This window comes from Geospiza fortis, unplaced genomic scaffold (genome assembly GCF_000277835.1).
Source record: "Geospiza fortis unplaced genomic scaffold, GeoFor_1.0 scaffold154, whole genome shotgun sequence".
Classification (NCBI taxonomy): Eukaryota; Metazoa; Chordata; class Aves; order Passeriformes; family Thraupidae; genus Geospiza; species Geospiza fortis.
Genome location: NW_005054397.1, coordinates 648,429 through 720,182, shown reverse-complemented (window position 1 = coordinate 720,182; position 71,754 = coordinate 648,429). Strand labels below are relative to the sequence as shown.

The window sequence follows — 71,754 nt, the reverse complement described above, 5'->3', positions numbered from 1 at the left end:
GTGATCATGGCAATGGTGAGAGGAGAGAGCCACGACCCTGCAGCAAAGCACAGCAAAAGGTGTTAGCCGTCCTCAGGAAACTGGGCTGAGGAGGGAGTGGCACCTGGGAATTAATTCCCAGTCTCTTCTCTCCATGCTGTCTGAAGGCTCATCTTTCTGGGCACCAAGAGTAAGCTTAGCCTTCTCCAAAATTGTTTTAAACCCTTTCACCAAGAACTGCCCCCACCAAGAGCCTGTGCTTCTCCTAGTGTTACCAGCAGTGTATTCCTGAGTGGATTCATGGTTGCTCCATGAAAACTAGTATGTGTCCCAAAGCTTTTCCCTGATACACTCATGGTTTTCCTTTTCTCATGAGTCCTTGCCCACGTGAAAGGAGCATGGTGCACTCTGGTTACATGAGCAAGCAGGGGATGATGAGTGCCAGATGAAGGCCTGGGAGCACCTCAGGGTAGCCATGGTTTAGGCTGCACTGCTGATGTGATGCTGGCTGTCTGCCTCGCTGGGGTGAGAGATGGTGACATTACCTGTGCTCTGAGTGGCTCTCTGGGATATGACTGCAGAATTTGGTGATCCTTGTCAGCCTTAAATGCTTTCAGCCTTTGACACCTGACTCACACTAGTGTCTGTCTGCTGTGAAGAACACAAATTTAATCTCAGACAAATACCCCTTGGAGGAGAAATGCCCTGGAGCCTGCAGGACTCGGCCTATTTAGACTAAAGATTAATTCATGAATTAAAGTCACATTGCAGGGAAAGGTATTCTTTTTCATTGGTTTATAAATTGCCATACTTTAAGTTAGGGCTGTCACAGAGTGTGTGTATCCCACCACATACCACCCCATCATCATCTCCTATCACCCTACACACATGGCAGCACTGACAAATCCTTTAAAACTGTAATAAAAAGTACCTGGAGCCATTTCTGCCTGGTGAGTTGCTCAGGTGTTGCTTGACAGTGAATATTTCCTCCTTTCATCTGTCAAGGGGAACTGTTGAGCCACCCTTTATATAACAGGGAATCTGTTTAAAATGGATCTGTGTGTCTACGACTACAACAACTGTGCATCTTCTCCGTGCATAAATGCACAGCTGTTCACAGTGGTGTTGCCTCATTGCAGTAATTTATACACAAATGTACAAGTTGGGAAGGTTGTTTGCCTCAGGATAAAGTCAGCGCTCAATGATTTTGCCATATCCTGCTGTTTATCGCAAATAGAAGTTTTCTGGTCATTGGAATACCCATCCCAAGTCACATCAATGTTTTTATATGGTGGAATTTGCTTTATCCACCTGCACTTTCCTATCTGGTTCTGCAGCCTTGGCTCACAGTTCACAGGCCTGACTGACCATTTTGGGAGATTTCTGACTTAAAGCAAATGGCAAGTTATGCCAGGGGAGGCTCAGGTTGGATATGAGGGAAAATGACCTCAAAAGGGTTGTACAGCCCTGGCACAGGCTGTCGTGGGAGTGGTGGTGTCCCCATTCCTGGAGGGATTCAAAGCTTTGTTGATGTGGCACTTGGGGACATAGGTTAGTGGTGGGCTTGACAGTGCTGGGGGAACAGTTTGACTCAGTGATCACAGAGGGCTTTTCCAACCTAAACAATTCTGTAATCCTATGTTTTCCCCTTTATTGTTAGTGGGGATAGAGCTGGATGGATGCTGTCAGATTAATCCTATTTCTTTCAATTTCTACAAAAATATCAAATATTCATCAAATAGTATTGCTGAGCTGGTTTGATGAGGGTTTGACAAAGAGCTGTCATGCCTAGGCACTTGTTCGGGTTCTAGCCTATGCACTGCAAATCCAACTGCCAGGGCTCTGGGAGGTTTCTCTCATTCTCAGTCTGTGAGAAGATCTGGTTTTGAACATCTTCCTGCTCCTAAACAGACTAAGCAGAGGGCTGCTGTGGAAAGGAGGTAGAAGAGATAGGGAAGAAAAGGTGGGGAAGAGAATCATAGAATCATGGGATAGTTTGGGTTGGAAGAGACCTTAAAGCTCATCTCATTCTAAGCCCCTGCCATGGCACACCTTCCACTAGACCAGGTTGCTCCAAGCCCAGTCCAACCTGGCCGCACAGCACACCTACACTTTCTTTTGAGCAAAATGAAACAGAACCTCAGATGGGCAACTACAGGGGGGTCTTAAAGGCCTTTTACTCCTCATAAGGCACTGATTACCCCAAACCACACTGACTTGAACTTTTGTTGGGAGTTCAGGGTCTGTTTCTTTCTGGTCAAGTGGTAATTTATCTTCCATGCCTCCCACTGTGTGTCCAGTTTCCAAGAGGCAGCGTCATCCCTGGTGCAGCTGGAGCATAGGATGGAGAAGTGGTTAATAAACATGCTGTGGAGAGTATGGTCTGTTCTGAAAAGCCCCTGGGGTGGAGATGTGGTGGTGTCACAAGGTAAATGTCAGTCCTTGCACAAGTGGGAATGGCTATCAGGTATCCCGTCACCCAAGAGCCACCAACATCTGGTTGTGTTTTTCTAGTCCAGATTATGTTTAAATAGATCAATATTTGTCAGAGATGAGCAGAGCAGCAGCACCTCAGCACAGCCCACGCCCTGCTGCCTGTGAATGATGATAATGTACTCCTGCAGCACCTTGCACCCATGTTCTGCTGCCTCTCACTGTCGCTGGCTGGCTCTCTAGTTTTGTTAGTGAAATCTTGGTGCTAAGTCGACATTTTTTATGTTGTAGCCAAGCATGGAGATGCTGGGATGATCAGCCTATGCAATTCCCCTGAGCCTTGGGTTGTCCCCAATAATTTCTGGGCATTAAATGAGAAAGAAGCATTGTGGGGAAGGCGGTGTGACTGAAGTGTTGGGCTGGGCACACCACTGGCAAAACTATAGTTGCATAAGCTCTTAAATATCAACTGTTTTTCTAGATTTCAGACACAGCATTTGCAACCTAAAGCAGTATCTCTGAAAATCACGTGTCATTTCCAAGTTCCTTTTCTTTTTTGAAAGAGAGAAAACCCCACTTCTCTTCAGCATGTTCACACATCCACCCACCTTACCCTGAGCATCACCTACTCTAACAAGTTTCACTAAAGAAGTGAAATCATTCTCCTTCAGGTTTATGTGCTCCCTGATTCCTAGAAACCCCCCATCTTGGGGTGGCCTTGTGGAGAGGACCTTCCCAGCCTGGCCTCACCCTCCTACCCCAACCTTCCTTACCTGGACCCTCCTGGGTGAGCACAGCTGGTAAGTCCTGACCAAGGAGCCACTGTCAGCCCACAGCCTGGGCTCTGTGCATTGGAGGGCAGTGACATGACTGACAGAGGATTGAAGTGGCAGTTGATACCTCTTCTACCTCACTGCTCAGAATTTATGGATTTTGCTTACTGGAGGTAGGACTGCACAATTTCCCGGAACCCATTTGGAAAGATTTTAGAAACATAAATTCATAGAATGACCAGGATTGAAGGGGACCTTAAAAATTATCTTGTTACAATTCTTTCCACTAGACCAGGTGGCTCCAAGCCCCATCCATTTTGGCCTGGAACACTTCCAAGCAACAGCTTCTCTGGAAAACCTCTGCCAAGGCCTCACCACCCTCACAGTCAAGAATTTCTTCCCAATATGTCATCCAACTCAGCCCTCTGCCAGTGTGAAGCCATACCCCCTTGTCCTGTCATTGTGAAACCACTCCCTCTTGTTCTGTCACTACACTGCCTTGTGAACAGTCTCTCTCCATCTTTCTCATAGTCTCTTTTAAGCTAAAGATGTCCAGGACTGCAACTCAGTCTGTGCAAAACCAGCCACCCTTGTTCAAGCAGCCCTGATTCCAGTTTCCAACATGTGGAAATGTATTTTACTATTTTTTTCTTCTGAAAACCCTCCTGTTTTCTGCATCCATAAATGTTGGTTGGAGGTTTTAGCCTGCTTCCTTACTAAACCAATCTAAACCACGCTGTTTTTCTGCTTTACCAGTCAGCCTGGAGGTCTGCTGCTCATGCTCATTTGCCACACGGACCATTACCTCTCTCCCCTGCTTCTGCAATTGTTTTTCCATAATAATTACCCATACGAAAAATCATATACAGAGAAGTGTGCAAAAGCAGTCAGTAAGACTGCTATCTATGAAGTGCAATTTCCCTGTGACTGGCTTGGGGCTGCAGCACAGGAACCAGATAAAGGAATTTCAGGTCCTAGGAATAATCCCTACCCTTGTCCTGGGGAATGTCACAGTCACTGCCCATGCCTCAAATTTCTCCATTAGTAAAATGATGGTCCTGACACTCATTAGCAATGCAGCTGGAAAGCAGGTAATGATTGCAGAGACACAGGTAGATTAAAAATAAATCTCATCTCTTCTGCTGAAAACAAAGCAAAGTCAGTCAATTTTGCCCCTTTCCAGTGATTTTTTAAATAAGTCTTTTAAATTGAAATGCAGCAACAGCAAGTTGTCCAGGAACAGGCAGCAGCAGGGACTAAAAACAGACTCTGGGAAGAGTAACTCATTCCGATTTTTTTAGCCTCTCTCTCCACCAGTGGATCTGACATCATCATGTGTCTCCCAGCATGAGCTGCCACTCGGGAACCATCAGCCTTAACCCTCCTGGGCTGAATTGCTTGGTCACTGCCTCTCCAAATGAATGCACTGTCCTAGGGGATGCCAGTGGGGTGGCGAGGGAAGATGCTGAGGTCAAATCCCAGCTCTAGCAGTGCCACAGTCTCATGGAGATTCCCAAAATAGTTTCTGCTGAAGGGTTTTCTGTAGGGAGTGGAGAGGAGCCATCCCAAGGCGCACAGTATGAGGAGGACTGGAGCCTCTCTGCTCTGAGGATAGACTGTGAGAGGTAGAATTGTTCAGCCTGGAGAAGAGAAGGCTCTGGGTACAACTTAGAGGCCCTTCCAGTGCCTAAAGGGGCTCCAAGAGACCTGGAGAAGCACTTCGGACAAGGGTATGGAGTGACAAGACAAGAGGAAATGGCTTCACACTGACAGAAGGCAGGGTTAGATGGGATACTGGGAAGAAATTACTGTCTGTCATGGTGGTGAGGCCCTAGCACAGATTTCCCAGAGGAGCTGTGGCTGCCCCATCTCTGGAAGTGTTCCAGACCAAACTGGATGGGGCTTGAAGTAATTCCAATAGTGAAAGGTGTCCCTGCCCATGGCAGGGGTGTGGAAGATGATGTTTTTTAAGGTCCCTTCCAATCCAAACCATTCTGTGATTCTGTGGCTTAGGGTGTTCAGCACAAGATGTCACAGATCTGCTGACTGCTGGGTGCTCAGTTTTGGCTTGATCTTGGTGGCTTCCATTCCAAAAAAAGCACTTTTTACTCCAGTGGTGCTACTGGGGGTGGTCAGCAAATACAGAAACTGCCAGCATGGTTCAACTGCAATTTTATAAGTCTGCAAAAGTTTGTAATTTTATAAGTCTGCATAGTTTGTAATTTAATTTTGGAAAAGCCATCTTACTGCCTGCCTCAGATTCCCCATGTATGAAAAGGGGTTTTGAAGAGGAGTCACTTTCAGAAACATTCCCCACTGCTTCAGCTCCCAGCTGGCAGAATTAGGAATAACCCTTTTCCTAGGATGCTCAAGAGGTGAATTGGACCAGCCCTGAGATGGAAAGGATGTTGTGTGGCCATGTACCTGACCTCTGTGCATTTCTCAACCCATTTACAAGAACAAGCTCAGAGGTAGTCATATATTACCCATTTATTAAAATGTACATTTTTGGGGAAAACCCATAAAAGTCAAAGATTTGGTCCTTAAAACTGTGTTCTGGGTGGACTGCTTCTTAGGGTATTAGGGTTGTGATTCCTTTCCTTTTTGTTGTTATGGTTCACTAATGCATATTCATGGTCTAATATCTGCTTGATTTTGTGTTTGAATTTTCTTCTTGCTTCCCTGCATCACTGTTTTCAACCTGACTCCATCTCATCAGACAAATTGAATCTGAAATGCTGGCAAATGTTTACAAGTGAATTAAAATTTTGATTTATTTGGTGTTTCTGGTGCCTCAAGAAAGGCCATATATTCTCCTGATATTATGGAGAAATTGCTTTGAATTTATGAGAAAGCCAAGCTCAAATTATGGTTATTGAATATTTCCATTAGCAAGACTCTCTGCAACTATGAGATTTTTCTTCTTCTTTGCTTAGGGAGAAGGTTGAATGAAAATCCTGGGCTGTTTAGAACTTGACATACTCAAAATTTGGCCCTTCCTGACTCCAAAGAGTTCTCATGAACCCAGCCAGATCCTGTGCAGCAAGAACTCTCAGTTACTACTCTCTTAAGGCATTATTTATTTATTACATTTAAATCCTTAGCTGAGATTTCCAGGACCTTTAATTGTCTTTATTTTTGCTGAGAGTTTCAACCCAAAGTTTAACCCATTCCTCATTTAACCCATTCCCCAGGAAGAGGCAAGGAAAACATCCTGTTTTACTGCCTTACACCTCAACCACCGTTTCCTGAGCTGCTTTCCTCTCTCTCCCTTGCACATCAATATTTCAATGTGCAGCTCTAATTTCAGTACTAAAATCCTGCAACTACAACCACCAGTCTCCACAGGGAAAAGCTATCATGACACTGGCAAATTCTTGGGGCAAACCCACAAGACTGCATCACTCAGTGAGGAAATCTGGCTGCTAAATTCTTCTAAGATGTCATCTTTGAAGGAACCATGGAATCACAGAATGGTTTGGGTGAGAAGGGACGTGACAGTTCATCTCATTCCAATCCCTGCCATGGACTGGAGCACCTTCCATTAGACCAGGTTGCTCCAGGCCCTGACCAACCTGGTCTTGAATACTCCCAGAGATGGGACATGTGCCATGGACATGTCCTACTCCCACTGTGAATTCCAAATGCATGGCTCATTTCCTCTGGACACGACAACTAAATTGCTTGGGGACTTCATGCCACTGGCTTCTCTCACCTATTGATCCATCTTTTAGGTCCTGACTGTGACACTCAGGCTGGGTGGAAGAAGGTGCTTCGTTAAATATTTTCTGTAAGGACATTAGAGATTTCCCAGATGCTTTTCAACCTTAAGAGCATCCAAGCAATTTGGAGATACACTGTACTTTGTATCTGCTGTTTGGCAATCAATGAAATAGTCTGGATGAATTTGGGGAGAATAAACAGAATTTTCCCCCTTGGTGGAAATAAGCTTATTCTCTAGAAAAGCACAATCATACAGTGATGACTATTAAAAAAATAATTAAATAAGGATAATTGGTACAATTCTACATTCGCTTTCAGATACTGATGATAGTCAGGACCAGCTGTTGATGATGTCTCCAGACTTCAGCAATGTATTAATACACAACACACGTGGTTTCTGTTCTGTGAAACACCTCATGGTTTTATAGCTCACTAGTGGTCTATTGACCACAGGTTAACACTGGATCAGTGCAGCAGAGCCTATGCTTTACCACATGAGACACTTCTGCTCACATCTGCTTATTTCTAGGGTAATTTCATTGATGATGTGTCAGAACAGAGTCATAAAGCCATCCAATGTTATTAAGCACAGCTGACACCTTTATGATGCTTTTTGCAGTTGATCACTCACAGCTTTAATGACTGAAATGGTCATTGCTTTTATAGTCTGGATTTCCTCTCCCTTTGAAGGAGAATCTGAGTTGCTTCTACCTCCACAAGAGAAGGTAGAAGGGAAGAATTGACCCAGCAAAGGTTTAGGGAAAACCAACAATCTAATACCTACATTTTTCCAGAAAAAACATATTACATGACAAAGCAGGGCAGGATCTTCCCAAAAATTAACTTGGCCCTTGGGGCAACCCCAAGTTGGGAGCTGCTGGTGACTTGTTTGTGCATCCAACATCTTGTAAATGTCAGACAGTGAGCAAATGGAAAGGGAATGCCAACACACATCCAGTGGCTGGAAAGTCAGGGTGAAACTGGATTTTGCTGTCTAAATATTTCCCCAAAGAGCCTGTATTTACAAGATTTGTCTTTTTACAGCAACAGCCATGAATAACCCTGTTCATTCCAAGTGGAAATTCATTTAACTAGCCTTCTGGTTTGGTTGTGGGCCACATGGCCTTTCCATCCCCATCTCCTAATACAAATCTATTCAGATTGTGTCAGCTGCTTAAGTATTTGGTCATTTCTGCTGACATAACTGTCTAATTGTCCTCATTTATCATGGCTCTTCTGGATGGGATTGCATTGTGAATTTGTAATTCAGCGCATCTGTCAGAGGCTGGGGGAGATGAGTGTCAGATGGGGAATGGACAGACCCATAACTGGCTGCAAAAGGAACTCGTAATTCATTCCCATTACAGCTTCTTGGCTCCATCTAGGCTGGGAGTCTAGGCAGGCAAAAGATCTAGAAAGATCTCCCTTCTAGTAAAACCTGCCATTCCTCATCAGACAAATTACCTTGTTGGATTTAGCAATTTAAGCTTCATCTTAATATAGACAGGTTTTTCTAAAGATTAACACCAGAGCTGCAGAAAGTATCTTTTTTGGGTCCAAAGAAATCCCTTCAAAACAGGACACACAACTCTTATGATAGAGTTATTAAAGTTATTAGAAATGCTTTTGCCCAAATGAAGGTGCAAACAAGACCATATGCCAAAGTCCATAGTATGGGTTTTATTTGATAGTAAATATGAGAGGACACCTGTCTGCACCTGTTGGGATGCAGCTATAGAGGCTGGGGAGAAGCAGGCTGGCACAGCGTCAATCAGGATAGGCTGCGACAGCCCAGCATGTTCCCTTTGGCATTCCCTGGTAAAACACCTTCCTGCAAATTTGGATCCTCTATTTAGTCCAGAAATCACCTCTTGGCTGCAAGAAACCAACATCTGCTTGCTTTCCTTGTCAGCTCCACCACATCCTGCCAGGGCATCTTGGTTAGTGAAAGGAAGGACTTGGGCATCACCAGTGAAGTACCTGTGGGTTGCAAGGCTCCTGAGATTTTGAATGGATGGGAGGTCTGTCAGTGCCCACGATTTGCAGCTTTGGGTCCTTGTGAGGCAGATATCTGCCAGAGTTGGCCCACAGCTGCTCAAACATGGTCTGAGCCAGCTCACAAGAGAAACAAAACATGGTACAGTTTTCTTCCCCAGAGGGGAAGGGTCCTTGTTGCATTTTTCCATTCAAGGACAAGCGCATGCTTTTGTCCAAACGCAGCTGAGTCGTTTGCTCTTTGCCCAGAGTTTGTTCTGCCATTAGCTTTAAGAGAGGACCAGGCAAAAAATGTCCTGTTGTGGAGGAAGCTTGTCACTCAGAGACAACAGGCACAAGGACAAAGTGTGCAGCCTTTCCACAGTGCAAATATCCTCATTAACCATCATTACAAAATCCAGTCAGTCATGGGGACCATTGAATGTGACAGAGTACGAGAAGGAAGGGGAGGGAAAGCAGAAAGTCAAGGAGGATCCTTGCTCCAAGGCTTCCAAACATCCTCGAGCTGGCCTAGTGCTTTTCTAGTAATACTTGGGGAGTTTGAGGTAATACATGCACTGATCTTCCTGTTTCATCTTCCTGTTTCATTTTCCCTTTTTCTGATCACTGTTTCTAGGTAGATGTGCTCAGGGCATCCTCTCTGTTTGAGGGATGGCACTGGAAGATCCACATTCTGCTATGGAGCACTTCTGAGCTTTCCTTGAAAGCCAAAGGGTCAAAGAAACAAAGAGATGTTCCATTTTTCTCTCTTTTTTTTTTCCCCAGGAGAGGGAGAAAAAGAGGAATTGTATATGTATTTGAGTATTTCCAACCATCTGCTCCTTACCAGGGACAGTAGTCCAACACACATCCAGCTGCCCAGCATGCTTCACCTGCCTGCTCAGGGTCCTGGTTCAGCTGTTTCCATGACAGGAAACAGTGAGATGTAATTAGAGGCTCTTCCTTCCCAAGTCAGTGGGATGCTGACGAAAACAGATGCAGATGCCATGTCCTGAGATACCTCCCTGCCTCTCTCTCTGTCCTGTGACCCCTCCCACCTCAACTGTTAGGGGATTTATTATCATGAAACCTCTATCATAAACAAACTTGAGGCTTTTTTCAAGGAAAGAGGCTTTGTTGAGCTATAGATCCTCTTCTCTGCAAGATGCCTACATGCTGCTGTGACAGTCTCTTTTTTGCAGGTGAGGACCCATCTGTAATGAGGCTGAGAGTTTTGACCAGGGTGAGATTTGTAGTGGAGCCGGGTGATGAGCCTCAGTGCTTCTCCTAGGGGCCCAAAAGCCACCCTTCCTCCCCTCCATGTACCCCTCGTGTTCACCTCTATGTATCTTTAGACAGATGTAACCAGAGGTGAACTTGATTTGGTTTTGGGAAGGAATCAGGACCCGTGTTCAATATTTGGGCTGTAATCAAACACCAGCTTTGACCCCTCTTTTTTCCCACAGTACATCCATGCTCTCATTGCATCCATCTGCTACAAAGCAAGGACATAAGTCTGCTTCAGACTTTTCTGCTCAAGGCGCTAAAATGCTATACAGAGAATTCTGTACAGAGAATTCTGTACAGACAGCACAGGGCACCCATGAAGGGTTTTTACATTCACATGTAGACCCTTTTCCACCACCCAGTAATCTGGATTAAAACAGACTCCAGTGTCTTGGCCACATTACTGGTTCTACTTCAGGAAAGCCACCTCTGACCTCAGTTTGTTTAAAACAAACCTCATCTGGGATTTAAAAAAAAAAAAAACAAAAAACCAAAAAAACAACCCCAAACACACTCTTTTCCCCAGCAGCCATTTCTAGACTTTTGCTACCATTACTGTGAGTTTTCATCAAATCACAGAATGGTTTGGGTTGGAAGGGACTTTTAAAGATCCCCCAGTTCCAACTCCCCTGCAATGAGCAGAGACACCTTTAACTAGTTCAGATTGCTCAGAGCCCCAGCCAACTTGACCTGGAATGTTTCTAGGGATGGGACAGCCACAGCTTCTCTGGGCATACTGTGCCAGTGCCTCACCACTTTCAGAATGAAAAAATTTCTCTCTCATATCTAGTCTGAATGTGTCCTTTTGCAGTTTAAAACCATTCATACTTGTTCTATTACTGCAGGCCCAATAAAATCTCTGCCTCCATTTCTTACAAGCCTTCTTATTCCCATGCTCCATGCTGTACAAACCCAGACTGCTGGACCTCTGCCTGCATTTGCAATTTTAAGGATACTCATGGCAGTAGGGAAAAGAGGACAGCACCTTTTCAAGAAATTCCTATTGGAAAGCACAGCAAGAACAGACTGAAATACAGCCTGGATAAAGCTAGAGAGTCCAGGACTGATGGTTTTAAGATGACACCCAATGGTGTGGAGCAAGACTGCAGCTAAGGTGTTCTGGCCACCAGGCCAGGAATAACCTTAAGTGCACAAAGTGTCCTTAAAAGATACCAGATTTAACTGGAACATCAAAATAATTTTCTTTAAAAAGTGAATGCAGGTGTAATTTCATCTTGTGGCTGGTCTGGAACTGCCTATCCCTTCCATCTTCAGAGATGTTCATGGTGGTTTTGTACTGATTGTTATTGTATTGTATTGTATTGTATTGTATTGTATTGTATTGTGTTGTGTTGTATTGTATTATTTTATTTTATTTTATTTTATTTTACTGTATTTTATTTTATTTTGATCAGCGGAACATTTAAAAGACCTAGGCAAGGACAATGGTCCTCACACTGTCCAGTGGGGATAGATGGTCACCCTCTAGTACAAAATAGGGATTCGTGCTCCAGAAAGGCTATAAGCAAGGAGAGAACAAGTAACCAATTGTGCATGATTTAGAAAAAAAAGTAGGGGAAAAGATATAGGCCTGGGGGCAGGGAATGCTCATAACAAGTGTTCCGGCACCTCTGTATGGGATCAGTCCCTGGAGGTTGACAGTTTAGGAGGAGGGTATGCCATTTCCTTTGAGAAGGGCTTTGAGAAGTTCCTCTCTTTGAGGGATGCAGTTGGATGGGTTTGATTGAAATTGTAGGTGGCAAGAGCTTTTTCAGCTTTTTCATATTTGTGAGCTGTGTTTTTTGCCTGATATGTTCAAGTTTGTAACTGACTCTGTGAGAGTGAAAAGATTTATTAGCCCAAAGGAGTTCATGTTGTCGTTTTGCTGTGGTGCAAATACGAATCTGCACTTGGAAGGGGAAGATCAGCGAACTCTTTTTGTCCTGACATAGTTGATTGGATCTGCACTTGGCATGGATTAGAGCTAGGCGAGGTGCATGTCTTTTTTTTAATTCTTTTTTTTTTCAAGTGGACAGCGTCATCATGTGGTTGTTTTTATGAGTGCTCATGGTGCCCAGGAAAAAGCCAAGTGTTTTTCTGTCCTGTTAGTATGGGAGCAGTTAGGGTAAGATCTCTGTTGTGGATCCTGGCTCTTTGAGAATGAAAGAACGTTACTGGGTATAGCACTGAGAAGGAAAATGAATAATTTTATTGTTGGCTGTGCAGCTGGTAGGCTGCAAAAAAAAAAAAAAAGGGAATTCTAGCTCAGCTAATTTTCTTCTAGGACTTTTTCTGTGGGACCAGCTGCTGAATATTTCTACTTTTGTAACTGCTCTTTGGCCTGAGACTTGGATTGTTTGTCCTTAGCCCCTAGAGAGAAGGAATTCCCTAGTGAGAAGGAAGTCCCTAGCAAGAGAAGGAATTGTTTTGTCTACCTACACTATGAAGAGAGCTTACTAACCCTTAATATGAAGCTCAGAACTACACACTAAAGCAGTACAGAATCTGAAAAATATAAAAGCTAAAACCCAAGGCATCAGGCCTACCAACCGAATTCACTGTGGCAGTCATAAGGATTAAAATTCAGCAAGAGCTACTTGTGCTGCTACCTATGCCTCTTCCAACCCCTCTGCGGAAACAACTGTGCCTACCTTCAGGTTCTGGGATCCAGAGAACACAATGGTAAATGCAGTGGAGAAGGGAAGGACAGGCAAGTTTGGTGTGGTTTACGTGGGGTACGCGGAAAGTGCAGCCCTGCACTGGCTTTTACTTCTAGGGCTTTGTCCTATTAGAGTAGCTGCTGGATGCTTGCAACAAAGACACGAGAGTGAAAAAACGTGACGGCAGGTCTATCTGGGAAGGAAGATTCATTGTATGTTTCTGTGTCAGCCTTCCCCTTAGAGCAGCCAACAGCAGGAAACCTTTTATGAGCGAAAAAACCTGTGGATGTCTTTCATTTTTTGTGCGCATGTTTCAGCCTTCCAAAGCACATTCTTCGACCTGCAGCTCTTCACGCAAAGTCAGAGCTAACCCTTCTGATTTGTGAGAGCACAAAGCAAATATTTTGGCCTCTGGGCCCCTTCTGTGGAAATTTTTACACGGGGGTGAGTTAGGGCAGCATTTAAATAGTTATCAAAAATCACTCCTGAAGAGCACTTAGGAGCATTGTTCTGGCCTGGGCATGGAACATATTCATTGCTGGGCAGTACGGGTGAGCCCGTCTGAGGTTTGGGAACACGCCGCGGCCCCACAGCACAAACAGGCCATGTCTCTGATCTCAGGTCACAACCAACCTCTGAAAAGTGCATGTTATATGGCTCTACACAGATATTTATTGTATGTACTTTGTTGTATCGATCAGTAGTGCTGTATTAACATTTTAATAGTATGATAAATGTAGTTTTGTAGTTAAAAGGTAACTTTTGTAGTTGAAATAGGAACTATGTAAGTGGGATATTTTTTAAAGAAAGGAATGAGGTACTCGCAGCAGATAGCAGCCACAGGACACCTACATCTTTCAGAGAAAAAGAATTTATTGTTCTCTTATCAGAAGAAGCTGACTTCTTCCTGCCTCTCTCATGATTTAAGACGCCATTAGGAATAAGAGGAAGAAGCTGACACTGACCAGACAGATTCCTTTGTTTGAATGGAACTTATGCATCAAGTATGGGGTGTATGAATATGCAACAGGCTATTGTTTTTAAGGGTTAATCCTTTGTTAACTGGTGTCCTTTTTTGGGCTTATGTTGCCCAGAAAAAGGTACCTGGACCATGCGTAACTCTTTGTTTCTATTGTCTCATATTGTCCTAATCCAAATTGTCCAAATTATTATTACTCTAATTGTATTACTATTTCATAACCATTTTATTACTATTAAACTTCTAAAATTTTAAAAACAAGTGACGGGCGTTTTTCACACAACCACACTTTCAATCCCACTTTAAAGACAATCTCGACTCTAACAGCAGCAAGAGCTCCCTCGAGGACCGCATGACCAAAGCGGCGCAAACAACACCGGCGCCGCCTTTCACAGCCCTCCGGTGGGACACCGGTGCCGGGTCACCCACGGCTGCCGAGCGGGACAAAGGCGGCGGGAAGGCAGAAGAGAGAAGACCGGAGGGACACATGTTTCTGTGCTCCAGCCGGCATGCAGCGGCTGGGGCGGCGCGGCCGGACGGAGAGGTTCCCCGCCTGGGGGGTGTTGTTTCCCCCTTTCATCCTCATCCTCCTCCTTCTGGCAGGTCAGCGGGACCGGCGTGGGGCGGGGGACGGGCGCGGAGCTGCGGGCAGCGGGTGTGAGCGGGGCCGGAGGGTTAGGTCCGATGTGGAAGCTTTTCCGATTGAATTGGCACAGGGAGTTGGAAGGGGGTCCCCGGGGTGTCCCAGCAGAGCGGGAGCCCCTCTCTGGCTGCAGGGAGAGTAAACCTCGAGGAGACGGGACTGAGAGAGGACCTCATTAATCAATATCTGTGTATCAATATCTGAAGGGGGTGTGCCAGGAGGATGGAGCAGAGGCTCGGTGGTATCGAGCAGTGGAGCGGGGAGGGGGGAAGGAGGGCAACGTGCAGAAGTTGATGCACAGGAAGTTACACCTGATGGTAAGGAGGAACTTTACTGTGAGGGTGTCCACACACTCGGAAGAGATGGCCCAGAGTGGTTGTGGAGTCTCCCTGAATAGAGATAGTCAGGAACCGTCTGGATGCAATCCCGTGCCACATGTGCTCTAGCAGTTAGGAGCAGTCAGGTTGGACCACATGATCCACTGTGGTCCCTTCCCATCTGACCCGTTCTATAATTCTGTGATTCTGTGAACCCACCCACGTAGGATAGACCCATGATATGCAGGGTGAAGCCACCTTGGTGCTCTCCCGCCAGGGCAGAGCCTGGAGGTGGGCTGGCATGGCACAGCTGGAGCCATGAGTACGCATGGTGACATTGCAAAAGCCTGGAGCTGCTGGCACTGGGGTGTGCCAGAGGCTTGGTATGGGGTGTCCTGAGATGGCAGCCCTGCCAAAGCCTTAGTATGGGGTGTCCTGTGTGGCAGTCGTCCTACATTGCTGCTTCCTACAGAAATGCCTGTGCTACCCCTGGCCTGCTGTTCTCCTTCTGGAGATGGTGTCCTGCTGGCTGCCCTGATTCACTTGATGGCAGGGCTGGTTGGCAGGATGATGGGTCGATTGTTCTGGTTTTTTCATGTGTTTCTTTAATCCAGAGGTCATCTCACAGGTTTAGGGTTCCTCTGCCTGGGCTGCCCCATGTGCTGTGTTGCACAGCCCTCTCCAGCCTGTGCTTGGTGCTCATTTTCAAACAGAGACCAAGTGTGAGCAGGTTCCGAGAGCTGACCTGCTAAAATCCTGTGAGCGGTCAGGCTGTGAGATGGGTCAGCAGCATGAGTCAGTGAGCAAAGGAGTCTCAGGGCAAGGTGAGAACTTTTCACCTACTTGGGGCAGGAATGGGAGCGTGGCAGAAGCTGAGATGTGGAAGGGTTGCCCGGATCCCAGCAAACCAACCAAAAGGGTCAGCACAGATGAAAGGCAGTAATGGCAGTGGGAGAACTAGAACCTCTCAGGTGAGTTGCAGCCTGGGAAATGGGAGCTACAGTGCACTGGGAATGCAGAAGCATGGTTTGCCATCGTTGATTTCAAGTCTGCCACTTCAGTATGAGACCAAATAGGCCACCAAGGGTGATGGTGTATTGGACATGGAGTCTCTCTGAATTTATCCAGGCTGCAGCTGAAGCCTTGACTGTGGGGACGGTGATCCCCAAGAATGTTTTTACAGTGCAGTGGCAGTACAGAGTCATCTTCTTGGGGGAACCTGACTTAGGGCTTTGAATACACTAAATGTTATGACAGCACAAGAGGTAGATACCATTAAAATAGCTTCTCATAGGAATAAAAAGATAGATGCTCTCCCGCGTTTCTTAATTGTAAAGAGCTCTCTTATTGTTGTTTCACAGATTGCTTTGTCTGGCAGAGCATTGTGACTGGGAGCACTTGTGGCCTCAAGTGTCCTCAGTGGGGCAGAGAGGGCCCTGCTGGTCCCTGTGCCAGGCACTGCCCTGCCACACTGGCCATGGCCCTGATGTCAGAGCACAGTGAGGGGAGCTGCTGCCAGATGGCAAGGGATGAGGGAGCCCCAGGCTGGGCCTGGGCAGGGACTGGGAGAAATAGCCTGTTCTCAGACAGCTTCCTTCTCTCCTGCAACCCTCCAGATCAACAAGACAGGCAGCCCAACTCAGATTTCTTCTGGACTCTTTGCTGGGATGGAAGAAATTGGTCTGTGGTGTCTTGGTATTTCAAAATGTTCTTTTTCACTTTAAAGGATTAAGTATAAAGGGGAACCGATATGGCCAGCTATAGAATACTCATATGGAAAGCACCTAAGTCTGAAATGCAGAATGAATGGGAATGGGCTGCCATTAGGATTAGAGAGTCAGATCACGCCTCAAGGGCAGCGCTGTGATTGTATGAAACTGTTAGACTGCATTTTCTTCAAAGCTGTGCTGTACAAGATTTTGATATTTGACATCATGAGTGTTATTTTTATTCAGCAGAAGATTGTTTGGCTCAGTGTGATAATGACTGCAAGGCTTACTGCTGTGATGGGACTGCTCCCTACTGCTGTTCATATTATGCCTACATTGGGAATGTCTTTTCGTGAGTATATTTGCACTTAAAAAAAAAAGGTGTGCTGTGTTCATGAAGTCAGTGTAAGTTTGCTGTGGCAAAACTATGTTTTGGCAATAAACTGAGGCAGTGTTTGGGTTTGTTGTTTTTAGTTTGGTTTGTTTTTTTCCTTCCTGGTAACAATCTTTGGTATTCCTTTGAGGTCTCATGTTACATGTATTTTTGAAACATACCAGAAAGCTTGGTAAAATTGTGGGTTCTGTCCTTAGTTTGTGTACAATAATATAATTTCTGGAGCTAAGCTTTAGAGATAGTGAGAACTTTGTTTCAAGCTCGAGCTGAAAAGATCTGTGAATAGAAATCTTGTATGTTTTGTTGAAATGGTTTCTCACGCTGAGTCAGTAGTGATTCAAATTACTTGGATTTGAAATTCATATTGCTTTGAGTACTTTTTTTTTATTTTCACTTTTATTCACTTGTTTGTTTTTTGTTAAATAATATTTTGGCTGTTGGTGGATTTATTGAACAAATTCTAGGTGAGAATAATCTGACCCTTTAACAATGTTGTATGAATAGCATGTTTCACAGTGCTGTAAAAAACACAGCAGATGAAATCAAGTGGTTACAAATATTTTCTATCTAGAGAAAAATACAGGAATAAACTTTTGATTAAAAAACATAGACTCTAGTGCAGCTGTTTGTCTTTGCATAGGTGAGGAAGAAGAGAAGCTTGCCTGCTAATGGACCTGACTCTGGCCTTAACTATAGCCACATGTGAAAAATGCCAATCACTTGTTTTTAAAATTTTAAAAGTTTAATACTAATAAAATTGTTATAAAAATGGTAATACAGTTAGAGTAATAATAATTTGGACAATTTGGATTAGGACAATATGAGAGAACAGAAACAAAGAGTTACGGACGGTCCTGGGACCTTTTTCTGGGCAGCATAAGCCTGAAAAAGGACACACGTTAACAGAGGATTAACCCTTAAAAACAATAGCCTGTTGTATATTCATACATCTCATACATGATGCATAAATTCCATTCAAACACAGGATTCTGTCTGGTCAGTGTCAGCTTCTTCCACATAAGCCTAACCCCGAGCGAGGCGGGAAGAAGTTCGTTTCTTCTGATAATGGAGCAATAAATTCTCTTTCTCTCAAACATTTAGGTGTCCTGTGGCTGCTATCTCAGTGCGAGTTCTTTCTTTAGAAAAAAAGTATCCTACATAGCATAGTTTCTATTTTAACATTTTGTTATAACCTAAAACTATATTTAACACACTACTTAAGAGAATTAATACAGCATAACTTTCTAACACAACACATATAATATTCATTTTAATATTTGCAAAAAGCCAGTCATAAAATACACATTTTTCACATCACATCTCACAAGTTGTACATTCATGTGCAAGGGCAAATCTAAATAAAATATAAAATGTGGTTCTTCATGATAGGGCATCTTATTTTCTGTTGCATCAATTACACTAGTAATTTCCTTAGCCTTTAGCATACAGTCTGTGACTTATTTTTGGTTTGTGAGAAATGGCTACTCACTTTTAATAATTTTAGAAAAGTTTATTAAACCTTATCCAAAAATGCAAGAGAAGACTGAATAGAGAAAATGTTATGGCGCCTGGAGCAAGGGATTTTTCCCACCATGTGCTCACCCACACAATGGAGGTTTTGCCTTTTAACCCTTTAACCCCTCCCAAAGTTCTGTCCATCGACTCCTTCTTTGCTGTCCAGTGGTGGTGATCACTTCCTCAGACCCTGACAGGAGGTCAGATGTCACCATAGTGACAAACCAGCCCTCCCAAATGTCCCAACCCGGCTGTCCCTTGACAGCCACATGAAGGGGTACAACATAACTATAAATCTATAAAACTTTTCTTAACCTATATACATGATATTTGTCTGTTAATTGTGAGAGTCAATCATTGCATTACTCATCTATCACAGGTTTATATTCTTGACTAAAAACAGAGAGGATAAAAATGACATGGCATATGGACTGCCTGGTACTTAGGGAAGACTGAGTGGGAAGGTGGCAGTTGTTTTTTTTTAGAATGACTCCTCTGATGCAAGTTTTGTTTCGGCCATGGTACCTGGGGAATATTCCAGTGTTCCCATCAGTATATTTTATAGCACTTTGAAGGAGTAGGCAGAGTGATGGTATTTTAATACAGAGTTGATCCACAGTTTTTAAAACAGATCACATGCTTCCTGGGCTTAAGGAGATAAAATTATGGTAGAACACCAGAATCCTTCATTCATCTGGAAATGAAAAAGCATGTATTTAAGATGGATGTTGTAGAATGACAAGTGATTTTTTTCCTGATTACTGAGTGAATGTTTGCTTTGATTTGTTTCTCTGTTTTTTCATTTCAAAATTGTTTTTCCATTTACAAGCATCAAAGGAATTTCTCATTCTGAATACCTTGTTCCAGACCTCGTGTGGTTGGGAATGATGGACACAAGAGCATAGGACATCACATTATAAGAAGGAGACTTCCTGTAGAACAAGTAGATTTAATCTCTCACTTCCCTGAGTGCATAGCTAGCATTTGTCTAGCCTGATGTCAGAGCTGTGCTTTGTGAAGGCCTTGACCAAGGGGGTCTTTAGAGTGACTGCTGAAATGCTGAAACCATGTCTTCAGCACCAAGTTGGCACCTTGTCTTTGGTATGTTTCTTTAACAAATATTAATAGGTATTGAATTAGAGCCGAGTGTGAGTGGCTCTGACACATTTGGAAGGGTTTGTCTATATCTGGGTGGATTTGAATACTAGAGGAGGCTCTTGCAAGTACTGTTTGCCGCAACACATCTTGAAGAACACATTTGATCCTTCTAATTTTTTATGGCTAAATACTCCAATGCATAGGCTTGAGGATCAGTTAGCAGTTGTTATACTCCTTTGACCCGAAATTTTGCGATGAAGTCACAGATGTTTTTTTTTTTTTTCCTAAAAGCAGGTCAGGACTTGTCTTCTTTAAACATGTAATCTCATTTTGAAAACTTTCCCCTTCCCTCCCCTCCTCCCTCAGGCTTTATCCCAGGCTCAATTTCACTCCTCCATCCCCAGCTCCTCTTCTTCCCCACTCTGAGTGGCACAGGGAGTGGGGAATGTGGGTATGGTCAGTCCATCGCAGCTCATCTGTGCTGCTCCTCGTGCTTTTCCTTGGTTCAGTCTGTGCTGGGTTGCAGTGTGGTTATCTCCTTGGTACAGTGCTGTAGGAGTTGGAGAAATTGTCTTCTCTGACTTACAGTAGTTTTACATGGACAAAATATAGTAAAGGTCATTTGAATGCTATGGAGAGGAGAAATTATGTTTAAACTCTCTTAAGAGAGATCCTTAGCTGGCAAATATCTGGGTTAAATATGTCAACTTTCATAGACTTGCATTCTCTCAAGCCAACTGGGGATCCAAAACAACTTTTTGTGCTCTGGGAAGAAAGAAGAAGCTGTTTTCTGTATTGTGAATGTTGTCACACATGTGTGGTGTTGACTAATTAAAAAGATGTGAAGCTCTTTAGCAATCTGGGAAAGAGATCATCTCTTTCTCTGCCTGTGTCCACTAAGGCTGAGCATGAGCACAGTGCAGAATGCCAGTCAAAGGCAATCCAAAATGCAGCCTTGGTGTTCCTCTGTGGAAATCCAGCGCAGCTATAAGGCTAGGAAAAGCAGATTATATGATCATGGCTTCTGTGTTGGATATGAATTTAAACTCAGACTTAACTGCTTGCCAGTAGTCTGAGCTGTCACAGCTTGAGCAGGATTTACATTTTTATTTGGTTGAGTTTGATTCTGTAAGGAACTAAATATGCTAAATCAAACAGCTCTCTGTGCAATTAATAAATGAGGAAAAGGCAAAAATAAAACATGGTTGTTTCCTTTGACAATTAAATAGGAACAAAGGACCTCTGTGCATTAAATCTATAAGCTTTCAGCTAAGATGCTCATTACTAACGAAAACCTTTTCCTCTGAAATCTCCTGAACCTTGTTTTTGAAGGGATAAAAATAGGAAAAAGAACTTCATTAAATTGCTCTTTTGAAATTGAAGGATTTCATTTATCTGTTTCTCTGCATCTCAGAAGTTGTTGTTTACAACAGGGTCTTTCTTCATACCACACATAATCTGGTAATGAGTCTAGCATAACCTTCAGTTTCTAAACAGATGTGTGTTGTTTGAAATTAAGGGCTTAGAAAACATGAAGGCATGTATGTTACTTTATCCAAATGAGTTCTCTGATCAGAAAAAGAGAAGCGGTAAATCCCTGTCTTTTTAATTATCTGTGTGATAAAGGATGGTAGATAGAATGTGAAAAAAAGGATTTTTCAGTAACTCCTAAGCAAAATCCAACTATAGAAACATTACAATGATTAAGTAGCTAGAAGATCACATACTTCATTACTCACAAGCTGGCAAGTCATAAGAGATGTGCAAGAGCCTTTTTATGACAGGAAATACTTCCATTAAATTACTTTGTTAATCCATCTACACCAGTCAATGTATTCTCCTTCTCTATGGGTTTTGTATCGACTTTACCTTCTATTCAGTGCTGTAGACAAGAGGATGCCATTGGAAACAGGTAGAAATGCCTTTCCTTGACTGATAAATCATGTTTTTTTTGTTCAGACAGAAAAATGTAGCTGAAGTATGTAATAGCAAAACTGCAAAAAAAGCCACTCAGAGTGTAGGCTGTCCATTGGATCCAATTGTCCAAAAAGTTTAAAAATCGAACGGTATGATGAAACACCTTCATAGTTTTCCCTGTTTTCTCTAGTTTCTTCATTATTCACAGTAGTGTTTTGCTTTCCTCCATTCTTTTGAAGTCTTAAATTTTTTTTGGTGTTCCTGGTGGTGCTTTGCTCTTGTGCAATGATTATAATACCTCATATATGCAAGTGATTTATTTGCTAATTAATACAGCTGACACCTTACTCAGCTGGTGTTCTTATTCTCCATCAGTCTTTTTTCAGTCTGTGCCTGGATATGTCTTTGTCATGTGGCCAAAATATAGTGGCTTTCCGTAATGAGATCTCATTCTGTGGTGGGAATATGTGTGTGCCAGCTGATGAAACCATGGCATTCTGCATGCTCTTGTGCAGGTGTCTGGAACTGACTCCTATCATTCCCACATTACTGTCCTACTTCTAAAGTATGCCTGTCGCAAATTTCCACTCTGTTTGGAATGTTCGCTTTTGTCCTAGGGTGACTTTAAGATGCTCGCATCCCCATTTGTCTGCCCAGAAATAAATTTTGCACTTTTGTCTGTTTAGCCCCGAAATAAGTTTTGCATGGTTCTGAGAGCCAAGGGAGGGAGAGAAGAAGTGCAGTTTGTTAACAGAAAATGCACTTGCACCCCTGCATCTTCTCCTGGACTGTGCTGTCTGCAGCATGGACAGTGAGAGAGAGCTCTCCTTTGCTTTTAGTTAGTTTTTAGCTAGCTGAGGCAGAGAAGCTCCCTGCACTGTGGTTTTTCTTTTCTTGGAACTGTTTAAACTTGCTCTGCACGGAACACCCATGTAAGAGACAGTCCGAAGTTTCCGTCATTTGCCTCACGACCGTCATCCAGGACAGAGATTGAAGCCCCCTCCCAAGGACTGAGTCTCACACCCCTATAATTCTAACACAGGCATGCTGGGCTGGCTGAAGCAGGATGTTTGCCAAGTGTTACCTGCAGGTGTGTTTGCTGGACCAAGACTGGTTTCCCATAGAAACCAGTGCTGAAACAATGGGTCCTGCTCACTGCTGGGACTGGTTTGTCCTGTTTCAGAACTGGGCTGTCTGTACTTGTTCTCAATAGACTTATTCTCCACTGTCCTGTACCTGATCCCCTCCCAGCAGAGGACTGTAACAGACCCCTGAGTTAACCAAAGACTTTGAGATTCTCCCCAGTGTGACAAGACAGATCTGTTGGCTGGACCACGAGGATTTCGTCTCTCCATATCCCCTCCCCTCTTTTTCTCTCTATCCTTTACCTCCTTTCTAATCCTTCTATCACATTTGCTGTGGGCACTCAATAAAAGGTGCATTAGTTTTGATTAATTCTGAAATCCCCTCTGTGTTGTTTTTGCACTCTGATAGCAGTTAACAAACCATCACAACCCCCGCTTGTACGAGCAGATGGTGACAATACAACCCAGAAGAGCACTGTCAGCTCACAGGCCTGGGCCGTGGCATTTCCAGCACCAGAGGGACTGATAAGAGACTGGGTAAGCTGAGCTATAGCCCACAAAGAGGACTTTCTGAGTTTGTAATCTCTTTTGGAGTGGCAAGAGGCTTTACTGTTTAATATTGTTCATTTTTTGTGCTGGTGAATGCTTTGCCTGTTAAATAAACAGTTTTTTCCACTTTTCTCCAAGGAAATCTTCTCCCGAACCAGTTGGGAGAGGGGCTACTTGAATTTGTTTTCTAGAGGAAACCCCTTTAGAGGCTTTCCGCCACATTGGCCCTAAACCAGGACAACTATTCATATAAAGGATGAGAAACAGTGAGGCTATTGCTTGAGAAGTGAGGCATAATCAGGAGGTGGGACACCACTGCTCATAAAACTCTATAGAGATGTCTGTGAGCCTCATTAGCTTGACATCAGGATTAGACCTGATTGTGTCATCTAGACTGTTGGTTCCTAAAATCCTGTTAATTATTGCATCTCTCCCTAGCTCCTTTTGTTTCAGCTTATGTCACATACCAGACTCAGGGTGTTCTGCTGCGTCTGTCAGGTCCAACATACTATCACTAATTTTTCTTTTCCTGCTTTCCTTGTTCCCCTTAGTTTAGCGACAAGTTTATGAGAAAATCACTCTAGAAGGAGTGTTTTCTCTTATATTGGTTTTGCACGTCCTGGTTTTTGGTAGCAGAATGGCCGCAGAGGTGACTTCTGTGAGAAGGTGTTGAACGCTTCTACCGTGTCCAGCAGAGGCAATCCCTGATGGCTCTGAAGATGGACATGCTGCTGGCCAAAACTGGGCCAATTAGAGAGGTTGGTAATGCCTCTGTGATAACATAGACAAAAAGAAAATCAAAACAAAGGTATAGTTGATAGTTTCCTCTGGCCTTGGACCAAACCACACCAAGCAGTTCAGGAAAAAAAAAAAAAAAAAAAAAAAAACCAAAGGCAACGGAAGGATTGCTGCCATAGTCTCCAAGGCCAGGGAAAGGGAGAAAAACCAGAAAAACCCAACTGCTTGCCTAAGCTAACAAAAACCCAAGCTAGCTAAGCAGCAAAGTAACCACCATCCTCACTGCATCACAGAGGCCTGGGGAGTGAGGCTGTGGAAAAGCCTTCGCAAGAGCCCCAAGGCTCCCTTCTTCCCCTGGGCCAGCCTTAAAGCTGCAGCAACCATAGAGCAGATGGTAAGGAAATTGAAAAGCACCCCAAGACAGTGCTGGAGACCCCATGCCACATTTAAACATGTTCCACTCTTAGTGATGAAGTGTTTTGTTGATTCAGGACGTTTGCATTCAGCTTGGCTTTTGAGTGTGACTAGCATTTGAAGTTTGAGAAGCACAAGGAGAAATCTTCAGCATCACAGACAGGCCGAAGTAATTCTTTCTCATATTAGCCTCTTTGGTTCTTCAATGTACTTGCTCTTAGATTTCCCCTTTTTTACTTTGTACTTATTGTACCATTTGTGTACTTATTGTACCATTTGCCTTTTTGCTTCATATCACTCTATTCTTTCATTTACCACTTGCCTTCCCCAGAGTGGGAAAGTGTAATTCTACTTCATACCTCAGAAAATTTGCAGTACAGTCCAATTAATCTCGTTGAGTTGGCAGTTCAGACTGCCTGATTTGTGACACGCTTCTGGTACCACCAAAAATGCCACTCCTATGCCATGAGACCAGTCTGAGGGTAGTATCTCATATCCATTGGTCCTGATGCGACAAAAATATCTGTACTGGAGTAAATATTTGCTTAAGACAAGAGTTGCAGTGTTTTCTATGGGACTAGCTGATTAATGCAGTTGCTTTGAAAAAAAAATTAAATTTAGAGAAGTTTGGAATGGAGGCTGCTAATCCCTCTCTCAATCTCTGAGCCCAGATGCAACACATGAGGCACTGTCCCCAGATGTGGTGAGTCTGGAAACATTTATTAAAAGTGTACATAGCTTTTATAATATTTTTACTATCAGGCTAGAATAGCATGAGTCTGAATAGCCAACAGTATAAATGTTCCTGATGACTGGTAACCAATAACATACACGATCAATTCCCTAAGAGCAACATCAGCTTTTTGCCCCTAAGACAAGCACTTGTATAACAATTTCTTCTGCAAAACCACTATGCTTCTGCTACTTGTTACACCTCTTCTGCCTTGACTGCATAGTCCTATCTTTTCTTACTAGAAGCTCGTTTCCTTTCCCCACACCCAGAGCTTTCCCAGAGCTTTGTGACTTAGCACTGACTCAGAGAGACGTGAGTCCTTTTGATGTCTGTATTTTTCTTCATACCTACTGCAGCTTAGCTCTGAATTCAGAGCTTTTGCTTGCCTTGCACTGCTAGGTCAGTGCAACCAGGCTCCCGCTATCACAGGCAGCCCACAGATGTGCCAAGCTCGGTGTTCACAGTTCTCAGTAGCTCGCACCTGCTGCATCTACTGGAAAGCTCTTCCAGAGCCATATTTTTCTGGTCATCGAGAATCTTTTCTTTCACAAGCTTTTTCTACAAATCTGCTAATTCTTGTGATATTTTTTAAATTGTCCCTTCATTTTGATATGAAATTGTGAAATAACTTCTTTCATCCCTTCTCTAAGTGATGGATTGTGGACTGGGTTTGTTTTGGGGAGCTGCTATATGGCACAGTATACATCCATTGTGTGTATCACATGTGATTCTTGGGGTGTCCTGTGCAGGGCCAGGGGTTGGACTTGATGATCCTGATGGATCCCTTCCAACTCATCACATTCTGGGATTCAATGATTCTGTGATTCCCATTCACTGTATTAGTTAACTGTGTACATTTAAATATATATCTGGATTCAAAAGCACAGCTCTCGTTTAGTCAGTGGGGTATATGGTTTGCACATACATAGAAGGAAAAGAATTGCCTGCTTTTCTGGGTAAACATTTCTTTGTGTTACTTTACTGTGCTGTTGACCAACCTGTCTGCTCTTTCCAAAAGTTGCACATTTTTCTGAAGTGACTGTAATGGACTGTGATGCTTGGGGGAAAAATGGGACATCTTGAGCATATATCTTAATGAAAATGGTATTAATATGTTGTTTAGTGTTTATGGATGCTTTTGATGTTTTGAATATTTTGCAAGCCATGTAACGGCATTCAGTCACCTCCTTGATGCTGTTGCAAAATGGTGTCAATTTTAGATTAGTAACAGGTTGTGACATAACAGCAGGATTTACCTCTAGGGAAACTTCACAAAATGTTGTGTTTATAGATCATTCTGTCAAAATAGCTCAGATTGTCTTTCCTTCTGGTTTTGCTACTAGAGATATTTTCATGGATAGGTCTTCTGGCTTGTGAGCTGAGCCAGGATGCCATGCATTTGCAAGGGAAGTTTTTGCTGACTCATCAGGAACTGGCTCTTCTCCAGGCCCCAGTGATCAGCTGAGGTGGAGGAGGTCAAGCCTAGCTCAACATTACTTAATGTGTGTGCGCGTGTCTGTACCGTATGGTGACTTCTGCATCCTCAGCATAGCTGCATCCAGATAAAGCAACTTCCATCAGTTTATGGAACCGTAAGGAGCCACAGCATATTTCTCTAACTATAGTTTAATTTTCAGGTTTTTTTTAGTTTTCTGACTCATAGTCCTCTTCTCCAGAAGCATAAAATGATTCATATACCCAAGCACTTAACACCTTTTCCATTTGTAAATGGCATTTCATGCAAGCTTAATGAGGATATTCCAAACCACTAAAACCATAATTTGCTTATGCTTCGTAATAAGGTTTGAATCCTGCAAAGACTTATGTTAATACTTTCAAGTTCATTGTAGGTTTTTTGCAAATGGTGATTTAGAATCAGAATTTCCTCTGGCTTAGTCTCACTGAGTCTTTGTGCCCCTTGTAAGCTCTGACACAGCACCTGGGAAGAGAGAACGGGGAAGAAAAATGGAATTGGTGCTGTAAATCTGACAGAAAGAAAAAAATGCAGAAGAGGCTCTTTTATTGCTTTCACTGGGGTAAGATTTGAGTATTAAAGTACATTAGAAAAAGAAAAGATGAAAAGCATTTTTTTCATTTAATCTGCTTTAGAATTTCTAAAATTAAACTCTCAGTGTCTTATTATTTTCATATGAAGATATGAGGGAAAAATCCTTTTCCTGGGTAATTCAAAGCTCAGATTTATTTAGTCTCAAAATATACGTTTCTAGCTACCACTGCAGTTTTAAAAAGCTATTGCATGGTTGCTCAAGCAATGCACATATTTTACGATTTTAAAATGGAATAAAATAATTTATGATGTTAGGTTTTTAGTGTTCTTATTCACAGTTTTCCTGCCAGATCATCCAAGAACCACTCCAGATTATTCAATGTCAAAAAAACCCTAAATATTTTTCATTTGTCTAACACATAGAATTCTAAAAGCAGTAAAATCTTCTAATCTGTGTTGAAATTTAATAAATGCATTTAATTAATGCATTTCTGAGGAAAAGTTTATGTTCTCAGAATCAGATTTATGAAAAGGTCAAAGGCATTTTTTTCTGGTCCTTAAGGTAGTGTTATTTTTTTGTATTCAGATATTTTTTTACTTTTTTTTATTCAATGTTATTTTCACTTTGTTGTTGTGAAAAGGATTTTTGGTTACAATTTTCCTCTCCTTTGTTGCATTAAATGGCAAAATTTTCTCCTCTGTCTTCCCTCATTCTCCAATAACCTTAAGAAAAAAAAAGGAAGAAAAGTCAATAAGCTTCTGCTTCAGGAATGATTTATCACTCATTAATGTCAGTGAAGGAGTCCAACTGAAGCAATGCTAAGAGTTAGGAAAGGACCATGAATTCCAGTTTCTGCAAAGCTCAATGTGTGTTTTGCTTTGTAGAATTTGAAATGGCTTGGCTCCTTGCAATCAAAGCTGTTTTCCACGTGCAGGTGTTGCCACCAGGGAACTGGAAACAGCCCCGACACTATTTCAGCAAGTGGGTCCCTGTGCCGCCTCCCTCACCGTGCTGGTCTCCACACAACATTCCATTAAAATGAACAGGAGCATTGCTGGGCTTTCCAGAAGGTGCAAGATGAGCTAAAGCCTCCAGTTTGGTTATACTCCTTGAATGCTTTTCCAGTGATGTGGGCAGTGCAGGAGCCTCTCAGAGGCTATAATATAGGTGTATATATAATAATGTGGTGGTGTTCACAGGGGTCCCAGGATGAGGGAAGAGATGAGAATCTTGACTCCATGTTTTAGAAGTCTGATTTATTATTTTATGATATCTATTATATTAAAAGAAAATTATATACTAAAACTACACTAAAAGAATAGAAGAAAAGATTTCATCAGAAAGCTGGCAAAGAAAAGGAATGGAAAGGAATGAATAATAAAATCTTGTGTTTGTTCATAGCCTTGACAAAGATGGCTGTCATTGGTCATCGAGTCAAAACAGTTTCACATGCTGGGTAAACAATTCTCCAAATCACATTCCAAAGCAGCAAAACATGGAGAAGCTGGAGCTTCTCTGGAGAAAAGATCCTAACAAAAGGATTTTTCTTTAAATATGTCTGTGACAATATATAGAAAATCATGAACGGGACAGGACTGCTGGGGAATGCGTCTCCAGCTGTTTATTTCCAGCATCAGTCTCATTACATGGTTGGGACAGTGGGAAGATGCCAGCAGCTCATGTCCTCAGCAGCAGCAGCAGAACTCATTGTTACAACTCACTTTAGAAGTTTTTTAACCAATCATACAAAGCAAAAGCATACTGACAGTAGAGTTATCCAACCACTATAAGTGCACGCACCTTTGGTTAAAACAGTGCTTGCTTATTTTGAATACAATACCTGCTTGTAAGCTTTAAAATACAATTTTACCTCTGATTTTAAGGATTCCCACAGCCTACACCCAAGATGGACAACAGTTTCAAGATTTTCAGGCAGATGTAAGTTTGGTCTGTTTTCATATCAGGGGTTAATTGTCCAATTACAGCTTCAGGTCATTACGTCACACTCCTCCAGTTTGCTCTCCCCAATTTACTTTTGTTTATACTTTTGAAGCCTGAGGCTGGGATGATAACCTTGGTTCTCAGGCCTGGAAGGATTGTTTTCTCTGACCAAACTATGATGAGAGCTTGCTAACCGTGACAGCTACAGCCAGTCTGTAGCTGCACAGATAAATTGGCCATAACAGACACCAACTCAACCAGCCTAGCTCATTAAAGAATAGAAGTAAACAAGCCCCTGGGTATGATAATTAATGTTAATAAACTCAAACGGGGGACCTCAGCCAATCACATTGAATCCTGAATGCAGCCGTATCATTGGTCAGTGAGCTGGGCGGTGCTAAGACTCCAACCAATCAGATGTTTAAGCACAGGAAATTTGAATCCCCTATAAAAGAACTCCCAACAATAAACCTCAGCTGTTGGTGCATGAACTCGCTGTGTTCTTATTATATGCCTGTCTCTGAAACTGTGACAAATAACACTCTGTGTGAAGTTCAGAGTTAGACACTAATGCAGTACAGCATGTGAAAAATATAAAAGCTTAAAACTTAAGGCGTCGCTGCGCTTTTGAGCCCCCTGGCCTCTGCCGTGCTAACACAGGCACTTCTGTGAAATGCCTGGAGGATGCCCTTTCTGGGGATTAGGTCCCAGCTCTAAACAGCCGAGTAAAGTCTAGATTTTTTCACTCTGCCCCCTAAATGAAACTGAGAGGAGAGTGTTGCCTTTTTTTTTCTTTTTTTTTAATGTTGTTTATCAGAATCTGCAATAAATAGGTATGATTATCATGTTAGGATCTATAGGGTTTTCTGTAAACTACCATTTAATTCTCTTTCATTGGCTAAGAAACCAATGAAACAAAGATGTTCCAGGTGAAGGAAATATGGCAGCAGAGGATGGTTAACTCTCAGCTCTGCCAGTGATGACTTAACAAACGTAGAAGTAAACACACTTTCAAGATAATATCAGTAGAGGAGGTGATAGAAAAGTTGGTGTTTATTAGAGGCCTTCAGGGGCAGATAGGGAAAGTTTCCACAAAGTACCCACCCCCACATGGGGTGAATACAGTTTTGTAAGTTTAGCAAATCAGCATAATTGACAAAAATCACCAATTAGAGACATAAGTGCTGATGCAATTTTCCCTGGTTCAGCCTTCTCTGAATCCTCCGCCCTCAGATGGAAACTAAACTTTGTTCATGAAAATGTGTCTTGAAGATCTAGTTTTCAGCCTTAGTTCCCAGAAAGAACCAAGATAGGATATGGGACCTTGTACCCCCTGGGGCTTGGAGCTCTGAAATATATTTTGTCTTTCTGCCTAGGGAAAAGGTGGGGAAAAGTACTGGGAAAACTAGCCACGGACACAACAAGAGACTACAGAGCTACAAATACATGTGCAAAGAATACAGAGGATATATAAAAGGAAAAGGCAAAAATTATGAGGCATCACCTGCACCAACAGCTCATGCCACAGTGCTTGCAGTAGTGGCTGGATGGCAAAAGGCTGTGAAGGAAGTGGTTTTCTGTGGAGAAGATGAAATGCAAGAAGGAGCAGCCTTTGTTATGCAAAACTTTGCAGCTGAAGTTGATTGGAATGGGTAGAGAGCTGTGAAACAGTGAAGACAAGATAGCTTGCTCGTTGAAACAGCAAGATAAAGAAGGACATCTCTGAAGATGCCTTGAAGCATGGCAGAGTTCTCTGTTGGTTTCCAAATCTAGCGTTTACTTCTCTTTTGTAGCCCATTGACTTGAAATCTTGAGGAATTGCTACTTTTTATTAGAGCAATTGCAGTTCTTCGTTTTTAAAAAATCAGTTAATCTGTGTGTCACTTGCATCCTGCCTTGTGAAAGCCCCATCTCTTGACCTTTTCCCTCAGTGTCTGCACAGTTGTCTCACTGACCACTGTCTCACTGTGTCTTTGTGCAGAATGTTCCCTGGCACATGAAAATCATGTCATGTGTGGCTGTTTTGGGGATTTTTTACAGGCATAAGGCAGGCAGCAGATATGCCAAAAGGTGCTGAACTATCATTCTTTCTGGCAACTGTGACTCTACAGGTTTGACTTCAGGCTGGGCAAAAATACTGTGAAAAACGCCAGTCACTTTTTTTTTTAATTTTAAATGTTTAATCGTAATAAAATGGTTGTAAAAATAGCAAAAAATTAGAGTAATACTAATTTGGACAATTTGGATTAGGACAATATGAGACAATAGAAACAAAGAGTTACGGACAGTCCGGGTACCTTTTTCTGGGCAACATAAGCCTGAAAAAGGACACACGTTAACAGAGGATTAACCCTTAAAAGCAATAGCCTGTTGTATATTCATACACCTCATACATGATGCATAAATTCCATTCAAACACAGGATTCTGTCTGGTCAGTGTCAGCTTCTTCCTCTGAATCCTGATGGCGTCTTCGGGGCTGAGTGAGGTGGGAAGAAGTTCGTTTCTTCTGATAATGGGGCAATAAATTCTTTTTCTCTGAAAGATTTAGGTGTCCTGTGGCTGCTATCTTGCTGCGAATCCTTTCTCTAAAAAAAAAGTCTTACATAGCATAGTTTCTATTTTAACATTATGTTATAACCTAAAACTATATTTAACACACTACTTAAGAAAATTAATACAGCATAACTTTCTAACATAACACATATAATATAAATTTTAATATTTGCAAAAAGCCAATCATAAAATATGCATTTTTCACAAATACCATCTGAGATACACTCCTGGGTAAAACAATGCAGGTTTGACTGTCAATAGGTCAGAGATTTCAGGATCTAACTGGCAAGATGTCCAGAAGTCAGAATAGTGACTTAGGCTGCTCCAGCAAGAACTCCCCAGAGGGGGAGCTGCAGGATTCACCTGCATTGAGCTCATGGAGTTTGTAGAAGCTACTATAATTAAAATCAGTGTTAGAAAGAATATGTTAAGAATTACTAGAAATACCATTACCCTGTGGTTCTCCTAGGTGTCTATACTCAGTAACCCAGCTGCCAAAAGTGATCTGTAACTGGGGTTTAATAACTTTTTGGAAGCCCACTTTGTCATCTTGACTTCTCTTGTGCTTTGATTCTTAGAGGGGTGAAAGTTGAGCAGTGCTGCTGCTGCAGTTGTTATTAGTCCAAGTAACCAAGGGGTTTGCCAACCAAATTGGATAAATAGTCCAACACTGCCTCCCTCTGAATCGCATTGAGTCTGATTAAGAGTCCAAAGAGTATTTTTTCCAAACAAGAATATCTGCATCAGAGTACCAAAGATCATTGATTTTTTTTTTTGTTTTATTTTATCTCTGAGAGTTTTAAAAAAATCACTTACCAGCTTTGTCACAGTTAGACACTGGCACAATGCTTCTTTTCAAATGCCTTGAAGGGTGAGAAATTAAAGAGCATTTATTAATATTTGCAGTAGTTTTTTGAAGTGTATTGCATGCATTGTTACTAATATTATTCTAGAGATGCAGTGCCAACAAATCATAAATACAGAGAGTTGGCAATATATTAATTGGAGAACTAATAAAGTACTGGAATTAGGTAGGATGAGATGGAAGAGATCAACTGAGCGAAGTCTGAGAGTGGCATATCTTTCTTGCAGTAACATAGTAATGAATATTGTGAAGACAGAGGGGGAATACTGATTCTCACATGTTTCTAACAACATGTCATACTTGATCAAATTGTTGTAAAATTGCTAGCGTTAGCAATTACGGGATGAAAAGACCTCTATGCCAGTATAAATGCATCTCTGGTGCAGAGCACTGCCCTTCTACAATGAGAGTTTCTAAAATTGATGCAGTATTATAAAGTGAGCTGGGCTTTGGCAAAACTGGTGGCTCAAGCTCACCTGTGCTTGAGCCTGTGTCCTGCAGCAGAGGACAGGAGTCCAGGCACTGAGGCAGAAAATCCATAAACACTCCATGGTGCTTCCAGGGGGAAACAGCCCAAGCTACCAGAGGACTTGGTGGCCTCTGGACTAACATTACTCTCAGAAATGAGACTTGGTACTATGGTAAATAGTGCCAAAAAACCTTATTTCCTGACTGTTTGGCAGTCAAGAAAAACAAATGTAATACCATGTTCTCAGAGAACAACAAAAGAGGTTGAGAAAAAATTCAGTGAGGAGTGGCCAGGGCTTCAAGGCATGAAGCAGTCCCTGTAGGCAGAGCAGCCAAGAGGGACCAGGTTTCTGCAGGGGAAGAGTTGGCTGGCAGGCGTGATTCTAAATGTCTGTAAAATTACATGCAGTGCAGAAGGAAGGGGTAGCTGGTAGGTGATGAGCTGAGGGCTAGGATCTCCAGAGAAAACTATTGGGTATTTAATTAAGAATAGCCACAGAGGGGACAATTTGTCAGACCCATCATGGTTTTAAAATGAAAGAAGGCAGGTTTAGATTAGATATGTAGGGATATGTATTAGATTAGATCTTAGGGAAAAATTCTTTACTGAGAGGATGGCAAAGTAATAGAATAAGTTGTCCAGAGAAGTCCCATCCCTGGAGGTGTTCAAGGCCAGCTTGAATGGGCTCGGAGCTACCTGGTCTAGTAAAAGACATCCCTACCAATGGCAGGGAGGTTGGAACTAGATGGTCTTTGAGGTCCCTTCCAACATAAACCATTTTGTGACTATATGACTCTTTTATAGTTAAGCCAGGAAATTCTTTGCCATCTGAGGCTGTGGGTCCTAAAATTTACCTGAGCTTAGGTCAAGGCTGGAGAGGTTTGCAGAAAAGAAATCCATCAAGTGATACAGTAAAAAATTAACCAACCTGTCTGGACCAGAAATGTTAAGCTGGGAATGAGATTTATATTCTTTCCAGTGGGATGTTGCTAAAAACAGGAGAAAGCTTCTTCTTTAAATAGCTAATTTTTAATCTTGACAGTGTCTCTTGACATTTCTACAGCTTTAAAATTACTTTTCCCCTCTCAGTCTTTACTTTCCCATGCATTATTTTTCTGTGACAGCCCTCTCCTCTTCTTTGGCTTTGTTTCTGTGAAGGACTTTGTAGGCACAGTTTGTGGAAATTGGGAGTGGAGATGCAGCTGAACCTCATCCCTAATGGGCTACAGCTGTGCAGGACAGGTGAGCAGTATTGCAAGTAATGGGACATGGAGTGCCAAGGTGCACTGACCAACCACCAAAGGGTACAGGGGGCACACAGGTGTAATGCTCTGTAAGATGAAGGGTATAAAAGATTGTACTGAAGAACAGTAAAGAGCTGCTGCTTGAAGCCTTCTTCAGTGTAAGTTGTACCTCCCCTGTCAGGACTTTGCATAATGTTTTCCTTCAAACTGTTCTGTTTCAAGATATTCCCTTGTTTTTAAAGCTTCCTAGTTGCTCTGTGACTCTGTTGTGTAGTTTCCAAGTCTTCTGTTGCTTTTGTCTTCTTTTGCAAAAAGTGTTGCTTTTCTCTTGGGCACTTTCCCTTGAACAGCTCTAAACCCCACCATATCCCTCTGTGCCTCTATACAGAAGTCTGAAATATCAATGAGAGAGAGAGAGAGGGACAAAGCAAGTAGGCTTTAATAATAAGGCATATTTGCTTGTGGGTTATTTATTTTCAAAAATTCTGTAACAGGGCAAAGAGAACCTTAATATTTCAGAAAAAAATACATGCTTATTTTTCTTCATATATGTGAGAAATTGAGTAGTAAAGGATTCTCAAAACGTGACTGAAAGCTCACAATCTTTTGTATGTATTTTTTGTACATTTGTATGCAAACTCTGAGATAAGGTGTGCTGACTTAGAAGGGCCATGGAATAGATATGACATTGTTGAGAGAGAGCTTGAACTAGAAACAAGTTTCAAATGATAGCCTTGCAAAAAGCCCAGATATTTTAGAGAATTAGAACTGTGAAAGATGCCTTGTAACAAGACCACATGGGGTAAAATAATAGGTGATTGGTGTTAAAAGTATTAGCAGCATTGTGTGGCAAAAGCTAATAGGCTGAAAATTATTTATAAGGTAACCAGGAGATAGGTTGGCTTCTGATAGAACAGCATTGAGTTTTACCTCTCTTATGTCTCACCCTTCAGCGAGACTAATATTGGAATAAAATCTTTTAAAGTTGCCCTGTCTCTGTAAAGCTGGGATTTTCCAACACATATATTCTAGTCATAGGCTTTCCACAAAAAGAACAAACGTTTCTTTTTGTGCTGTGTGCCCAGATAAGCTGCTACATGACCACTCTCTTGCCAGGATTTGATGCTGAGAAGATGCAGCCTGATAAGTGGAGGCAATGAGCTCCTGGTTTCACTGGGGCCATTGTGAGGGGCTTTAAGGGCAGGTCTCAGAGTCAGAGTGAGTTTGCATTGTGACTCACCATTAGCTAGTGGTATGGAGTTACATGTGTTCTGTTAAATGCATTTTAAAGAGTACATCTCCTTAAGTCCTCTCAATCAGTATAGTTGTGCTTAGGCTCAGAGGCCTTTTCCAGCCGTGGACTTCAGCCCTTTTTGAGTTTCAGGGGGAGGCAGATGCAGAGGGACTTTTTACAGCTGTGTCATGCCGATGAAGAGTGCAGCCCATTTCTCAGCACAAATGGAGTATGGAATCTGGCTGAACGCTTCTGGAGTAAACGGGATGCCTTTGCCTTCGAAAACAGTGAAGGCAAACTATTTAAACTGTGTTATACATTTTGCTTTATTAATACAGGAATTTTAATTTAGCATGGGGAAGGTAATGTGTGCTGTGTGTTACATGCTTCTAGGATGGAGGTTGAGTTTTCCTCAGGCTGGTTGGAAGCACAAGACACTGTTGTGGTTTCTGGGGTTTGAGCAGATCAGCCAGGCAGAGTGCCCAGCCAGGGATGCGGGAGCTGGGCAGCAGTGGACCATGAACAAAGCAGTGCAGGACTGGAGGGCAGTGGTCAGCAGTGACTGCTTCTGCTGCTGGGAATCCAGCTGGGAGAGGGATTATTTCTGCATAAGGGAGTTCCCTGCAACTCTGATGCAGTGCTTCATCACCAAGTGAATGTAGCAAAAGCAGTAGGGAATCACTTGTTTGTAAAAGGGATACCATAGTTTTTTAATCGTCATATTATTAGAGAATCTTCTGGAATGAAGAGAGTATTGTTTTAAAGCATCTTCTGAATCAAAATATTGTCTCCTGTGACAGCTTCTCTCAAGGTAGTGATAATGTTGGCCACATCTTCCAAGAACATCTTTGAAAGGAAAAGACTTCTTTGTTCTTAGATGCCAGTTATGGTGGTTGTGTTTCTCAGTTACTCATGGTGGTTAATGCAAAGCACTTGATCTCATGGGCGTTTTCAGCTACTGGTTTTACAGCCAGGTGTTTGCTGTCTTGAGTTAGGCTTTTGTTAATTAGGGCTTCACATATTCTGCAAAACATTAACAGATTTGTTCTCCCTGCACACTCTTCATTCATTGCTACAGAACAGCAGAAAACAATTTAGCTCTCTGGCAGTGTATTTATTACAACACCATATGCTCTATGTTTACTTATGCTGTACAATTAAGTAGTTGTACTGCAAATTGTGGCCAAGTTCCTGAATAGCTGGGACCTAAAAACAAGCTCTTAAATTCATATTTAGGTTCCCAAATAGGTGTCATTTTCGAGTATTGAGTCCATCCTGACTCTTGCTGAGTTTTTTGAAGCAAGCAGACTATCAGCATTTTGAAAAATGGGCCTGCTATGTCTTCCCATGCTCCTGTGGGGAATCTAAACTATGGTTTAGACTCCTCTTAATATTTGTGGTATTGCAGTGCCTGTTGTATTCTCTACATTGCAGTGATTCCTAGTGAGGCTTATTCATGCTGACAAACTATCAATTTGGATTGATTAAAATATTCAGTAAAAAGGTTGCCAGCAAGGTTGCAATTTGGAGGAGTCTTTGCTGAAAGATGAAGAGAGGCACAGAGTAAGAATATTTCTGTCAAGTCACTGGGCTTTTTTCATGAAGGGTAGGCTATAAATACCATCTTTCTTATAACATGCTTAACTGCCTGTAGCTGGCAACTAACCTGAGTGAAGCAGGGTTCATCAAAAAGGCCGATTTTGCTCTCAGTATTATTGGAAGCTCTTCAGTGTCTCTTAGTGAGGTTCTTTTTTTTGAGGTTTTCCAAGGTTTTTCTCCAATGTGTGAGTACAATAAAGCTTTCTTTCCTTTCCTGTATATTAAAATTTCAAGGAAATTCTGATTCGTTATTTCAGGAGCTGAGTTAAATTCTTTCCTCTGGATCATTTTAAAAGAAATTGTTTAAGCCTCAAATATGTGTACTGGCTGAAGCAGCAAATGTGTGAAATGGTGGTGTTGCTTTGCTTTATGCTGCTCATCCTTGAGAAGAGGATGCTATCCTTAATCTGTGGGCTCTGAAGCACAGCAGGAGGACTTTTTGACCTAGAATAAAACAATGACAATATTCTGTGAAAGTATATAATGCACATGGATGCCTCTGAAATATATTGCTGGGGATAACTTAGGCTTTCTTTTCAAAAGAAAATCATACCCATGTGTCACCATGATATTTTCTGAAAAATCCCTTCACCAGGATTTTTCTCCTGAGAAGCTGAGAAGCCTCAGAAAAGAAATGTAAACAATAATTATCTGATTGCTTTGGAATATGGTCTGGAGGTTGTTTACCAACAGGTGCATCTTTGATTGGTTCCATGTGGATTGTTTTCAATTAATGACCAATCACCATCAGCTGTGTTGGACTCTGAGGAGTCTGTCACGAGCTTTCATTTCATTCTTTTCTAGTCTTCTGATGTATCCTTTCTCTTTCTTTAACATAGTTGTAGTATATAATTTCTTTTAATATATCATCATAAAATAATAAGTCAGCCTTCTGAGAACATGGAGTCAAATTCTCATCTCTCACCTCGTCCTGAGGACCTCACAACACCACACCAATGTCTTTCAGAAAAAAAGAGATCTTATGTGATGAGGGGAAAAGGAAGGAATTATTCCTCATAATGTTGAAAAGTAGATAAATTTAGATGGCCCTAAAATTGGAGGATTTAATATATAGTAAGTCAGCAGAGTGATCTGGCACAATTGCAAAGGTGACTTTGAAATAATTTCTCATTTTCTTTTCAGATATCTTTCATTTTTTTTCTATTCACATGCCTTGATGGATCAAAATGTCAGGCATTTTCAGTAATTAATATGCATTTTTTCTCACATAGAGGCTGGTCTTGAGAAAATAATTTTGTTTTGTAAATGTTATTTGTCTGAGTCTGACTGCGTGTCTCCATTCCCCTTGCAGAGGCACAGCGATAGCTGGAATTGTTTTTGGCATAGTATTTATGATGGGAGTGCTTGCTGGGATTGCCATCTGTATCTGCATGTGTGTGAAAAGCACCCATGAGACTCGAGTCGGGGTCATCCGAGCAACACACATCAACACCATCAACACATACCCAGGTAAGGAACCAAAGGGACAGCCCTGCAAGAGTGCCTGTGGTCATGGCAGGAGTGTTATCCTTGGATAGTTACACTCCACACTCATGATCTGGTTATTAAAATTCTTAGAAATGCCTCTGCCCAAATTAAGATGCAAACAAGACCATATGCCAGTGGCAATAGTATGGGTTTGGTCAGACATGAAAGAGAGAGAGAGAAAGAAATAGAAAATAGCTGGAGGGACAGAAAGGTAGATGACAGAGACAGAGTAAGGAAAATATCACCACTCTGTGGATCCCAACGATGTTCTATTGATCCTCTCCACCTGGTCTTCTTGGTGGTGATGGTCGCCCCAAAAAGTATAGGATACAATGGGATAATATGGCTCAGGCTAGGTAGGAAAACTCAGGCACCTCCCTGGGGCAGGGGGGAGTTTGCCATTGTCCCTTACAACAGACTCTGGGTTCATTGCATCATGTGCAACAAAGTCCTGTGGTGAAAGGCTTCAGGAATGACTATGGGGGGCATTTTGGTGGGGAGGGAGGTCTTTGATGGATTATGGCACTCCCTCAGCTGCCTGTCACATGAATGTCCTGTGGATGTCACCTGTGGGGTTGGGGGTTTCACAGCTGGGCAGGTTTGTGTAAGGGAGGATGGGTGTTCACTGCCTCTGACCAGAGGTCACACCCAAAACCTCCTGCCCCTCCTTGTTTTGGGGGAGAGGAAACCTGGCTTCTGTGGGCTGTGGTCTCCCCCATGCCAAACTCAGCCAGGGAAGAATCTCTGCTGAGTTTGGCTTTCTTGTGGATACATTCCCTCACCCTTGTTTGTTTTTCCCTAGGCCTGAAATGATTGAACAATTGCATCTTATCTAGGTGGTTTAACTTACAGTCTAAAGTTTCAGTCAGGTATCTTCAGGGAGGCTTCTTTGGTTACAGCTTCTTTATACAGTTTTTGTTATAATGGGCAAAACTCTCTTGTATCAGTGTTTGAGGCATGAACTATTTCAGTCTCTGACACAAGATAAATGGGGAATGTGACTACAGCAGGAGGCTCTTCTCAGTCTGGAGGGGAACAGCCCAGCTCCTGCTGAGAAAGGCAGGACAGCTCAGCATGCAGAGTGTCTGGCAGCACAGCTCTGTCTGTGAGGGTTTATTCAGCTGCTGAGTGGGCTAAGGAGATCTGGCTAGGGGACACACTTCACAGATGGGTGGCTCATGGTGCCTGCAGGAGTGTGTCAAGCCCTTGCTCAGGGCAGTGCTGCATTTTAGAGGACAAACAGTCTTCCTGTGCCAGAGGCTCTCTGGCAATAGAACAGTTGTTCTTCTTTAGTGTTCTGGTTTTTGTATTTGTTCTTGTTCATGTGCAGCTGGCTCCTTGGCATTGGCCTATATAATGGAGGCCAGGCATGTCACAGAAGGGGGAAAACCTGCACAATAAGGTCTGTGGACCACAGTGCAAAGGCTTTGAGTGGTGATGTGCAGTCTAATGCAGCCTGAGCTGACTGTTGTTTGCCCAGAGCTCACAAGCACTCTTGGGTGCTGCAGAATCCCTGGTGGCTTCTACAAAATCACAGGGGCATCTCTGCAGGGTGTTCTGTACTGTGTGTCCCAGCAGGAGGGACTGCTGGCTAGGATGCAGTGCTTGATCTCTGCATCCATCTGGCATCATGCCTGAACTGGAATTTGGAGTACAAATTTGGACAATGGTTATAAAATCATTGAATTAGAGTGGACCTTAGAGATCACCTAGTTCTAACCCCCCCACCAGTCCCAGGTGGGGACATGGTGCTGAGGTACCTGTTTGTGCCTTAGTCAAAGTTAGCTGAGTGTTGGACCTGCTCAGTGCAGGCTTCTCTGTGAGTTAGAATTGTTTTGATGTAATTTGTTTTAGGCGCAGGCAGCAGCAGAATGGCACAGGGTCTGCAGTATCCCAGGGGACAGTAGGGACCCCTCGTGCCTCTGGGGCAATGCAGTTGTGTCCAGAGTGAGTGTGAGCTGGTACATACAGCTGTGTATGAGCTAGCTTGGTGTGCAGTCACCCACTGCACCACACTTGTCAACTTGCACCACTCTAGGAGCACCAAAGGAGGTGGCACCAAGCCAGCTGGGGTCTGCAAGGCCTCAATTCCACATCTACCATATGAAAATGGCCGCACTGTTGAAGAGAAAAGCAGACCCTGGATGCAGCATAATGGTGTTTATGCAATTCAGTGACATTCTTAATTACAAATTCTGGAGCAATTGCCTTGGGATAACTTTGGGAGTTCATTGTAATAAAATGCAGAGGTGTTCCATGCATGAAGTCTTGTCATCCCACTCCTAGAGATCCATACTTTTATATTCCCTCCTGTTGCAAAGGTTGCAGAGAACTCGGGTGCATTATATATACTTATCAACAAGCTATGCAATACTTTTTATGTATTCCTTTATTATACCAGCTCTAATGTCTGTTTTGCCCCTCACAGTATTAGTTTCCAGTTAGATTGAAAGCATCTGTGATCATCCTTATAATTTCAACATTATTTTGTGTATGGAGATGGGTATGAAAGAAAATAGGAGTATTCTCAACCATGAATTGCTGAAGAGCTACTTCAAAAAGAAATAGTTGCTGCAAGCTGTAAAAACAAGAGCAAAATGAAAAAACTCCAGGCCTGTAACCTTTTCTTCCGCAAGTCTGCTCCTGCAATGACACCCCCTTATCTCTCAATCTCTGGGCTGTTTAAGTCTACACCTCAAGGCCTCTAGTTCAAGCATCAGTTTGAGCAGCTCTTCCTCTCAGCAGCAGCAGGTTTTGGAGGATGGGGAAGCTCGGAAATGTTTTCTGTGTTCCCTGCTGTCATGAACACTTCTGGAATAATGACTGACCTGGTTTGGCTGCATGGCTTGTGGCCAACACCACCCCTGCCATTACCTGCTTTGGACAGGAACAGCAAGTGTGAGGATGCTCTTGCTTCTGCCTCAGCCACAGCAGCAGCGTAGTGTTCAAGAGAGCAGAGCATGCTTTTTGTGGCACTGTGGGGTTTGAGTCTCTTCCCCCCATCACAAACATCCTTGGTTTCTGTTTCCACTCTTTGCTAGTACTGTTTTGTTGCCAGCCTGCCTGAGACATCTATGGAGGGGACAGGAGAGGATCTGTGGTGACATAAACGGGCACATGAGCAGACTCTGGACCTTAAAATTTGTAGAGAATACTCTATTTGGATGCTGATACAGAGCCCTTAGTTCTTACCTGCAATAATTCTGCAGCATTCACTGTCTTTTTTGTCAGTGAATTAATCCTTTTTCTTTAAAGTTACTAGAAGTAATTGAGAAAAAGTTTTCAGCTACTTCTGAGTATTTTTGTTGCCTCCTGAATGCCTAATCCAGTTTATGAGTGCTTGGCTCTCCTCAGATGTCCCCATTGGTGTGAACAAGGTGAAAGCTTTGTTCTTCCTCAGCCCAAGCTATGCTAAGATGTCTTGCCCTGGGAAGTGTGATGCTGCTGTGTTTGCCATGGTGTGGCACCTGGAGTTCCAGAGGGTGCTTGAGGTGTCTGTGGAGATCAAGAACCCTGACTGCCATCATTTTGACATGACATAAATCCCTGTTGCTGCTGAAGGAGGTGGAAGGGAATGGATCTGATAAACTCAGCCTTTCTCCCAAAAATGTTTAGCTCTACCACATTCGCCTGGTGTCATCTGCCATACAGGCACTCAAACACTGTTACAGGCACAGCCTGTTGGTAGGCACACAGCTAAGGAGGGAAGTAAAGGGCAATAAACAATGACTCACATTGATATAAATTGACTGTATAATGGCAGCCTGAAAAAAAATGAATGAATTGCCAGGAGGTTTTATTTTATATCAGTTGCATGCGAGTCTGGATATCAGCAAGAAAATACTTGAAGGCTGCATCTGAAAACCAGGTTTTTAACTCTGTGTTCTTTTTTCTCCCATTTCAGTGGCTCCACCACCATACAGTTATGAACATGAAATGGAGCACCCAGCTGACCTACCTCCACGTTACACTCCAGCCCCGCAGACTGTGATACAGTATCCCCCACCCCCTCCATACCCTGGATATTCAGGGAAATAATTAACATGACTTCACATGGATATTGACTGCCTCTTGAAACAGCCAGCGCTGCTGGGACAATGCTGTTGGCTCAGGGACAAATAGGATTGGGTTTTGCATCAAAGCATGTGGCCAGGTGTTGAAATAGACTGGAATGGTTGCCAAGGCTCAGGATAAATAAAAATACTGTCCATTCTGGACCATCATGTTTCATGATTAAACAAATGTGACCGAAGAAACAGTTCCTAAAAGTTAGTGTCTGATGAGTAGTGCTTAACACCAGTTCTTAGCTTCACCTGCAGCACATGGGAGTGGGGTTTTTCCCATGTAGGAATGTGCAAGTGGTGCAAACAGTTCAACAAATTGTTTCAAAAGCACAAGAGGGTGCTGGGGCTTATTCTGGAGGAAAGCATCAACTGTTGTCTTGAGGTAACCACTGTGCCTTTCCTTGAAATGAGGGCAATAAGCAACAAGAAAGATTGAAACTGTTTTCTACTTCCAGCTGATAATACCCAATGATCACTGTGCATATTGGTCTGATAACCATGTTACAAGGAGAAGAGCTGGTAGAGTTTTCTAGTAATTAAAAAATTATGGGTATTATTTTTGACCAAGTTTGGATTTTTTAAGTGCCTCTTTTTAAGCAGTTTGTGACTAGCTTATGAACTGAAATGTTAACATAAGGAAAATTTTTGTATGTGAAATACACTAATTTATAGCTGATCTATTTTTACCTAGACTTAAAACCTCTATACATTGAAAATATGCTAAAATGTCTTTTATATCAGCAAATGACATTTTAATTTTTGTATAAAAATACTGAATCAGCAGAACTCACAAATGGGAGAAAAAATGTAAAACAAATATTAAAATGCCCTAGATTTGACATCAGTTCAATTGCATAAAGCCGGGGTTTTAAATTTTTATTTACCAGTAGTGAGGATATCCAGAGTTAGCAAAGAGATGAGAGTGGAGACTGTGAGCATCTGATTCCTTTTGAATATGTCTTGGGCAATTTAAAACTGTAGGTCATCAAGTAATATTTTTACATTTGCCATGCATGTTGTTCAAACTTATTCTCCACTATATGCAGTCCAGATCATCATGATTTAAAATGTTCCATGTACTTATGCAGGTAATTGTAATTCTGCAGCAGCTATTTGACTTCAGAATAGCGTGTTCCATTACCTAAAGCATCATCTTTCAGCATTAAGACTATTATTTTTCTCAGGTTTATATGCAAACCACAGAGAGTGGGTCTCTTCAAGAATTTAAAAGTGCTGAATGATCTTGGTTTGAGTTGGATGTCTGAGCAGTTTGAGAATGCCACAGCTGTGGCATCAACTGCAGGTTACTGCTGGTTCACAGAGATCAGAATGCATTTAAATGTCTTCCAGTGTAGCCTTTCTCTTCTTTTCAAGTGTATTGATGTAGTGACAAATAAAAAAGCAACTTGCAAAAAAGGAGATACTGTATCCCAGTGAAATCAACATCTAATAATCCCCGAAGTCAGGTGGTTTTGGTATTCAGTCCTGATTCAGGGAAGAACTGAAGCAACATTTAACTGAGCATAAAATTTATCCAGAGACATTCTTGAAACAAGACCTTACTGGCTGTTCTTGCTCAGATTTTGCAGTTGTATTTGTCCTTTCCAGGATGACTAAACTTACCCCCTTGAAACTCCACTTAAAAGTGCAAATGGCCTCAGTCCCTGCCAGCATAAGTTCAGAAGATCTGTGTTGTGGCCATTGGCCGCACGGAGTCCCCAAGGTACTTGTGACCTAGTTAGAGGTAAACTGAGCTGTGTCTCAGGTGTTTGGTCGCTGTTTGGTTACTCCTTGGAGTCTTCTCCGAGAAAGGAGAGTTGCATTCTCATTGCTGTTTTGCAGTTCAGAGGTGACAAGTCCTGAACTGGCTTATCCTTACAATTACTTCTGTTCTGGGTGTGTCCTGTGGCATTTCAGCTGTTACCCTGATGTTTCAAGAGCTCCCAATTGAAGTTCTCCTATGAAGAGCAACCCTCTGTGTGTGCTGTTTTGGCAGTCCCTACTCCCAACCATATGCTGGGGTGTTGATGTGCCTGTCAGCATGGTGACCAGCATGAGGAACAGAATAAACATAGCTTTTCCTGCAGAGAACCCTGTTCCTACTGCATCATTCTATGCTGAGTACATCAGCACTTTCTAGTTATGAATAATATTTTGGTGCCAAAATGTTACCCATAGATAATGAGTATTGTCACTCTCCCATTCCTGTGTTTTATTTCTTTGTGCTGAACATGGAGTCACAAGAATCACAGAACAGTTGTATTTGAGTAATTGAGTCTTCTGAAAAATACAGAGAAAGAAAACTATCCTGTAGATCATAAATCTTCCCTTAGAGAAAGAATTTTTGCACCTGTGACATTTGTCAGAACAAGTCAGTAAACAGATTTCTTGCATAAGAAGGAATTTCCAAGACTAAGTCTTTGATCACAGAGTTTTCTGTTTTTCAGCTTTGTGATTGTATGTTTCCCCTGATGATGTTGCATAAAGGACATAGTGACCAAAGCACCTACAAGGTTTACATGACTTACTCCAGGGAATATTATGGAAACAGAAGTTGAGAGTTTAGTAGTGATTAAGAGCTATTTGTTCGTGATTAAAACAGCAGTGGGAATGTTCGTTTTTGTATGTTAGTTAATGCTGTGCAGATCCACATACCAGACAGTGATTTTAATCTCAAAGGACAACACATCTCTTTTCCTTTGTAAGGGCATAAAACATAAAGGTATTGCCCTTTCAGCAAACCAGACAAAATTAGTATAGAGCAATCTAAAAGACATGATGATTGCATTGAAAATAAGTAAAACTGAGAGAAATGGAGAGCAGGATGGAGCCTAAGAGATTTATAATACTGAAAGAATAGAACAAAAAAAGTTGCTGTGTAACAAATGGAAGCATTTGAAAATAGTGAAGTTCTATTTTTTGAGTTTAGTTGAAAAAACTGAAGTGTTCCAGTGCCTGAAAGGGAAGTTTTGCTGTAATACACAAAAGTCCTTCCTGAAGATATTTAAGCCATAAATTAAAACATTTCGGTCTCTGACACATGGGAATTCTCCAAATGCTTTAGTAACTCTAAAAATAATTTTTTTAGACACCATGGAGTAAAACACAACAGGTGCTTAACAGCACACAGTAATAGCATCTAACACCCTGAGGCAAAAATTGCACCAAAGAATTAATGGAAGTTTAATTTATTTCTTGTGTTTCCCTAAGACATCAATGTTTGGACAAAAAACCTTGACAAAACAATGACCAGGACTTCATATCAAGTGGCTTCTGTGATTACACCTAAAAAAGTGGTTGTAGCTTTTATATTGCAGCAATGTATGAGATCCAAAAAGCAGAGCCCCTGGCCAAGCCTGACTTGTGGTACACCCATTGTAAATCCTGTTCCCACCCTGTTGAGACATTGGTTTACAACAAGCAGAGGACTGAAAAAGAGAGATGTGATGGTCCATCACTTCAAATAGAGAAAAAGAGATGCAGAAAAATAAAATGGTCAAGACTTTTTTGTTCTGTATGGACTTCATAGGACAGCTCACCGTTAGGAAAATAACCGAGAGAAGGATCTGGGGAGCTCCAGCTTCGGGACCATGTCACTTGAGGTTCTGGGGGCGATAACTAGAGCAGAAACATTTATCTGGTCTGCTGTGAAGATTTGACAGTCAAGATTTACACAGCTCTGGAAATGGAAAATATTAATTATTTTTCTTGCCATACTATGCACCATTAGTATTTACATCGTTAGTGAAGAGTAGAAGGGAGCAGGCTTTGGATACCATTGCTACCACAATGATGACTAAGAGGGGACTAAAGCCAACAGAAACAAAAGGAAAGCCAAAGTCAAGCAGTTCTGAAGAAAGTGTCTTTTTTTTGTCAAACTTGCATATGGAGCTGGTTCCTTCAGAGAGGTGAGTTGGCCTGCAGCCAGCAGAGGCAGCTGGTTTTGGACAGCTATGGCTGTGGATGATGAACACTGGTGAATTCCGGGGACTGTTCATAGGTATGATGTGACCTTGCTGTAATTGCTCCTTTACCGATCTTACAAGGATATTTAATTTTTTCTCTGTTAAAGGCCATTGATCAATCCATACAGGATGATCAGTTTTCCAGTTCAGCTTTAAAGTGTTAGGGGTTTGATGTGGTTTCCATCACAGGCCCACTTCCAGTTTTGCTCCCCATTGGGACAGGATGTCTCTTCCCCGAGATGGTGAGAGGCTTCTGAACAACAAAAGGACATATCATTGCTGTCCTTCCTTTAGGACCTGTAATGTTAATCATGGATGCGCTTTGCAAACACACAGTAGCACCTCCAATCCCTCTGAGGGAACCTGCAGGAGCTACCAAATCCCAATCACTGGGCCAAAACATGTGCGAAATTACTGTGACATCTGCACCAGTGTCCAGCATGCCTGTAATGTAAATCATTTCACCACAGTGAGTCAGGCTGCAAGTCAGTTTTGGTTGGTTACGGTCTAAAAATTGCACCCAAAAGACCTCACGACCTGAGGTTCCGAATGGCACAGACATAATTGAATTAGCTGGAAAGTTGTTTTGCTCGGGTATGTCATGGTGAGAAAGAGTTTCATATCGTGGATTTACATCATTACGACCATATCATGCAGGTAAGGCAAGGAATTGTTCATATGAATCCAATTTTTTTTCTAAATTTTGATCAATATTAGACTAATCAGTTAGTGGAAATGGAGGATTTACCTCTGCTTTAGATTGTGTTTTGCTTTTCTCTCTCACCACTGCTGTGTGTGACACGGAGGAAAAAGGAGGGCTGTCACAGCATCCAGCTGTCCCGGGAGCCCTGCCAAGAAGGGCGGGAGAGCAGAACTCCACATTCCTCATAGCCCCCCTTGCTGGAGGGAGCACCTGAGGAATGCGTTGCCTTGGAAACGGGAAAAAAGCCAGAGCCTGCAAATTCGTGTCTCAATTTGCTACACTGGACCTTTTGGGGATCAACTTTTTCCCCTTGCAATCTGCACAGTTTGGGCTGCCCGCGCACCGCAAATCCCGAATCTGTAGCACTTCCAAGGAACTGTTACCAGTTCCACACCGTGCCCCTGCCCATGGGGACTCAGCTGGAAAATTCTCAGCTCCAAGCTTCTATCTCAGCATGCTTTCCCCCCCACCCAGCAGTGAATGAGACAGGCTTCAAGGCTTCTAAATGAACTGTGTCTCCACAGAAACTCTCCTGAGCTCTCCTGCCTGCACCCTATCCAACGCTCTGGGCAGAGCCATCTCGGCCCTTCTTGAACATCACTCAAACATAACAGAAAGTACCCCTAAGAGAACTTAAAGTTGATATTACTGAAACTGAACAGGAATTAATCTTAACTTTGCTTAAACTTAACAACACTGAAACTTGACAGAAATTAATTAAATTTAACAGAACTTGACAGAACCTAAACTTTACAGAATTTAAATGTAACAGAAACTCAAATTAACAGAGCTTACACCTAACATCACTTGAAATTAACAATGCTTAAACTTAACATTACTTAAAGTTTACAGAACTTATGGAACAGCACTGAAAATTGATATAATTTAAATTTAACAAAACTAAAGTCAGAGTTGGGAGTGTTCCTTTAAAAGTTTCAGATACAACAGAATTTATTTTTACTCTATTGTTACAAAAAGCTACTGAAAATTTGTCATGCAACAGTTAAACATCAGTGAACAATATGCAAGCAAATAACTGAATTGTAACTGACATAGCAGCAAAATGGATTTACTGGAGAGATTATAAAGGTGTGGAAAATATGTTGTGATTTTATGTAATTTAGTTTTGAGAATAGTTCATGCTAAGTGCAAATATTACTTTGTGTACAGCTAACAGCTGATCTGAAAAGCTTCACAGACACAAGTGACTTTGACTTGGACTTGATCAGCTTGTATCCGTGAGAATCAGCATGCCCATCAGCCTGTCCCCTGGGAACCAACTCACATCTGCAAAAAGAGGGACTGGTACCTGTGAGAAATGTCTTCTACCCAGGAGACAAGAATGTAAACATCTTTAGAGATGAAAGTCTTTGGCAAGCATGTACACTAACAACTACTAACCAATGAATTAAGTAGCAACAAGTTACTAACCAATTAAAATTAAACACTATACTTTTAGAAAACCATATAAATATGAGCTGTGAGCAATAAAGTTTCAGCTGTTACCACACAAAGAAAAAGGTGTCTTGTCCATCTCAAACTGCAACAGTACTTTTCTGGTGTTAGCATAACTTTGCCAGGGTATTTTAAAGTGCAGCTTTACTCTGAAAAATGTCAACTGTATATCTTGGTAAATTGCACTTCAAATCTGCTCAGTTTGCAGATGGTAAGACAGCTTTTTGAGATTGCTTGTACGATAGATTTGAGCTTGGATTATGAAATGTAATGGGATACAAATATTTAGGGATAAAACATCAAGGACTTGATTATATAATACTACTATGAATTTTGCTCATGTAACTCCATTAGGTCAGTGGGTGTGTAAGACTGACACATTTATATAAACAGCTACAAAGTCATGGTTTCAGCGGCTTTTAAAGGAATGTGTTACTATTTACTCCATTTGGAGTCCATCACTGTACTTAAATTGTTTTGATATCAAGTCCAATTTTAATTTATAAGTGGTAACGAAGAACAATTACACTTGAGTCACTGAACAGCTATACCCGTTTGAAATGCTGTCACCTGTCTTTATGGTAAAATATTCACATTTGAATTATCTTACTAAAACTGTTCAGTAAAAAGCAAGTAAACTGGTAAAGTTGGCACAATTTTGTCTGTTTTTGTGGTGGAGATTCATTAGTTAATTATATTTAATTTTCAAATTGCTGCAGATAAAGCTCAGGGTTTTCCTTCAAGTGGGCAAAGGAATGCCTGATTTATGAGTGGCATAGGTCTCCCTTAGGTAATTGGTCTCTGCAGGTAAATCATGCAATGTTTTGACATTGGGCTTAAAGTTAGTTGCTGTGGTGTAACAGTTTGTTTCATTACTATCTACCTGAAATATTTTCAAGGAGGGATCTAATGAATTTTTTAAGGGGACGCATTACGATAAGTAATGCTCTGAGGGGCAAATTTTTTCCAGCTATACAAGTTTTTAATTTGTGTGGTAAGAATTAACATCATTATAACTGAGTAAAGAACTGGTATTAATTCAGTCCAATCAGACTCTTAAATCAAAATTCTTGAAAAGGCAGTATACATTTTATATGACAAGTTTTGCTAATCATGCAATCAGCACTTCTTTTGAAAAGTTTAAATCTTGCTACATAGTGTAAAAGGAAGCAATTATGTAATACTGAGTCAGAAATATACTACATCCACATAGCTAAACTTATATTTCTCTAATAAGCAGTCATGTCAAAATCTACAGTTTACTGAAAATACAAAGCTAGTTATAACAAAACCAAAAAATTTACATGTGATTCAGTAAAATCTATTATCTAACAGGAATAGTTTGCATTCATAAAGACACTAAGGTTGTGACAAATTAAGTATTCCCTAGAGGCTCAAAATGAGGCAAAGTTTTCTAACTATGAAATGGCATGCAAACATACTGACTCATTGTTGGTTATTTCTGTCACTTACAAAATGTCACGTACTGAAAACTTTTTCAGCTGTCTTTTACACAAAAGCTGCTTCTGTAAATTTGGATATTATGCCATTCAGACCTTCATGACCAGCACCACAAGTAAACAGTTTTCAGAGAGCTTAACAGTACCTAAATTTGCCACATTTCTTTTACAGAACTTATATACAGGTTTATAAATCAAAAGCAGGGGCATTACTATTATATTAACATCGACTCATTGACTGAATTCAATCTGTGACATCTCTATGGCTGCTGCTGTCTCCAGGCTCCCTGCCAGGACCCTGGACAGAGCTGTTGCAGCTTCAGGGGAAGTGGGCAGGCTCACAGAGGGCTGAGGAGCAGGGAAGTGACTGTGCTGCTGGAGCTGCCCTGACCCATCAGGCAGCCTCCGGGACAAGGGTTCTGATGAGGGTACATGAGGTGCAAACGTTTCATTGCTAGATACCTGAGGTCGAGCATCAGAAATTGTACATACTGAGAGGGTGTCTTAGGCTGATAATTGACAGGCATGGCCAATAACATGGGAATATTTCCCCTTTTTAGGGTTTCTTGTCTACATTTCTCTAATAGTGTTGGAGGTTAATGAGATTGCAGTGGTTAATCAGGTAAAGGGATCATAGGGTGAGGAGGATAAGAATTAGCTAACACTTGAGCAGTGGTGGGAAATGCAGCAGCTGAATCTTTTACAGGAGTTAAAGGAAGATAAAAATCAAGCTTTTTTCCTCAGGATTGGTAGGATTACAAGGATTGCCAAATCCCTGAGAGTAATCGTCTCCCAGTTTAGTGGACACTTCTGCATAACTATTGCTAACACTCAAAGCAGTCTCCAAATTTAAAATATCTGTGACAGTGTCGTGGTTTAATTAAAGTTTTCAGCTGGGGGGGAGGGTGGTTCCCTGTGGGGACCTGTTGGAGCCAGTGAACTGGCTAGCTCTGAAAGGCCAATCATATAGCATTTGCAGGGACCCCCGTGGCAGGGAGGAATGATGCATCCGACTCCATCTTATCAGAAGGCTAATTAATTACTTTATTATACTATATTATTCTATATTATATTACATTATATTACATTATATCTGAACTGAATCTGCCAAGCACTCCACCCTGCACCGCTGCACAGAATGTCGTGACTGTCAGCCGACAGTCCAGACACACACACATGCTTGGCCCTGATAGGCCAAGGAAACAAAACACCATCACTTTGGGTAACCAATCTCCATGTTGCATTCTACTTTGGCACACAATTAAGTTTAATTAAAAACCATTCCAATAAAGCCTGAAAACAAATGAACCTAAGAACACGAATTCTCTCCCAAATGAGGAAAAAGAAAGAGTGAAGACACATAGAGACAAAAACATAGGACTCTGAGGTCAGTGAAGAAAGAGTCAAATTCTAAATGGAAGGCAATTAAGGAGATGCCTTATTCTTACACTGAAATCCTCTTATAAGGCTATAGAGAAGATATACTTGATACATCAGAGTCTTCTTTTTTTTGCCCTGTAACTCATAGAAATGCATTAGTGTTCTTACAAAAATGTAAGCCAAAGCACCAGCACTGAAGCAAGTAGATGTTACTGTAATCCAATAAGAAATTTGAAGAGACAGATGAGGGAGACGAGAAACTTTGCCCCAGAAATAGTAATAGAAAACCTCTGTTCCCAGAGATGGATTAAAAGAACTTTCATTTTTATGCTAGAACAACTCATCCTTAAAATAGCACCCTAATAAGTTGACATGGCCCAGGAAAGCAGCTGTGAGATAGCTGCAAAGTATGGGAGGGACTTTTCACACTGCAAGCAGATTTCTTCCTTTCCTGGGTGGCTGATTTGCTGTGCAATTAAAGCCACGAGAGAACTGTTTATTGGGAAAAAGTCTTCATAGCATAACATAGAGACTCCTCTCCCTAAGCAGACTGAAAAAAAACCTATTCTAGAGGTGATAACCTGACTGAAAGTCCCAAGTTTTGTCTTCTTACATTGTCAACGGGAAAGGAAAAAAAGGATGGGGAGGGAGGAAAAGTGTTCTAAAGATTTTATTCTGATTCTTATTATTCTTTTAGTTTCTGTTAATAAACTTTTCTTTATACCCTTTAAAGTTGGTGCCTGTTTTGCCTTCCTTCTCCCAGTGCTTATCTCACAGCAAGAAAAGGAGTAAATATGTTCTAGTAAGTACACTGGTGCTTAGCCAGCACTAGACCCACTACATGATTAGTGCGTTGTCCGGGTAATCAAACAATTTGGAAACCAAAAACTCTACAGACAGGGCACTCACAAACTTGCTCAGCAGGCTGCAAAGTTTTTAAAGCAGTATACAGTTTTCCATGTAATTAACGTAACATCAGTGATTAGTTGTCCTTGTTTTTTCTGTGCCTCCTACTTCTTCCCATACTTTAATGTTGTTGGAACCGTGGTGGGGGGGAATGCATTGCAACTGTAATTCAACCATACTAATAAAACAGCTAACTTAGCTGTCAGGGTGTTAAATCCTTGTTCTTTGAAAATTCTCTGTAAAATCTCTAAATAAAGCTTCTGCTTGTGGGACATAGCTTGTCCCATAGTTCTGCATTTGTGTCTTACCTGCCCAGCAAGTGAAAATAAAAGGCTGAGGATCCCCTTTGTGCACAGCTCTGTTTGAATGTGGCAGCTGCTGCCAAAAATTCAGTGATCAAGTCCCTGTTTGGGCGCCACATTACAGCAGCTTGTTAAAAAAGGGACCGTTGCTTCTTCCAGCGGGATCCATCTTTATTACACACACTCCTGTAATAATATGTTTCTATTATGGGAAAGTTTAAAGTCTTGGGAACACAAGGAGGAAAGACAAAACAGCCATACCACCATGCACTTGTTAGAGCAGATGTTTCTGTCCTTATTGGCCATTCACTTAAACATGCCGCCTCCCAGCATTCTGGGAAGTAAAGAAAAAACATTTCACACATGGTGTTTATGGCTGTAGTCATTCCTCTGGTATGCACCTTTCCCAAGAGAACAGAAAGCCTTAACAAAGTCAGTATAAAGAGTGAGAGGCCTGAGCCATGATTTTACATGGGTAGCAAGGCCCTTATTTTGTAGGCTTTACCTACATGCAACAAGAAATTCTCCATTACAGGAAGTAATCTGGGTACCACCTTTCCCCAATTTATTCAAATTGTCCCACCTTTGTTATATTACAACACATTTACCGGTGGCTCATCTCATTGCCCTCATTATTTTCATCATTATTTCTGTGTATAAAAGCATGACATAGTTCTTACATGCCATCTTGGTTTGGAAGACAGGTGTCTGCTAAGGAAGGTAGGAGCTTGGAATGGAAAATATGACCCCTCCTCTCCGAATTATTATAATTTTGGAAGTAAGGGGCCTTCAGGTAAACATAAGAGAAAAGCAATAACAGTTCTTTACTAGTGTGTGTACATATAAGGAGGGTAAGAACAACAAACACGGAACAGAAAACCCAGCGAACGGTCTCTTCCTACTATTTAAGCACCTTCCCCTTCGGTGTAGTTACAGTCACAGCCAGCAGGGGCGCTGGTGGCTCCCCAGCAGGCCTGGCCGCTGTGATGAATCCCCCGCGGCTGCAGGGGGCACTGTGGTGCGGGTCCGGCCATCTTTCTCCATGTGGAGGGTGGCGGACACAGCTGGCAGAACAAGGTGGAGAAGGGGTTTCCTTAACAAAGCACCAGAGGCAGCCAATCCCAGCGCCCCCTTTGGATAGCGAAAGCCGCTGTAGCAGGAACCTCAGGAGAAGCAGGCTGGAACAGCTCTTTACAGTTGGTTTTTTTTTATATCCCTGCAAGCATATAGGTGCCCCCTTTGGATAGCAAATGGAGCTGTAGCAGGAACCTCAGGAGAAGCGAGCTGGAAGAGCAGGAGCTCCCAGCAGGCCGAGGGTGAAAAGCTTTAGTGTAGCGCAAACTCAGAGCAATGGTGGAGGTACAGTGGGGGTCAGGCAGTAGCAGTTCGGCTCCTAAATGCAGTAAAAGACTCTTCAGGATTTTCTCACTGGCCCTGGCTGGTCCGGAGGGTCCGGAGGGTGTGTGGAGGCTGAGGGCAGCCCCCTGTGGCCTGGTGTGGACGGCTGCCAGCTGAAATTCCACATTGCGCAGGATGCCTCCCAGAGCCAAGCTGGCGCCCATGCCAGCTCGGGCTGGTTTGACAGTGCCAAGCGCCTCCTGCAATCTGCCTTCAGGAACCTGGACTAGTGAGTTTTGTTTGCCAGGGAAAATGGCCAGTGGTGGTGTTCAGGGACTTGTGGTGCTACATGGCTGGCTGGCTGCTAGGGGTCTGAAAGCCAGGCCGCCCCTGCCCCGTCCATCACTCCCCCCACCACCCACCAGTGACTCCCTGCAGCCGCACATGGGAGGCCAAACACAGGCTTTGGTTGACCTACAGACACTGTGGGCCGAGGGGCTTGACAGGTGGAAAGCTGACACTGATGGTTAGGGGTGCAAAGGACACAGGGTACCAGGTAGGCTTAGAGTACAGGTGCAACCCTAATGGTGGGACAGCCCCAGAACCCTCCCAGCAGCTGCAGGTAATGTCCCTCATGGTGGGTGAACCCCAGAACCCTCCCAGCAGTTGCAGGCAGTTACTCCAATTAAAAGGTAGGGATGATGTTTGTCAGCTAGAGAGTTACAGGTAGGGTCTGGGGCCTGAGCAGGTTTTTAGGAGTTTTTTAGGGTTTTTTTCAGGGCTTTAAAAGGGTGTTTTAGGGTTTTTTTTGCAGGAGTTTTTTAGTAATTCTCTAGGAACGTTTAAGATACCTATAGGGTTTTTTTCAGGGCTTTAAAAGAATTTTTGTAGGGTGTTTTAAGGGCTGTCTCACTGCTAATTAGAATTGTTAGGGGTGCTTTTGTGTATTCTTGGGGCTTTTTTAACACTACTTAAATGTTTTTAGGGATTTTTTAGGAGAATTGAGAGTATATGGAAGACTTTTTTAGGACTAGGGTATTTCCAAGGTATTTGAGGGAATTTTTTAGGGTTTCTATTAGGGTCTCAGCAGGGCATTTTAAAGATTTTTTGGGGTATTCTTAGAGCTCTTTTAGGACTATTTAATGATTTTTAAAGGTTCTTTGGGGATTTTTAGGGGTGTTTTAGGGGCTTTTAAAAAGTAGGGTATTTTTAGTGTATTCTGAGGCTATTTTTAGGTGTTTGTGGGATGTTTAGAACACTTTGAAAACTAGGGCTTTTTTGGGGAATTTATAGGGTTTTTTTTAAGGTCCTTTCAGGGCATGACAGAGGCTGAGGGGCAGCTTGAGGGGTATTGTGGGGGCTTGAGGGTGGCAGAGGCTGGGAACTGAGGGAGGAGTAGGGAGAGGAGACAGTGGGTGACACACAGAGATGCTGAGGGTGGAAGGGGCAGCTGGAGGGTGACACAGAGAAGCTGGGGGTGAGGGGCAAAGGAGAGAGATTAAGGGTGACACACAGGAGCTGAGGGGCAGCTGAGAGGGGGCTTGAGGGTGACAGGAAGAGCCTGAGGGCTGAGGGGCAGAGGGAAGGCTTGAGGGGTAAAGGGAGAGGGCTTGAGGGCTGGACAGCCCAGTGGAGATCAGGGCTACAGGGTACAGCGTAGGAGGCTGATAAGGGTACAGGTGCACCACCCCTCAGCCCAGCCCAAGCCTCAGCCTAAACAGCCCCCCTAACAACAGCCTTTTCCCCCACCAGCAGCACAACACAGCAACCCTAAGAGTGAGACCAGGAACTCTCCTGGTGGGACAAGACAGCAACCTTCACACCAGGACAACGACAGAACTCTCAGAGGACAACAAGACCCACTGCGAGAGGGTAGGGAAGACATCTGAGGGTTAGAGAGCAACAGGTGGGGCTTGGAGGCTGAGCAGATTTTTTTCTGGATTTTCCCACAACTTCTAAGTATATATAGGGGATTCTTGAAGGTTTCTTAGTGTAGGAGTGTTGGGGGGTCAGCACGGTTGGGATGGATGGAGACGAGAGATCTCTGAAGCCAGGTTGTGGAACTTGCAGTTTATTGCAAAGGGCCTGGGTGCAGGGCCCTGCTGGGAGCTGCCAGCCACAGCTCGGAGCAGGCCCCAGAGAAGAGAGGGGTAGAGAGGATGAGAGGGTAAGAGCGTAAAAGCATAAGAGAGTAAAAGGGGTAAGGGCTAAGAGGCAAGAGTAAGAGTATGGAAAGAAAGAAAGAAAGTGAGTAAGAGCTAAGACCGCAAAGCTCCTGTTACAATGCAATAAATCCTCTTCTGTGTTGAATATTCTGATTCTCACTAACCAATCTAGTACAAGATACAAATCCTATAGCATTTACATACAGCCTATAAGAATCACTACATTACCATACTGTGCTACGTTTTAAACCCTAAAAATTACTCTTTGGTCCCCTTCTGCCAAGCTGGCAGGGTCTGCTCGGACCCTTGGACCTGCCTGCTTGCAGAGGGAATTGTTTCATCAAAAAGGGATTACCTTCAGCTGGCCACACCATTGTTTTCCCGTTGTTCAGTAACTAAGGGATCTCAAAGCTGGCTTTCATTTTCATCTCGCTTATAGTTTCCATATTCTCAAAATCTTTTGCCAGGCAATCATATTTATAAGGCTTTCCTGTTTCATCCTCCCCAACATCTTAGGACATTTTTGGCTTTTCAGTGTATTGTAAGGGGTTTTTCAAGGCTATTTCAGGATATTTTGGAGCATTGTTATGGTCAGGGTCAGGATCAGAGGGGATGCTTGATGAAAATGCGGAGTTTTAGGACTGCAGTGGAACGCATTTGAAAAGGGCCAGTGGTAACAGAGTGGATTGAGTAAGACATTGCTGGTCTGAAGGCTGTGAGTTCTAGAAGCAGAGGAGTCATTGTAGCTAGGGTCAGATGCTGGCAGCTTTATAACGGAGAAATCCAGGACAGTAAAACTCACCACCGCACCAGTTTGCGACATATAAAGTGACACCAGGAACCTGGGCTGCTGGGTTTTGTTTCCCATGGAAAAGTGTGTTGTTTTTCAGGGGTCTGTGGCCCTGAGTGGCCAATCGTCTGCTAGGGCACTGAAAACCACAAAGCCCAAAGCTCCAGGCACACTGCAGCTGCAAAAGGCATCCCAAGGGGAACACAAAATTGCCACAACATGGCTTCCTCCACAGCTTTTTCCGGGGAACCAGCCTTAGCCTAAGCCTGTGTTTACTGCCTAGTGTTAGAGTGACACCAGGAACCTGGGCTGGTGAGATTTGTTTCCTGGGGAAAAGGCCTGAACAGTTATTCAGGGGCCTGAGGCCAAACAGGGCCGGCTGTCTGCGTGAATTCCGGATTGCGCAGGATGCCTCCCAGAACCAAGCTGGCACCAGTGCCAACTTCATCTGGTTTGACAGTGCCGAAAGCCTCCTGCAATCTGCCATTGGGAACCTGAGCTGGTGAGTTTTGTTTGCCAGGGAAAAGGGCTGGCATTCGTGTGCAGGCACCAGAGCTGAGATCCCCCTGGAGCCCCTGGAGGATCCCATGCCTGTGCAGGGGGATTCCTGAAGGTGGCTGTGACTCCGTGGGATGTTGATACTTAAGCAGGGACCCACACTGGAGCAGCTGATTAAGAACTGTGTCCCGTGGTAAAACTCAGGTTGGAGAAGTTCCTCCTGTGAGAGGAACCCCACACTGGAGCAGGGTCCTGGCGGAGCACGCATTGGGTCTGGGCTTCCTGACAGCAGATTTGCAAAAGAAGCCCAGCCGGCAAGCTCAGTCACAGAGTCACAGTGCCGAAGAAAACAAAAACCAAAAAAACCAAGACCAAACAAAAAGAAGCAAGCGAATCCCACATAAACAGCAGGAGCCCTGGTCAGAGATACCAGCTACATGTGTCTGGTTGAAGCGGCAGAGTGGGAGAGAGAGCTGGCCTCTCGCCCCAACTCCCCCTGGAAGCCGCGGCTCAGCTCCCCTCCATTGCCACAGCCCTGGAGCCAGGGAGGATGGAGTGTGGGGCAGGGACAGCCACCGCCCCTGGGCACAAAACAGATCAAAGACCCCAGAAATGGGATAGGATAATAAACCATCCCCAAGACACAGGCATTCATCAAAGAAGTGCTGTGGTAGAGCAGTCTCAACTATTGAGCCTTAGCTGAGACCCTCTGATCTAAATTCTTGAGGTTTAGGAATGAACCTACATACATATGTGCTGCATTGTTCCTTGTTTGGTGGTGCGCTTTCCCTGAGGTGGAGGTTGGGGTATCAGGCCTCTGATTCAGGATTGGGAAATCAGCTGATAGGTGTGTGCACATAATGAACCTTGAGATAAACCATAATAGGCTTCTTAACAACAGACTCTGGACCTTTGTGTAAGATACACAGCTATGCTATTGCAGTATATTCACCTTCATCTTCAAGAGGCTGTAGTGAGTTATAAATGGTTCCTGACCTATCTGGGAGACTGTGAGAATAAGAGAAAGTTTTCAGCACGTCTTGCTATGTGATACAATCAAACTAGGGCAGTTGAGGAAGCCTTCCCTACTGGAGTGGTCTCCCTCTCCCCAGCCATGAGTCTTCCCCACTGTACCAGTGGCTGCTCCCTGGTTCTGCTAGGTTGGTGTGTGGCACCCATAGGATGGCAAAATGAATGGGGGACATGGCAGTGAGACAGGTTGGCAAGAGTCAATACTGACTGCCACTGAAAAATCTAAAGTTAAAATTCACATTCCCTTTTGGTTGCTAGTGTTCATAGTTGAGCCTAATTTCTGGTTAGCTTCTGTGAGTGGGCTTGTAGGCAAACTGACTGGTGATGTGGTGCAGAGAGAGAATGCTGAGAGTCCCAAGGATTGGAATCTTTCAGAAAGGTAATATTGACCCATTGATCAGGAATCCTGGGAAAAGTCACACCATACACATGGAAGTTTATTGATGCTTATCTTTGAAGCCAGAAGAGTGCATCCTGATGTTCCCATACCTTCCAAGCTTGTCATGGATATTTAAAAAAAGATCAGGAGCCCAACCTATGTTTGTTTTGTCTCTAGCTGCTGCAGACAGTTCCTTTTGAAGCCTGATCTTCAAAAGTGGTAAGCTGGGATGGGGTTCCTTCTGACACAAATAAGGAAAATAAAAGAGGCTGATTGAGAGCTTAGATCTTGACTTTATGGGAAATGAGAGAAAACAAAGCATCCCACTAGTTGGAGCTCAAGATTCACTGATGTTTTAGAGCACTTCTCTATCCATGGGTAATAAAGAGTCTTTTTGATCTTGATAGTTCAAACAAGAGTTATGGCGAGAGATATGTTATGATACTTGGTGAGAGTTTTCATAAATGAAATAGGACAACTGGGATTGGTTGTGTCTGCAACCGAACAATAATTCTGGCCTAGAATCAAGCATGATGAAGTTGGGTTAAACAAAGTGGGATCTACTGAATAGAAAAATCTTCAGAATATGCCTACTCATATCAATTTGATGAGCTGGTATTTTCAACCTTTGCAATTTAAAAAGGCAGTTAAGTCTCTGCCATTTGCTTCTTCAATGCCCCACAAGTAAGAAAGGGGAATGCAGGCTGACCTTTAACAGCAGCTCTGCCTATCCTTGCTCTCCTGCAGTCAGCTGTCAGCATAGGTAGAGCCTGAAAGGAATGGACAGAGCTCTGAGCATCTGCATCCAGCTTTGGGAACTGTTAGGACATCAAAATGGTCAGTTCTATAATCTCTAGATGGTAAACTTTTGAGACATTATAATTAATTTGCCTAAGTTGTCCATTACACACATCTGGCAGGTACTGCATGCCTTCCAGTGTCTGTTGAAACATATGCATATCCATGCCTCAAAACATGGGTCCTGCTGCAAAACTCTTGAATTTTGCAGTCCCTGGTCTTCTGTGTAAGACCTCCAGGCTGATTCAAACATCATATATTGCACTGGAGTATGGCGTATCATATATTGCACTGGAGCATATGGAGCATATTGCTTCATATCACAGGGGGTTAATTCACTAGCAGTTATAAATCAAAGGAGAGCTCTGAGGTCCTAGCATAGGAAGGACATGGATCTGTTGGAGCCAGTCCAGAGGAGGCCACCAGGTAGATCAGAGGGATGGAACACCTCTTGTATGAGGAATGGCTGGGAGAATTTGGATTGTTCAGCCTGGAGAAGAGAAGGCTTTGGGGTGACCTGATTGTGGCCTTCCAGTACCTGAAGGGAGCTGAAAAGAAAGATGGAGAAAACCTATTATTTACAAGGGCTAGGGGTGACAAGGTAAGGGGGAACGGCTTCAAACTAACAAACAGTAGGTTTAGATCAGATATTAGGAGCAACCTAGTCTGGTGGAAAGTGTCCCTGCCTGTGGCAGGGGGATTGAAACACAATGAGCTTTAACGTCACTTCCAACCCAGCTTATTCTATGATTCATTGCCTTAAACATTGTTTAGCTTTTCTAGTGAAAACAGTGAAAAAATAACTAGGAACTCTCACAGTATTTCAGAAACTAAGGACTGTATTTGTTGTCACTAACAGCAATTTGTTGCTGCTTTTTTTTTTTTTTGTGTAAGCTCCCCATTCCCAGTGCTGTGAGGAGGTTGGTGTGGATCAGTGGTGCCAGGGCAAAAGGCAAGTACTGGAGTAGGTAGAATCTCTCTGTTCCTCTGGAGAGGTATGTGTCTTGTTTGCAGTTCAAATTCACATGGTTATTTGAACTAGATGATCTTTAAGGTCCATTCCAACCCAGGCTATTCTCTGATTCTATGATCTCTTCTTCCAGAGCCAACTCAGCCTCCGGTGGCTTTGATTTGATATGGCAGATGAGATCTTGTCCCCAAACACAAGTTAAGGCACCACAGCAAGCATAATATAAGGATTTAAATATAATTATAATATAGTTTATATCTATTTTTTCTTGATAACAAGAATGTTCTCTTAACATTTTTCAAGGAGTACCTACATTCTTATTAGCTGGTATTTTCTAAAGAGCAAAATGATGTGTCGTTACCTCTAGGCAGCAGCTGTTTCTCTGTTGTATGTCATTTGGAGAAACACCAGGGCTAAATAGAAGTTCCTAGCAGAAGCTCTGTGTTTTAAGTGGGCACGAGCAAGCCTTGCTCACCACAAGGGAATGGAAGGAGTGCCTTTTGCAGGGCAAGGAACAGATGCTGTACAGCACAGTCTACCTCCCAGGTCTGAATAAAAACCCAGTATGTTTATTTTACTAATCTTTCCAGGAGGAACAGTTAGCTCCATGACTTGAAAAAAAGCACTTCTTAAATTCAGAGGCTGAAGAGTTTCTCTCATGCTTCACCCTATTCTTGTCACCTAATAATAATGGCGCATTTCAGGATCTCTGCAGAGCCTGGCAAAACAAAGAGTTTTTCAGCTAATGAAAAGGAGAGATATTTCTGTAAATGCCACGTAAACATGAAGTTTTATCCTCTCTCTGCATCTTGGAGTGAAAGTTAATATTTCAGAACCTTCTTTTTAATTTTTTTTTTAAATATTGATTCCTTGTAATGTTTCTAGGATAGCAGGGATTCTTAGAAACAAACTGCTAATGAAGCTTTCCTTGACTACACCCACAAGGACAAAAGTTTTTGGTGTGAGAGTTGGCTGGTACTGTGGTGCTCATCTTCTTAGCCCTGATCCATAATAGCTCTGGGGTCAACATTTCTCTCTGGCATTAGAGCTGGGGCTGCCTGCCTGCTTCTACTCCTGATGGTGTCTCCACTCTATGTGGCATCCCATCCTCAGAGAGATCTTCATTTCTCTCACCTGCTCTTACCCTGGTGCTGGGCCATTGCTCCAAGACCAGTAATCCTCCTGGTTACCCATCCTACATAGGTCGTGTTTCAGCAACATGACCCCTCTGAGGATTTGTGATCCATTCCTTGCTCTCCTCAGCAGACTAGAGTATTAAGTCAAGGTTGAGGCATTCAAAGGCACGAAGGTGGAGTCACTACTGGGCTGTTGGTGGCTTCAGGAGGGGCTTGGGAAGGCACATGTCAGCACTATGGACATGAATTTTTTTGCAACCCCAGAGAAAACAACTTTCTTGAGGCAGCCTGCAGCAAATTCCTCCAGAGCCTAGGGCCACAAACTGTTTCCATTATGGGCAAAATGTTTCTATGTTAAAGAACTGGCTCCTAACAGGCTGTATTAGCCAAAGAGCAGAATGGCCCAGCTCTGGTAACACTGGCTTGTGCTACTCTGTTGAGGGCTCTCTCCTGATCTGCACAGGAAAATGGCCGAATCCACCAAAATTGGTGGAAATACTCTCACCTTGGTCTTTCATCTATGAGAACCCATGGTTATTGCATTGCTTTCTTGATGGCAATTTTATTTTACATCAATTATTTGAAATGTATAATTCCCCCAGCAGTAATACACTAAGTCCTTTCTCTTCAGCATGCCATTTCTCAGCATTTCAGATCAAATACGCTTTTGCAATAAAAAATTATTAATTACATATGTATTACATGGTGATGTGAAGCCTAATTACTCTGCAGCACTGAGAAGAGATGGAATAGTTAATATCCCCTTGCTCCAGGAAAGGCTGCAGAATAATAAAATGGGAAGTTGAAATAATCACTCTGCCATCAGTAGTTCTCCCCTGGGCCTGCACACAAGGAGTCATATGGAGAACTGTTAGAGGCAGGCATCACTGAAGATTTCCTGCTCATTTTACTGCCTGTAAAATAATTTGTTTATTCAGGAGATGTGTTCTATCTTCTCTGTGATTCAGAAGAATCTTAATCTCACATGATTGCTTTAATCCTCTCACCTCAGTAATTAATACTGCGGCACAAAATTGGAAACTTACTCTATTGTGAGCAGTATATTATGAAGTTATTCTTTTTGCTCAAGAAAGCATAGGTTATACGTTATTATTAGCTCTCTAAATCTGCTTTTTCTGTATTATAATAATAGTGTTGTCTTGGAAGATGGTAGTTAAATATCTAGATTCTTGGAGTTTATTGCAAAAGAAAACTTGGTTAAAATGGGAGCAGGAACAGTCTAATTAATTATTATTATTATTATTATATAAATATATAAAAAGTATAATTAAAATAGCTATTTAAACACAGCTTTTTTCTTTTTTTTTTTTGAGTTTCAAAGGTGTCTGTTGATAACCCTATTTATGAGATACCCAAGGGACTGTGGCTCTAGTTCACTTTTCAGGATGGCCAGTTCTCCTTTTCCTCTTTTCTGTTTCGGTTTTTTTTTTTGTGTGTGCTCTATTTGAGTTGTTCTGAGTTTTTGAAACCTACGTGCCTGAAACTGTGAGCTGTTTCCCCAGGACAAAAATCTGAGTCCCAGAGCCTCAGTTTGAGTTAAGCAGTGCCTGGAGCTACCTATACTCACACTGTTCAGAAGCAGCTGCCCAGGGATCAGTGTTTAACCTATTTACAGGACATGCTCTCAAACCAGTAACCAGAGGTTTTTATCTCACTGTCCTCTGTGTCAAGTGTTTCTCCCTCATCAAGTAGCACTTCCCATTCCCAAATAACTCCCATCTACTGCAGCAGTAATAAATTATGAAAACATGCCCCAAATGCCAATTTAGCTATGCATCAGGGGACACTTTCAAGCAGGTAAAATGGAAAGCAATTGCCTAGTTACACAGTAAAATCAGCAAAATTTTACATAGTAAAATTGATGATAAATCTTTCTTTTCCATGTTCCCTTTCTTTCTATTACTATCTCCTTCCCTCAATATTTTAGCCTCATTTTCCTCACCAAATATATGATTGTTAATAGAATAGTTGAATGAATAGGACAATCACCTGGGATGTGATTTGCCTTTGCTCATAACTCTGCTACAGCTGTGATTTTCAACAACTAATCTTTGCCATGCTTCAGTTCCCTGGCAGGGATGGCATTTCTCCATAAGATTGTGTGTTGGTTTTGCACGGCCTGGTTTTTGGTTGGTGGAGAGGTTGGAGGGAGGTAATGCTGCTGAGATGTGTCTCACCCACAGTCAGGTCACTTGGCCACGTAGGTTGGCATAAATTCCATGGGAGATCATTTCCAAGGAGGATGTTCTTACCAAGTAGTCTGAAATTGTGGAAGGTAGGCAGAACTGGTGTAATCATCTGAACTATTTTGAGTTTTCAAGGACCACTATTTTTCTGTTTCTTTGCTACCGAATTAGGCTCATAGAGGTGGGAGGCCAGTTTGCAGACTTCTCTTGAACAGTGCATTCCTTTTTATGCAGGTTTTTTCAGGTTCTCCTAGCTTTTGGTGAAAGGCTATCTTTTCTTCTCCTTCCTACTGAGATTTTCAAAAGAATTTCCAATAAAACTGTACGAACAGAACTGCAATAATTATATCTGGCTTGGTAAAAATGAAGGGTTGTTTTCTGCCTTCCCCAGAAAAAGCGATAAAGTTGATGCCTTCCTGGAAGTTTGTGATCATTATGCATCCATGTATCCTTGACCTCCCATTTGCCCTCAGCTGAAGATTGCTGAGACTGGAATAAAGAATAAATAATTATTTTTTTTAAGTGTGCAAGTACCTGAAATGCTCCTGCCACAAGCAGCCCCCAGAGAAAATACTGTGACAGGAAAATTTTGCATTACAGTGGATTTTATTTAATTGGCATAATTCTTCGTACAGTTTAAGCAGGGAGTAAATAATTGCAGAAGCTTAATTCTAAGTAAAGCATGGCTTATATTTGCATAAATCTTCCTTTTCTGGGATTCCACAAGTTTGTGTTCCTGCTAGTTTTATCTGTTGTCCTCAAAAGAAGACAAAATGTCCTTCCTTGTCCCTGACCTGTGTGGCTCAGCTGATGTCCCCACAGCTAAATTACATCCCCATGCAGGTCTGCCCCATCCTTTCCATGCCAAAGGCTATCTTCCCCATAAAACTAGGAAAGAAGCCAACTTCTTCCTTCTCTTTTAGATCCTTATTAACCTGAGCATCACTTAATGGTTCGGTTGTATGTTTATGCTGCATGAAGGTTAAACCACTAAAAACTCAGCTGAACGGGGCTTCGCCTGCCTGCACTGAAGCTGTGTTTGCAACTTTTTAATGACTGCAGTTTCATGTTTTGGCAACATTAATTAATAGCAGTGCTGCCAATGGAAGTGGCTATAGGTAATGATGTTCCTCTTGTTTTGTTTTGGTTTTTTTTTTTTCCTGATTATCAATCCTGAAAGACTTTTAGTTTTCTTTACTTTAAAAAATTTCTTGTCTGGACTCTCTGAAATTTCATCAAGATGAACCTTACACTATATTTTTTCAGTCTTTTTGTGAAGAGAAGATTGCTTTCTTGGGGACACAGGGACAGCCAGGCTCTTGACCCCTCTGTGGAAAGGCAGGCAGACAACAAGATCCTGGTTCACACTAAACCAGTTCTAAAAGCCGGGTCTCAGATTTATCTCTGTGGATCCAGAGGACATGGACCTGTTTAGAGCAGCTCAGGAATCTTGACTCTGACAGCCTTCAGTCTCTGTACAATGCCTGTGGTAGAGCTGATGTACTGTGTGAAATATTTTCCGATAAACCAGATCTAAACCTGAGCTGCTCAAACTCTGTCACTTGAACTGTCATCTGAAGAGAAAAACTGTTTATGTGACTTCTGTTTTGTGCCATAAATTAAAACAAGACAAAACTCAGATTCTCATAGCCAAAATGACACACAGGATTTGTAGTATTCAGTAGTAAAGAAAACTTTGTTTCCTCATTTTTCCCTGTCTTGTCTGATTCAGGAAATTCCATTTTGGAAGCTAATTATATTAAGTAGCTTAACTTCTCATAGGCCTGAGGGTGACCAAGCATATATGAGTCTAATATCCAAATTATACTCAGAGAGACAATCCATTGTGTCAGCTAGTGATCAAAGTGTGTATTTATATTTACCATGCTATATTCAAAATTATTTCATTTCAACACCTTTTATTTTTCAGCCAGAAATGATTATGTGATAAACAAACTATTTGGAACCCAAAAGAGTAGAATCATGGTAAGTATCTCTCCTTATCTCAACTTACTTACTAAGGAATGTTGAAAATCTGGGAAGTGATGACACAAAATGGTTCCTTTGGCTGCTTAAGAAAGAGAAATTATATAGGATATCTTTACTACAGATTTTATATAGGATATCTTTTACTACATTTTTGAAGAGACATATAAAGAAGAAACAATATTACAAGGAATCCTGCTGTTCCCTGTCCTCCCTGAAGTTGTCCTCCAAACACAGGCATTTTTGTATTTTTGCTTTATACTGTAAACCTTGTTTTAAACAAACAGCCCAAGGAACCGAGAGCTCTTATGGCCAGCCTTTGCTTTGTACAGTCTCTTTAAAATAACTGGGCCTCTTTTCTGAAAAAGGTTTCACATTTATAGCAGAAGGCATCAGTCTTAAACATTGCATTTCTGTGAATTCTGGGATAAAGTACTGTAAAATACCACTGGCTCTTTCTTGGCTGTTTCATGGTTAAATGAAACACCATATTTCCTAAACACATTCAGCATTTTTTTAGTCTAATAGCTAGCATTTGCCCCCAAATCCCAATTTCAGTAAGAAAAAATCAGTCAGTACAGCTCCCACCCATGAAAATCTTTTGTTGGCTAGGTTGGTATTCTTGTGCTCACATGTAGCCAGAGATGGGATTATTAATGTTGGACAGGAGAAGCTATAGAAAGATTAATGAAAAGTCTTCAAACAACCCAAAGACCTCTTGAGATATGAGCACTTCTATAAAATATTGAAGACAAATGTGAATCTTTCTTCAAACCAGCCACAGGTTTAATTCAAAATTTAATTTTTTTAATCTTATTTTGAATTGCTAAAACCAAGGATCATAGACAAAGACTCTCTAACTAGTTAAAGTTTGAAAATAGTTATGGTTATTACTCCAGCAGGCAGCACAGGGGGGAATATCATCCCCAAAATGTGTGACCGCACCACACAAGGTTCTTTGCCTTCTATTTATTTCCCAAAATAATACATATGCATAACCCCAGCACCTCCACCCCCACTTTGTATTAAAATGAGGTTATTAGTCCTTCACGCTTGTGCAATTTTTCTCTTGAGTTGGGTTGGTGCTCTCGAATTGGGTCAGTAGTCCTAGGGATGAAGTCAGGAAGGTCTTCATCACATCTCTGTGACCCTCTGGCACCATCCAAGGCCCCCTGCTTCGTGATGGATTAACACAGAGTCTAGGTGTTGGGTATTCTATTGGTTTCAACATGTTCCTATAATGGTTCACTTGCTCCACTTCTTTCTACAAATAAGCTCATAATACAATAATCAGCTTTAGCATCTAATAATCATTAACCTATCATTGGTATACCTAACCAATATGAATTGGTTCTAACCCTCAGCTAAAATCTTAACCTTTTAAAATCATGATTCAATTTGTCATCTCTGACTACAGACAGCATCTGTGGTGGTTTTTTGCTGGCTTCCCATCAGTTGTGGATGTCGGAACACTGATGCAGATTGTAGGTAGTGCCAGTCTGAGTCTCAGGTTGTGCAGAACCTCCTGTTTCCCCAACATACAGCTCTCTACCATTTCCACAACTGCATCCTTATTTTCCTCAGGAGAAATCTCACTGCTCAGTTTCCAGATGCTCCTGCAAGAGCTTCCTTGCTCCTGTTGCAGATGTGGAACTGCTTTGAGACAGTCTTTGTAGGAATGGGGAACAAAACAACACACACCTCTTTCCTTGCTCTGAAGAAGATCATTTGTTGCAACAAACTGGGCCCTTTTGTGTTCTAAACTTGACCCAAAGAAGCACTTATTGGCTGCCTGCCACTGCAGTGTCGCTGTTCGTGTGTCCCTTTACCCAGTCAGCTCTCTGAGCGCGGGATGTCCATTGTCTCCTCAACCAATCACTGTCTCACCCACAAGGCAAGCAGGTGCCAGCCATACAACCTGTTCTCTGGTTACATTACCTGGTTTTTACCTCTCTGTTAGCTGAACCTTTCCCAGAGGGCTTTCTGGTGAGCAAGAGTGAACAGGATTTCTTGTCTCCCACATTCTTCTCTTGAGATGCAGAATTATCTTGTCTTCTCTTCTGTGTTGGTGTTACATGGTGTCCTACAAGGGCTGTGTGGGTGATGTTAGAAGGCACAGAATATAGATAATGCACTTGGTTGTGTGTGAAAATCAAACTCTGAATAGCCAAACATGGCCTGGAAAGTGACTGAAGGATAATTTGAACCTAGAATAACTTGTTCATAATAATCTCTTTGACTTTCTGAAGTGACTTGGTCAATCCTTGCTTCTTACCGTAGGCCTTTTTTGGCCTCTCTACCAAGCTCAGCAGAATCATTACATCCAGTTATACTCTTCCATTTTAAGTTTACTTCATACTGTGTAAACAAGAAATACAGCTTAAAATAAAAGCCAGCTTGTATCATAGAGTGTATTCCTTTGGCAAGAAGCAAAATGGATCATGTGGTAAATTTTACAAACATGAATTCTTATCATAAAAGAAACTGAATACAGTGTTACCCCAGCCTTGGCAATGGCAGTGTCTTTTTGCAGAACAGAAAGGATGTGATAGGTAAAGCTCAGTTGTAACTGCTTATATTTTTTTTTTTTTACTTTGTGGTTTTATTTTACAGGCAGGGGGAGAGGCAGAGATGTTGGTTTCAATTCATCCCTAAAAGATAAAGTGTAGTAGATGGGAGTGGCTGAACAACAGTATGGAGAATAACGTGGAAGTGTTGAAATACAGTAAGTAAAACAACTAAATAAGTCTTAGGGATAAATCAAGGGCACCAATTTGTTTTTATGTTCTTCCAGGGAATCTTAAGCCAGTCCAGCTCTCAGTGATTTTTGCCCCGCATACAAATGAATTCATCTGTGTGTGTCCACATCCTGCCAAGTGGAAATGCAGGATGGCTGGTAAGAACCTGTCAAGCTCCCCTTCACTTCCCTTTCATGGGCCACTGAGAATGCTGTGCCTCACATTTGTTGCTGTCCCTTTTGCTAATACTGTGAGGAGCAACTCTAGTGAAATAGGCATTAACAACGGCAAGTTGACTTTCAAATGACTGTCAGACATCTGGAAACCCACAGCTTGTCTTTAATGGCAGAACAAAGACAATGCTGTGAAATCCTAAAGCTAGAGTTACAAATATGTCCCTGTCATATTGAGATACAAAACCACCACATTTGGAGCCAGGTTTGCCATCAAACTCACAGCATAGCTCAGTGTTTGAGTCACAGAGGATTTAATCCTTCAAAAGCATTATTAGTAGGAGCACAGAAAAGGGAACCTCTTACCTTCATTATAAGATGTTATAAAATAACTTCCCAGAAAAACTTGCCTTTGCTACATCCCTGGAATCTAACAAAACAAATATTTTAGTCTTTGACACAGCATGGCTTCAGCCACTGATGAGATCTGTCTGTATCTGCGTGCATAAAATGCAGTGATAGCAATGGATATGCTTTCCCAGTAGAAATTTTATCGTTTTTTTAATGCTAATTTCTTTATATTTAGCATGTGGTGCCATAAGCCTTTGTTTGGTTTACCTTAACTGTTAAACAGATACAAAATGTGTAGCAATATCTTACCTTATTCCTTAAAAAAAAAAAAAATCTCTTGGAACATTAATCTTTCCACTGACTATGTCTCCCTCCCGAGCTCAGCAGGAGGGAGTGATACCTGTGGAAAGCATTGCAGGAGTCAAACCTGCATGTTCTCAGTGTAAGCTTTACTGAGGGGTTTCTCTCATGGATATTGATTGCAAATGATGTGACTCTGGGGAAAAGGGAAAACACTGAGGAACTGGAAAATAACAAAATCTTAATTCAAGTTTTCCAGCAGTGCTCATAAGGCTGAAGAGAAGAAGAATTCCGTAAAACAACACCTAAAAGAATTATTTTATCATTTTGTTAACCCTTCTTACAGTGGACTTTTTTCCCAAACACCATAATATTTTAAAAATGCTCAAATCCCAAACAGCACGACACAACACTCCAAGGTTCATGTGGCAACAGCAAAACTTTATTTTTCACAACTCCCATTTATGTGGTTATCAAAAATCACATGCTTGATCCCTGTTGGCTAGTAACTTGTTACCAGCAGTTCACTGACCAATAGCTGTTCCCTGCAGCTCAGTTCCTCTGCCCTTCAATGCCCTTCTCCCCAAAGATGTCACTTCTTTTTGTTCATGGGTATGTATAGGCTGATCAAGTTAAGGTTGGTGGTGTCTGTGAGGCCTTCACATTTTTGAGCTGTTAAGCTATTGCATCTTTGGGGGCCCCTCTTGGGCACTCTCTTCAGGAGATGCTGAATATTTTCCAGAGAAGAATATATTTGGCGAAATACTGGTCTTTTGTTACCCCAAATGAGCTGTGCATTATGGTTAAATCCAAACAGTTTGCTCAGGGTGGGTAGGAGGAGGGAAGGGAAGAAATAGAAAAAGGATCTAAATCAACAGACCTCAAAGGAATAGTAGTGTTGCCTTTCCTTCCAGGGCAACAAATTTCCCTCTGCATGATCTAACCCTGTGCTTCTGGGTAATACAGAGTCAGTGGTAACAAGCCTGGATGTCTAGGGATTCCAACAGAGCCAAGTAGCATATTTTGAATGAAATTAAATGTACCATGGAAGACTTCCATTCCCAAAAAGAAAATACTTCAAGTGCTTAAATTTGATCTTCTTTATGTGTGCATGCAACTTTTTGCTGCTCCCACTGTCCAACTGAAAATAAACCTAGTTTTGCACAGCCAAACAGAAAAGAGAGATGTTGCTAGAAAGAGCTCACATTCTTGGATATTTTCTTAGAATAAGTTTTAAAATACCTTGCTGCTGATCTGTCTGTTCATGCTATGAAATGCCAAATATGTATGTAAAAAGGATAGCAGAGAGAGGTAAGGTTCTTTGAATATGACCTTGTTAGGGCTTCCATAAATGCCAGACTTCTAGGAAATCTTGATAAAAATGGTAGCCTTCAGTCAGCATCCTAGTTGCTCTTCTAAGAGAAAGCAGGAAGAAAATAGGAAAATGCAAATAGGAAAAAGCAAAAACAATTCTATGGCAAGTACAGAGCTGTTGAGATCATGATAAATTTTTTTTATATGCAGCACTTTGTGAATTTTATGCTATAGCTTTCAGAAAATACAGTCCCTCTCTTGCTGATTCTGTTCCATCCAAAAGGAAATAGGATTTAGTCTGTTCTTCACAAAACTAACAAAAAATGTCAGTCAGGTGTTGCACAAATAAGGATGGACACAGGCCATGTACACCAGGAACCCAAAACAAGTTTGGCCCTTTTCTGGACGCAAGGTTTGGAGAAGTCTTAAGTGTTAGTCCTTCTCTAAACACCTGAAGCATAAATGTGTCTTTCATTTTCAAACTGCAGTTATAAAAACCAAAATTCTAAGTTGTGTTATAATTAAATAACTGTAGAATATTATTGATATTCAAACAAAAGCCTAAGCCAAATTTAGGAGTAAAAATTCTTTCAGCCCATTTAAATGCAGTATAAAACATTCATTTTCATTAAAGTGGTTGTGATCATTGCAGGTTCTACCTGTCCCTAGGTATTGTGTCTTACTTCCTCTTGAACCTAAAACTGAAGCTCTTGAGGGTCAGTGGCCTCTAGGAACTGAGTTTATTTCTAAATATACACACGCTAGGACTGAACTGGCTGAAAATGTTGTTTCCCCATGTGGAACTTGGAGGGAGAAAAAATTGCTTCTCTTATGGATTTCTTTTCTCCTTTGGGATCATTCTAACAATTTGTTTTCTGTTTGGGTGGAAAAATCTATACCTGCCCTTCATCCCAGCCTTTTTTAATTCCCACATCCCCTAAGAAAGTGGTGGATCAGGAGGGCCTGGTGTGAAATGGCAGCAGAGGACAAGAAAAACACTGATTTTATCCAATACTATGAT

General features: G+C 42.2%; 2 protein-coding genes across 3 annotated transcripts in view; one reads left to right on the top strand and one right to left on the bottom strand.

Annotated features, from left to right (window-relative positions):
• Positions 1 to 979, bottom strand: part of LOC102035525 (somatotropin-like) — a 5,232-nt gene extending 4,253 nt beyond the window's left edge. The window contains exons 1-2 of the mRNA XM_005425821.1: positions 911 to 979; positions 1 to 37 (exon numbers count right to left, since the gene is read on the bottom strand). The exon at positions 1 to 37 is cut by the window's left edge and continues 127 nt beyond it. Of these exons, the coding sequence (XP_005425878.1) occupies positions 1 to 37; positions 911 to 920 (47 nt within the window). The 5' untranslated portion in view covers positions 921 to 979. The remainder of the gene's footprint in view (positions 38 to 910) is intronic.
• A 13,326-nt stretch (positions 980 to 14,305) lies between these two features.
• On the top strand, positions 14,306 to 43,803 carry CYYR1 (cysteine and tyrosine rich 1). 2 transcript variants are annotated; one of them, XM_014308991.2, is made up of 4 exons: positions 14,306 to 14,411; positions 16,727 to 16,829; positions 38,148 to 38,305; positions 42,228 to 43,803. In XM_014308991.2, exons 1-4 carry the CDS (start codon positions 14,318 to 14,320, stop codon positions 42,359 to 42,361), a joined length of 489 nt encoding a protein of 162 aa, XP_014164466.1. In that variant the 5' UTR covers positions 14,306 to 14,317; the 3' UTR covers positions 42,362 to 43,803. The 2 variants fall into 2 exon arrangements, with proteins under 2 accessions (XP_014164466.1, XP_030916854.1); XM_031060994.1 differs by having other exon boundaries at positions 16,724 to 16,829.
• Positions 43,804 to 71,754: the final 27,951 nt, after the last annotated feature.

Bases quoted from the DNA above. Each gene is read 5' to 3' on its own strand.
- CYYR1 (XM_031060994.1), top strand. From the start codon at position 14,318: ATGCAGCGGCTGGGGCGGCGCGGCCGGACGGAGAGGTTCCCCGCCTGG. The intron at 14,412-16,723 runs GTCAGCGGGACC...ATTTTTATTCAG, and splicing joins CATCCTCCTCCTTCTGGCAG to CAGAAGATTGTTTGGCTCAG. The intron at 16,830-38,147 runs GTGAGTATATTT...TTCCCCTTGCAG, and splicing joins TACATTGGGAATGTCTTTTC to AGGCACAGCGATAGCTGGAA.